The 72,089-nt window shown below is 29.7% G+C and overlaps 1 protein-coding gene and 1 long non-coding RNA gene across 3 annotated transcripts; one reads left to right on the top strand and one right to left on the bottom strand.

The window, feature by feature from the left end:
- Positions 1-2,508: 2,508 nt before the first annotated feature.
- On the bottom strand, positions 2,509-7,649 carry LOC129988335 (uncharacterized). Its single transcript, XR_008785643.1, has 3 exons — positions 7,517-7,649; positions 6,508-6,688; positions 2,509-4,334 (listed from the first exon to the last, which is right to left on the bottom strand). It is a non-coding gene; the product is annotated as an uncharacterized LOC129988335 (long non-coding RNA).
- An 8,854-nt stretch (positions 7,650-16,503) lies between these two features.
- Positions 16,504-68,655, top strand: LOC129988330 (uncharacterized). Of its 2 annotated transcripts, XM_056096534.1 has the most exons (3): positions 16,504-16,592; positions 59,766-60,219; positions 67,042-68,655. In XM_056096534.1, exons 2-3 carry the CDS (start codon positions 60,051-60,053, stop codon positions 67,842-67,844), a joined length of 972 nt encoding a protein of 323 aa, XP_055952509.1. In that variant the 5' UTR covers positions 16,504-16,592; positions 59,766-60,050; the 3' UTR covers positions 67,845-68,655. The 2 variants fall into 2 exon arrangements, with proteins under 2 accessions (XP_055952509.1, XP_055952510.1); XM_056096535.1 differs by lacking the exons at positions 16,504-16,592; positions 59,766-60,219 and adding an exon at positions 65,426-65,605.
- Positions 68,656-72,089: the final 3,434 nt, after the last annotated feature.

Here is a 72,089-nt window from a genome sequence, read left to right as displayed (position 1 = left end):
TGTTGACTATGTTCGCCATTATTAATGATTATAAAAGACTTCGTTTAAATATTTTTTTTTTGTACCCATATCTTCAAATGCATCGTCAGGGAAATCTTCGAACATTGATACATATATAATTCATACTATCTTAGAAGATTTAGATCGTTCAATTCGTTTCCTTAATTATCAACCCATAAATTTATATATTCAGTTATATGAGAAAAATATCGCAATTTTTTGATTTTGAAGACAAAGCCTTAAGTGTAAGAAAGAAAAATTTTATTAAAACCATATTTCATACTGGGAACTACTCAATATGAAAATGATCAGAATGAAATATTAATAGCAACAATGAAAACGATTTGAATTTCATTTCAACAATGAAATTTATTGCTTAAATTTCATTGTTGAAAGGAAATTGTTTTATTTAAACACTTTTTTTTTCTTTTTTTATAAAAAGTTATTTAGAATGGGGAAAAAAAATCATGTGATTAAAAAGATAATGTTTTGAATTTTAACATTATCCTCTTATTTTAATGTAAAAATTAACATTCTATTAAAATATTATCAGGAGTTATAACGGTAAAATGGCTAACTTTCGTTTATTTTTAATTAATTAGAATTCTAATCAAAATATATAAAAAAAATCGCCCTGAAGTTTGCATTCCTCCATCTACAAAATACATACATACCAAGTTAAAAATTCTATGTTAAACAGCCTGGCCTGTAGATTGTCGTCAAAAGACACAACAATCATATTTATTATTGGTACAGACAAAAACAGAAGATCCCTATTTTAGTAAAATATTACAACATCTAAATGAGACCTTCAAATTCTTAAAAATGTTATTTATGAGAACTGTTATGAAAATTGTTCTCAAAGAACTTTTACTTATTTTTTGGCAACTATTGGAATAGTTATTATTTTAATCCTACTACTATATTTATAGTTTCTAATTTATTATTTTTATTGAAATGACTCTCTGTAAAGAGTTCAATAAACCATATAAATATTACAATAGGTAACAGAAAAAATTCCAAATTAACTAGTTATTATAAAGATCATCAATAAATAATTTTCATAGAATTTCGGTTTTTTAAAAAAACAATTTAGATTGGATTTTGGGAATCCAATCTAAAGTTGCAGAGTACACAGTTTGATTAACGCAGGCATATTTATTTAGGAATGAAATTATTTAATTGTGACCATAACTTTTTATGTATTGTGTACTTTTCCGCAGAGCCGGCCTTCTTTATAAAGAAGCCTGTGTGCAAGAAACCATTTGGGACCCTAAATTTTTGATAAAAAAATATATATGTACAGGAATATATATTACTATTGCATATTTATTGTACTGTATTGCATGTTTATAATAATATAATGAAAATTGGAGTAAATCTTTTAAAAGAAAATTGTTCTTGTGTAACTAAAACTGCGTGGAATCTATTAGAGGACATTTGGTTAAACAATTTTTGCTAATTTGTATAATAATGAAATGGGCCGTCATACATTCCACTTTATGTAACCACTTTAAGGCTTTGAAACATTTGCTTACTGGAAGAAAGACTTTTAACAAAATATATAAATCAAGAAACTTGTAAATGCATAAATCTACTGCTTATTAAGTCATAATTCTGCACATGTATATCTAAAGTAAATAAACAGTGTTTAGAAAAATTTCCGCATTGATTTATACCCTGTTTTCGCCAATTTGCAGATTATTGTAGATTGCTGCATCCCCCAATATCAATACTCAGAAAATTAGAATGAGTTTGCCTTTTTTCAATTTTTAATATATTAGCACATTAATTTACAGACAATTTTATTTCACATGCAATTTTATTTTAAATTCATTTTCTAACAAAGTACATCTTTTTGTTATCATACATGTAGATAATATCATGATGAATGCTATTGTCACATTTGTCTAAAATGTTTTTTCACTTCAATTCAAATCTCTTTGCCTTTTAAAGGATGAATTACTCCTTTAAAATTATGAAATTATATCTGGGACAGAATAATATCTCTACGACATAATGCATTAATTGATGAAAAATGAAATGCAGAACTCAAGAAGGCTCATAAAAATAGCCACTTAGAAGTCATATTTATACAGAAATTGGAACATATCCCAGTAATAAAAACTAATTTTTACTACTGCTTTCAGAAATATTTGGCATATAACCCAAATAAAGCATTATTTATATATGCAAAATTTCAATTGCCTGGAGTTTTAAAAATAAATTATAGCCTGTAAACAATTTATTTCATTATAAATAAGTTCATGAATAAAAAATAATTTTATTAATAATTAATGAAAAACAGTACATTCACTAATAAATTACAAAAAATTTTTGCAAGAAATAGCATATTAAACTAACATTTTTTTTCATCATAAAAGTTGGATTTCAATAATAAACAATAATAAGTGACAAATGAAATATTATACAACATTTTTTACAGAGCTTTCGCAAGAGATTTTAGATTTAAATAATGATATAATAAATCGTATTTGTTTGAAAAAATAAATAGTGTTACAATGAATTTTGAAGCAAAATTCCTTAATGCACACATCATTTAACATTTTTCTACTTGAATAAATGTAATATTTATTCATGCCAATTTGCTTAGAGCAATACCTTAGCAAACATATCATAAGTACAATGTTTTTCATTTTTGCGAGAAAGAAAATGCTAATACAAATAACATTACTAAAAATTACATTCTTCACTGCCTGCATCACAACATAAATATTATTTTTCATTGCTTTTACAAAACAATACATGTTCATTTAATTGAGAAAATTATTTCCACTATTCATTAAGAGATATAAATTATTTCATTTGCATGATACTGAAAATCATAACTTAAAAATAATTACAAACATTTTTACAGCATACATCATAAAAACAAGATTTTTTTTTTTATTAAATTCAGAAATTCGACAATACAAATTTTAACTATCCTTTTCAAACTATTCCTTTCCCAAATATCATCTGAATGACTACAATGACACTTATTTAATCAGAGTTACAGAGAAAATATTTTGTCACATATATAACAGGAATGTGTCTTTTTCATTAATAATTTTAAAATATCCCTCTAAATCAAATTTAAGTAATCAAAAAACAAACATCACAAGAAGAAAATTTTTCATTTGTGTTAATAATACAAGGCTTTTTTAAACTCATTATATGAGAAAGGTTTTTATTGCATACATTACAAGTATAATTTTTCCTGTAATGATTTGTATAAGTAAATGATTTGTATGTATAAGTAAATGATGTGTATAGGTAAATTCAGCAAGAATAGGTACTTTACTTTGTATGAATTAAAATATGCCTATTTAAATTTCTTTTATGAGAAAAATTCTTATTGCATATATCACAAGAATATAGCCTTTCCTTTGTATGAGTTTGGTAATGCTCATTTAAAACCTTTTTAAATGAGCATTTAATAATAAATGAATATTTTTAACAAGAACAGGGTGGTTCCTTTGTATGAATTAAATAATGCTTATATAAATTACTTTGAAGAGAAAAGTTGCGATTGCATATTTCACAAGAATATGGCTTTTCTTTCGTATGAGTTCGATAATGCTCATCTAAATGCCCTTTCCGAGAAAACTTTTTATTACATACATTACAGGAATGGGGTTTCTCCTTTGTATGAGTTCGATAATGATTATTTAAAATACATTTCCGAGAAAACTCTTTACCGCAGATTAAACAAGAATGTGGTTTTTCCTTTGTGTGAGTTTTATGATGTCGAATTAAATTACTTTTAATAGAAAAATCTTTATTGCATATGTCACAAGAATAGGGTTTCTCCTTCGTATGAGTTCTATTATGGTCATTTAATTGAGATTTAAAATAAAACGATTTATCACACATTTCACAAGAATAGGGTTTTTCATTGGAATGAACTAGACAATGCCGTTTTAAATGATACTTTGAAGAAAATTCTTTAGTACACATAATACAAATATAAAGTTTTTCTTTTGTATGTGTAAGAGAATGTTTTTTCAAAAGCCCTTTCTGAGAAAATTCCATGCCACAGATATCACACGAGAAATATTTCTTATTAATAGTTGCTGCATTTTTGACATTAGTATCAGTATCAATTGCTTTAAGATGCAGATCATTAACCAAATGCTTTTCATTTGTTGTGTTACAAATCTCCATTCTGTAAGTTCTATATTGAGTATTCTTTCAAAAAATGTGCTGCAGTTGTAACATAGAAAATTACCTACTCAGAACAGCTTTCCATTAACACAGAATCATTGCAAAGAGAAGCTTGATTTGAAGAAACTCTTTAACTTCTGTTGCATCCAGTTATGCGCAAAAGAAATCTGTTGAAGGAAATGCAGTTTTAGAGACATTGCAGTTTACAAACACTTTATATACATATTAATATTTATTTTAAAAAAAAGAGTGGGAGGAATTTTTTTCCTTTCTTGATTTTCCTCTTTGTAAAATTATATATTCAACAATATTAGATTAATGGGCTTGCTGCTTTTTTCTGATTTCTCAAATTGAATTAAAAAAGTTATGATAAGTACATTAACCTGCAAATAAATAATGCCTTTCAAACTACCAAAGAATGATCTCATACACTTCATAAGAAAAATTAATGCATTAAGGAAAAATTATATATTTTCATTTAACAAGAGAAAAAAAATGTATCACAAAATTCAATGAAGATGTATATACAGGAAGAGAAATGTGCACGATACTAATTTGCAGTTAATACAACTAATATTGCAGTAGCAAATATAACTTAATGTTCTGTACTGCACATGAAACATTATTTTAAAATAGAATTTTAAACAAGATTTGCTTCTTTTACAATTTTATATAAATCAGTTCAATTTAATCATTTAAATTTCCGTTTTTGAAGCAACACAAGGATAATTTTGTGAGAAGCATCTGAATTTTAAACAGAGCTCATATGATAAGTGCACAGTTTGTCCACCATTCCACAACCATGCAACAGAACAGATTTACATCAGATTCTACCAAAAAATAGATTTAGTGTACATATGTCTAACTGAATCTGAAATTCCAAGATTATCAGAACCTTATTTCAAAAAATAATCCAACAATATTTACTGCACTTTGTAAATTTATAGCTCAAAGTTTGAAATAAATTATACCATCATGATTTGGGCATAAATTAATGTTTTTTGCAGTTTCTAAATGTCAAACACTTGCACATAAAAGAAAATAAAAGTCAAATAATAAAAGCACAGTTTTTATCCGGCTTACCAGATATTTACTGTTGAACAATAAATAAAGTAACAATAATAAAAATAAAAAAAAATCCTTCAGACTTAAACCTAATGTATGTTCAAAGAATTATAGTACTAACAGAGAAATGTAAACATTTCAGAAATAAACAACACTTTTCAAACATTTGGTTAAGAATTAGATTAAAGTAATTACATTCCAGCTTTGAAAAAAATAAGAGCAGATTTCAAAGATGTTCAAAAACTTTTTTTGAACTAATTAAAATAATATCAGAAAATACAGCTACATAATGAGCTCATACTAACAGAAATTTTATGGATAAACATGATTCAGAATCTGAAAAAGAAACCCTCTCTCTTTCTCTCTCTCTATATATAATTGGCAATGCTCAGATGTATGTTCATAATAGATTAAAAATTAAAGGACTAATTTAGATGTGACTTATTTCAGACAGTGTAGATTATTCTGAGAATGTTCAAAGTTATTGAAATCATCAATATAATCAGTAGAAAGAAAGAAGTCAATAATACAGCATCAATAGAAGCAATACTATTATTTAAATGTAGTGTCACAAGATGATGCTTCTCAAATTGAAGTTCATGAAGTAAGAAATACTTTGGTACATGTGTTGAGGTAAGCTTGCACACATTGACATTTTGGTTTTTATAAAATAAAGGCAAAATTTATGAAGTTCCATAATATTCAATTTTTCAATGTTTTGTAAGTTTCTTAATGTTCAACATTAATTGTGATGATTTTAAAGAGAAGTGAATCATAAGATTAATCATTGGAAGTATGTGGATAGAGCTTGGAGAACCCATGTTTTCCTCATGGACAATTACATGTTACATTTTCCTGAGTTACAAAAAAGGACGTTTTTATACATATACCAAATGGAATAACAAGAAACATTATAAATCTAAGAACATTGCAGTGGACTTAAAGTAGAATATCAGAGCAATTGCAATTGATGTAATTAAAATCAGACATATCTTTAATACTATAATACATGTATGCATAAATATCTAATTAAATAGAGTAATTGATAACAAACCTTAAATTGTGTTCATTTAATCTAGAAATAAACTCAAATCTAGTAATAACAAAACTTTACCAGGTTCAACTAGAATTCAATATTAATAAATGCATACGTAAACATGTATTTGCCGTCCCCCTCATCCCCCCCAAAATAATAAATGTAAGTAAAATAAGCAAGGAAGTGAAATGAAAAAATAAATAATTGCAATAAATGATCATATAAAATCAAGCACTTACATGCTTTACGGTGGATTTATATACAGAGAAAATATTGGTGCTTCTTCAGAAGTTTTGCTGTTGTGTTTCCAAAGTATACAAAATCAGAAAATAAGTGAATTTTCCTTATGAGATGCTTTTTCCACTTTATAAATGAGCTCTAAGAGTAGTAACCAAATGTAGTGATAATATTGGGAATTTTCTGAAATTATATGCATGCTTAGAATAGAAATTTCTCATTAATTTAGCAATGTTTACGATAAATAAATAAAAAGAATAAGTATAAATGATAAAACAACATAAATGGATAAATACAAAATTATGCAATCAACATGACATTTAACAAATATCCAAAAAGTAATTAAGGAGCATATACTAGAATTTCATTCAGTACATTATAAAATTGTAGGAAAGTAAAAATAAATATTAGATCATTAAATTAAAAATCTGATTCATTTATTTCATACATATTGGGTTAAATAATGTAATACAAATAAAATTAAATTTTATATATATTTAATTTCACACACACACAAAAAAAAACCCCTACAATTTGTTACACATAGTAATATCTGTAAATAATAAATATAACACCTTCCAAAAATTCTAGTAAGTCATTAAAAGACGCAATTTTATTATTATCAGCACCCTGAAATACATAAATATATTTTGTATGAAAAGCAGACAAAATGCATTTGATGGATTATTATTTTTATATTAATTAAAATTATTCTTCAAACTTCACTGATTTATATGTGTAAACAGAATTTTAAGAAGAGTTAATTTTTGTAAGAGAAAATGATATTAGAAAATGTATCAATTGCAAATAAGACAAAATCATAATAAATAAAAACAAGATGGTTTGAGTTGATAGTTGTATGTAATTATGCACTTTCATGCAACTAAATATAGAAATTATTATGCATTTTCATAACTTAGGCGTCCTCGCTAACATTTCTTTTATTAATTTCAAGTTATGTAATACAAATCTTGTGTCAAAGCCTTTCAAAAAGGAGGGGGGAATACTTACATGCCAATTCAAATATCAGAGCTTCTAGCATCTAAACAAGTTATATAAAGTAATGAAAATTGTTTGAAAACTACTTTTGAAAAGGGAAAAGACGTTACCGCTTTTGATTTTTCCACCACTTAATACTTATCGGCTTTACCTCTAATGATTTCATGATTGTTGTAATAAATGCTTACGTTTTCCCCCCGTATAAGTAATTTAATTTTAATTAGTTATTAAAAAATACTCTCTGAAATTCAAAATTTTAATTCTGAAAAAATTAAAGTTAAGGATTCGAAAACAATAGCATGAACTCGGAATTAAAGCACTATTATTTTTTATTTCTTATTGAATTTTTCGGCAATATTTTGATTTAACAGTGGCAGATAATGTTAGTTCACATGATATGTAAAATATCCTTTGTGCCACTCCTGAAAATATTTTTGCCGTTTGAGTTAGCCATATAAGCAATCAATACGCAAGTTTCAGTCATAAAAAAAAATAGTACGATCAGAAACGGCCACATACTCTTATGGGGAAAAAACTGAATGAAAAAAATATTTAATTGGGTGGTAATCAAGGTCAAAGAATGTTGAAGAATTCCTGAAATATCTTCATCTTTCCGACTCTCATTCCTTAGCGAGGTAGAATAGTCGAAAAGTGGTAGTCTTTGGATACTGAAACGAACTACAGCAAAATCATGGATATTAAGTTTGAAATGAGCGTATTGAGTTACTAAGCGCTAAAATTTTAGATCTAAGCTCCCTATTAGCACAAATTGTCTAAAAACATTGCTGCAGTATCTTCATAGAGAGGAGAGCACACATTTTTCGTCTTCTTTATGACAGACTAAAACAAAATTTTTGATTTATCTTTGAAATAATAAACACTAATTATATATTTAATTAAAGCACATTAATAATTAATTTAAAAAGAATAAATAAATATTTGTAATAATTGATAAATTTTATGATGTCGGTAATTAAATTTATGTGGTAAAACGATAGCAGTAATAGTAAATCAATAGTTTAAGAACTTAATTCCAAGTGTATTGAATCTCCCTGATTCTGGAAGCACATTTTCACGCTGCTATTTAAATCTCTTAGAGACAAAATGATAATCAAAATAAATGAAAATAATTATTAACTTCTTATGAAACTTGACTATGCAGCAACATTTTATAATAGCGAGTGAAACAGAAGCTTATTTAATATGCTCTATATGAAAGGAAATCTTATCAAATGTTAAAGATTTTTTCAAAGTCAAATTTGGATTGTATATCAAGGCATTAATATTTAATCGTAGTGTTAGCTGTTATTTTTGGTGAAGTGAATAGACATTTATTAAAATGAAATTACTTCTTCTCAGTAAAGACTATATTAATACCAAATTTCTTTAAATAAAATCAATAATTTCTTTAAATTCTATATAAAAATATTTTTTTAAGTGATTGCATTTTTCAAAGCAAAGCAACTCTAAATCATTTATTTTTATTTTTTTAAAGTAATAATTATAGTGAACAACAAGTGAAAACACTCATATATTTCAAAATTTATAAGAATTTCTTTAATATTGTTACAAAAATTTTCTTCTACTACAAATACCGTCAATTAATCGTAATGACGCAGCACAATTAATTAATCATTAGTTCAGCAACTTGCCTGCTTGCTAATCCTTCAGTTTCTCTACGTGTCGACTCCTCTCTCACACACCACTTCTGACGATACACACGACTTCTTCAGATACACACGACACGACTCGGACGATCCACACAACAACAACAACTTCGTAGCTTCTGAGTGCCCGTGTTTTATAGTTCCGGGAGGCGGGGCTAGAATCTTCTGACCAATCAGGGCGTACCTGGCTGCATCTCGGTTGTTAGTGGATGGATCTGGAAAGTTCTCGAACTTTCCGGTACTATCCATTTAGTCGCCAAATTTATTGCCAAGCCGCCAAATGCTCGCCAAGTCTGTCGCCAAGCTCTAAGTTCATTGATCTCAGCACGTACAGGACCGATCGTACAACGGTCTTTCTTACGATGACTCTATTCGTGCCGGGTAGCAATATTATAGGTTCGTAACAATATTCTATTTGTTTAAAAGAGTTTTTCAATTAGTTTTTTTCTTCATTAAATAAAGTAACATTGAAAAATGTTTAGTATGAAAGCATAAATTAAAGTACTAAAATTAAATTATAAAATAAAAGAATAGTTATAGTGAGAATTTCAAAACGAATGTTTTAAGATTAAATTTTTTACTACTCAGTCATTTGTGCCCATTCCCTTTCTTTCATATCTCTGCAGAGTTAGGATGTCAGAGCATGTATTCACGTCTGAAGCATTTCATGTCTTATGAGTATAATAATTTGGATTTAACAATAAAATGAATTCTTTAAAGTTGAATACATCCTTCCTCCACAATTAAAAACAAGAAGCCTACAAACGGTATAACTGAATTGTTTTTTAAATCCCTTGACCACAAACTTTTAAAAAAAATTGTACGTAACCTTTAGAGGGCTCGTAGTAGTTTGGAATTTGGAACCGGTGAGACCCGATTTCAGTGAAGCACTATTTTTTAGAAAGTCTAAGGCGCGTTAAATCTACCGGAGCCAAATATTCACCTGCCAATATGGTTTGAAAGGGAAGCGTATGTCTGACTTAAGATTTCAATGCTGAACTGTTCTTCTTCTTTTTTTTCTTTTTGAATTCATATATTTTTTTAAAAGCATGTTTGGTTTCAGTAAAAGTGTACGTGTGTGTTTTAAACTGCATTCTGATCACTTCCGCTTCAATTTCAAGTTCAAATTTCATGTGAGAGGACAGAAAATTAGAGTAACACTAAAAACGTAACAGAATGTGTAACGTTTCTACAATAATATGAGTTGTATGACTATCAAAATTTGAAGCCCAAAAGTATTTTACTGAAGAATCTATTAAAAGAAAGAATTATAAACAATATTTAATTGAAGATTTCAGTGAACATTCTCCTGGCAAACCAGCTGGTCTCCAGAGGTGGCTAGTATTATATAAGAATCAAAAATAGTTGTTATCGTTGCTAAATTGCTCAAATCTAGCATGTAATGCATTTGGTGCTTGAAATAAAAAAAATATCTTTTATTTCCTCATATATGTAGTATAGAGAAGTATAGTAATCGTCAAAAAATTCGAACTCGAGATTTTGATGACTCCCACGCTTAAGAATTCATTGAATTCTAAAAACATATTTTTGGAAAATGTCAATCAATCTGTCTGTCTGAAACAAAAATAACTCAAAAATGCTCTGAGCTGGACGGCTGAAATTCGGCATAGGGTCACTAAATTTGTAAATTTTTATCAAATTATGTGCAAAATCCGTTTGGAGGAAGTCTGTCTTTCCGGTTGTTAGAATATAAGTTGCCACGATCATTACAAAATGGAAAGATCAAGATATATAAAATTCGGTACACAAATTTAACATCTTTAGGGTAAACATCTATCAAATTTTATGCCAAATCCCATGAGAGAGTGACCGTCTATCGGTCTGTCGTTCCGGAAACATATAAACGCGATAACTCAAAAACGCAATGACTTAAATACATCAGATCTGGTATGGGATTTTGTGATTACAAGTGTAGATTTTTAACAAATTTTTGTTTCAATCGATTGGGAAAAACGCATCTAAAACACAAATTCGATTTTCGGATACTGTTAACCACATGCCAGGGCTTAATCGTCAAAAAACTCGCCAAGGGTGACAGGATATTTTCCGTAAAAATGCTAAATCCACGCCAAAGATTAATATTTTGTATCTATTCAAGGTCAATGCCATTCAAGGCGCTTTTTAATATAACAGCTTTATTAGAAAGTATGCGAGAAAATTTTGGGGAGAGCTCTTCCGCTGGGTCTTTTGGATCGTTGATCGGTTCATCTCGTGCTTCGTACAAGACGTTTTTTTTCTTTCTTTCTTTTTTTTTTCTTACGCATTGTCGTGTTATTGTTGATATAAAAGTAGCCTTAGCAACAATTTTGGTAATCAGTTCTTTTGTATCGATAATATTTCATTGAAGGATTTTTCCGACCTTAGATTCTTTATTCAGTTTTATGGATGATCAAGTGCAAATGCTATATACGAATCTTTATCAGCATCAACTTGTTTATTGGTTTAGTGCAATTTACTATTATATTATATCAAATAACTACTAAACATAAAAAATTAAATTTTATATTACAATTTAATAAATTCGAAACATTGTTTCTTTTATTAAATTATCACTTCCTTGATTTTTATCTAGGCATCATATTCACCTGCCAAATGGAATGTTACATGCTATCCAGGGTCACTCAATTTGTTAATAAGTCAATCCTCAAATATGCTTTAAATATCCCTTGTAGCATAAGATATTATTGTACGATAACTCCAAGATGTTGTCCGATTTTCTGAATGCTAACTAACATCGTGTAGATATAATAATTTGTTGGGTATTTTGTGCTAATATGGATATTGTCCACCCGAAAGTAAAAAAACAGAAAAAGAAGAAGAAGAAGGAAAAAAAAAAAAAAAAGATATTTTGAAGAAATTATCATCTTCTAAAAATGCTTTTACCTTATCACTAATAACTAAATTTTGTAAGTGGCTGTTACGCGGAGCAAAGAATGCTCGCAGAAATTATGAGGGGGAGAAGGGGCTAACACCTTTATTGTAGAATATGAGAGAAATTTCAGGGGGACCACTTTCGTGAGTTTCTTATACGAATATGCATTCTCGGAATGCAGGCTCTCAAAAAGGAGACCCCCCCCTCTCCTTAAAGCGGAAGAGCCAAAATTCGAAGTCAAATCACTTACCGGATAACGCAACAAGCAAGTAGTATTCGATATCGATAATGGGAATCTGTTCCCCCCATTTTCGCACATATTGATATTTAAAGAGAAGGAAAATATTCAAAATATTTATTAAATACAAAATACTAATTAAAAACAATAGGTAAAGATACTATACATATGATGCTTCACTGAATGGAAGAAAATTCAAAGTTTTTTGCTATGCCTTGAGCACGAATTTCATTTTTTATTCTACAAAAGTCGAATCGGGAAATCAGTTTCTTGTCACACGTGAAGTAATTAGTTTCTGGTTACTGAATTTATTGCTTTAACAATTTGATCTTACAAATATTCTAAGATTTTTTTTTTTTTTTTACTATCTGTAAATCTGTTTATAACATGACGAATAGGGATTTCAATACCGTTATACCGAATACCAGTATTTTGAGCCATTTGTACAATTATGTAATACCGGTATTCTCAAGTTTAAATACCGTTTTTTCGGTATTTACTAGAAATTTTTTAAATTGTCTCCACTATACGTTCAGGGATCGCCAACATAGCAAAATAGTATACGTTTTTGTTTTTATGTCTCCCTAACGGGCGAAATTAATTAGACTGTGAATACAAAGTTGCATTGTACTATCAAGAGAAGTGATAAAATATTGTTTGACAACGGATTGTAAAACCCTCCGAGCTTTTGCGCATGGGTTTCATTCGACATATTACTAAAATATATACCAACTGAAAATAAAACAGAATATATGTTAATATTAGATTCTAAAACACGTTGGAATAGTTTACTTCTAATGATGGAGCGATTTTTGAAACTGAGAAATCCAATCCAAAAAGCAGTAATCAACTTAATGCTGCAAATTAATTTTTAACATAGTGATTCGACTAATTTATGAAGTTCGAAAAATTGTTATTTAAACGTTCCCCTATAAAAAATGACATATTGCTAAAATATATAATAACTGAAAATAAAACAGAACATATGTTAATATTAGATTCTAAAACACGTTGGAACAGTTTACTCCTAATGATGGAACGGTTTTTGAAACTTAGAAATCCAATCCAACTAATAAGTGATTGAAACCTGTAAAGTAATTTTTCAGATAGTGAATTCGACTTAATATCCAGAACTGTATCATCTCTACTTCCAATAAAACTGGCTGTTGAGGTAGTATGTCGGAGATATTCTAATTTATTAACAGCTACTACAACAATAAATTTCATGTTGCAGTCACTGAAAGAACAGCACACATCACTATCTGAAGAATTATATATTACATTGAAAAATCTCACAGAAGAAAGGCATACCGAAATAGAAAATGCCTTATGGTATTTACATAATTATAATGATTTTAAAAATGAGAATGAAAAAGAAGAAAAGAGACTAACAAATTCAAATCTAATCAAGTTTAAAGTGAATTTTCTTAAATTTTTTTACCCACAAAAATATCCACATTCAGAAGAATTCGGTTCAGTTATCGAAGATTATGATGACACTAATGTCGATAGTGAATAGGAATTGTCTCTTGAACAAAAATTAGAATAAATAAAAAAATTTCAACAAGCCAAAATACAATACAGAAATCAGCTATATCCAAAAACATCCAATGAGAAACCGATTTATTTGAAGATGAGGAAATTAGAGGTAAATCTTTCGAAAAGGTATATTGCGCATTGCTAACAGTACCACCATCTAGCGTAGATGACGAAAGAATTTTTTCGACAACTGGTCATTTTTGCACAAAATTCTATTCCAGGCTTAATGACAGTACAATTGATAAATTATGTTTTTTAGAACCCATTTCAAAAATTTGTAATAGTACCACAGCCTGAACAGTGATATTTACACTTTATTGTGATTTAAATAAATAAGATGTTCCTTTACTTTTTTGTGATTCTTTATATATTGCTATAATTTATAAATTAAAAATTGTTTTTTGTGATATTTACACTCTCTAATAAAACTGGCAAATAAAACAAAGAAACATCTGTGTTTTCTTTATTTTTCCAAAATTTCTACTACCGGTATTAAGATCTAAAGAATACCGAATACCGGTATTGAACTTTTGGTCCGGTATTGAAATCCCTAGTGGCGAAGCTTTGTTGAAGTTAAGCGAAATGCACCAAGTTGCAATGCAATAGTGGATTCCCTTTTCACTTACTGCTGTATTAAAAAAAAAAAATGTGGGAATTGTCCCCCTGAAATTTTTTCCGCATATTGAAAAAAAAAAAAAAAAAAAAAAAAAAAAAAAAATCTGATTTTTTTCGCATGAAATTGGGATTGGGAAATTGGAGATTCAAAATTTATAAGAATCTACATTTTAGATGCTATACCTATGTACACATTTTATTTATCTAGCTCTTTACGTTTTAAATTGATCGAGTTCTTTTACAGTTGAACAGTCAGACAGCCAGACTTCCTGCTAATGGATTTCGTTCTAGATTTGGTAGAAATCTTCAGATTCAAGTTTGGTCGTAATTGTATATACCAAATTTCAGCTGTCTAGTTCAAAGCATTTTTGTCAGAGACTGGCGTCATAATGTTCACAGACATAATGCTGAAGATGTGTTTTTCGAATTCATTGAGGTTTAAAACGTGGTGATTCATTTTTGAGTTACTGTATCGGTATGGACAAGGACAAACAGAGAAACACAGATAGATTTAGTCTAAAATCTGACAGAAACCTACATGAAGCCACATACCAAATTTCTGACTGGCAGCGTGTTGCATTTTTGAGTTTTTGTGTTCACAGACCGAAATACATACAGATGTCATTCAAAAATGTAATTTAGAATAGATCTGAAACTTGGGGACTTAATGACATCTCAAGATGAAATATTATGACTATAGTCATAATATTTTTGATGTGTTTTTTGATTATTTATTACCTTTTGATAATTGTCATTCTTTTTTTGTTCATATGAGAAAAACTAAAGAGTGATAATATATTTTTATTCATGACTTTGAGTCGCTGTTTTTCATGAGTCATGTTTTTCATGTTTGAGTCATGATTTTGAGATATTATTTTTTGATTATTTACTGCCTTTTGATAATTGTCATTCTTTTTTTTCTTCATATGAGAAAAACTAAAGAACGATAATATATTTTTATTCATGATTTTGAGTCTGACATTTTTTAACCCGTAACTGGAGACGGCAGTCAAAATGGTTCGTTCATTAGCTCTGATTATCATTTGGTATTTTGTCCTTGAATATAATCATCTCCTCAGTACTTTCAATTGTTCTTTCAGCAGTATGTTGGCAAAAGTCTAAGTATGAACATGTGTGTATAACCGAGCAATTCTTTATCCAAATTTTTGTTTTAATTTATGTAGTTGACTCCATGTCTCTGAAACTTTTAATTTGAATAATGGAAAAGAATAAAGAAATGTCCTTAAAAATTATTTTAAAATATAGTATTTTTCATTTTTGCTTGTTAAATTCTGACAGTTACTAACATTAGCGTAATTCTGTAATAGTAGTCTAATAGTAGTAAATACTCATTAAAAGATTGTTTTGGTTTTCCTTATAACATTTTTCCAGCATTTAATATTATAACATTTAACTTTAACATTTTTGGTAACTATATGATTTCTGGAATGTATTGTGTTTCCAAAATAAATTCCAATGCTGTTTTAAAAAGACAAAAAAAGAAAAATAACAATGGAGTCATTTTGACTCCATGTCTCTGGCTGCGTGAAGAAATTCATGTCTCCAGTTAAGGGTTAAAAAAATGAATCCTAAGAATGATCATTAACAAGAATTCATTAAAAAAATGCTATTATCCCAGAAAACACGAATGAAATTAAGATTTATGATTAAAACACCCGCCCCCATAGAGTTAATATCTAGTTAATCGTCTGCGATCTAAATGCCAACCGACTTTAATAATAAGCGTAATATGATTATTGAATTTTTTAGTATCGAACGAAACAGAGCAACCTATTACCTGTGTGTGTAACCTTCACAACATCAGTTGTTGCCCAGTAATGAACAAATCGAGTGGAAGAATGACTACCGGAAGGAAAAAAAAAGAGAAAGAACAAAATGAATGCGGTGGGAAAATTTTGTTCGATCAACAAGTTCGACGTCACCTAGGGAACCAAGCTACCAAACACAGTCACGTGAATATCTAACACGGCAAAGAAGTAAAAGAAACCTTGATATTCAGATGAAGAGAGGGTTTTGCAAATCGGGTCTAGTATTTGGTGTTTTCTTCAGATGGATGAGGTACCACTGCGATTTTTGATAAAGGATTTTATTGAATTATAGTATTGCGAGTCATAGGTAAGGTAATTAAATAATTACTTTCCATCAATTAATAGAATTTTTTTTAATAATTTAAAATTGTTTTTATATGTAACAAAATTGTATATACATATGTGTTTTCTAGTCAGTTTTATTATTTAATTAAATTTGAGCAGTAAAAATATCTTAGAAAATTAACGGAAATAATTACTTTTAATGTCTCTTCTTTGTGCATCTCTTTGTGTTTGGATAATAGGAATGTGGATAAAAAGTTATTTGGTTTAAAAAAAGATTTTTATTTATTATTATTACTTAACGTTAAACTAAACTAGAATTAAAGCAGGATGATTTCTTTATAATGATCATGATCAAAAAATAGTTCAGAAATTTTTTTTGCCACAATTTTTTTTCATTAATATTTTAATCAATAAACTTCCCCCGAAAAACTGTAAGGAATTTAATTGCTTTTGATATTTATTCACATTTTCAAAAAAATATGCAATTATGATATTGAATGAAACTTCTTTTGTACAATGTTAATTTAGAGAAAAATCAAACAAGTAATAAATAAGAGAGTCTAACAGCTTTTGAAGTATTTTCAATACATTATATTAACTCAGGTGTTATATTATTTTCAAATTCTTCTTAATATTATTTTAAATTACAATTTAAATATATCAGATTGGCAGCAAATCTTTTCATAAATATCAAATTGTTTATCCTAATTTATACAAACTAAACGCCTCTAATTATTTCCATTTGCACAATTAACTTGAATTTGAATGACATGTTTATATGTTATTATGTCTTGATATTACTTTATATACGAACTTCATTTCGTCTCATTGACAAAACAATTTATGTTTAATTATAAGATTGGTGATCTTTTTCGAAATAAATTAAGTGTATCTTTTTAATATTTAAACATTTAATCTAAATTTGAATATATAAATGATATTTTGGAAATATAAGAGTTTCGGTGCTTTCTTCTTTGAAATAAAGAAAGTTTTAATATTCTTCAAGCTTCTATCCAAAATTTTGCTTTATTGAAATTTATTTAATTAAATTTGGCCTTTGAAAAAGATTAGTATAATTTATCTGCACTTCTTGTGAATTTTTAAAAGTTTAAATGCATAGCAGTGTTTGGTAAATAAGATTTATTTAGTAAGACTTTAGAAAGCAGTCAGATCTTTGACTGACTGATCACTTCAGAATGTTTTCAAAATATCGCTTGCTAGAGGAGTATTCAAAAATTGATAATTTATACGTCATAAAAAGAGAATTCTAAAGTTTCAATTCGCCTACAATTCTTTCAGTGCAAAAAAAAAAAAAAAAAAAAAAAAATGATTACATCTGAGATGCACAAAGCAATTTTTGACCACACATTAATTTCATAAAATAAATTTTATAATAAAAAATTAAAAAAGAAAGTTCTTTTATCAACATACTAAAAAAGGAAAATCAATTTTACCAAAATTCTTGTAGTCGAAATAACAATTGTAAAAACGTGAGATGCAGAGAGAATTTTTTTTAGTAATGAATGAATATTTATTAATTTTTTTATGATATTCATTGATTGTGGTTTTAAATCCTTCTATTATTTAATTATATTATTTTCTAATGTACAAATAAGAATAAATTTCTTTATTCGTTACATAATTTATAGATTTAATATTCTAGAAGAAAAGTAAATATTCTAGTAGAGTTTAATAATAATATTCTTTATGGTAATATTCTAAGGATGATTTTTTTTAAAATTTCGTATTTTTTATGATATTCTTAATTTCTTACATTATTAAATATTTTAAATATCGAAATAAAGATGTAAAATCTGATTCTTCTGATAAAAATACTCTAGTTGGAATTTAATCACATTTATAATATATTTTAATTTTCATTGAATATTCTTTCATTGAAATATTAAATCTGAGTATTCTTTTCATATGATTACATCATGTTTTTATAATATTGCTTTTTTTCCGATAAAAAATATTCTTTCTTACTTTGTACTATACTAATAAAACTGTCTTTAAACTCTTTTTACTTCCATTTTTTATACTTTAACATATTTCTTAATTTAAACAAATAATAAATAGTTTGGTTACAAAAAAATTAACCAATAAATTTAAGCAGCTTGATCCCAAATATTATGGAAGCTGAAAATTAATATTTCACAAATGATTTCGAGATGGTATTATCTCTGCGAAATTAGTTTTTTAGCCAATAAATATAAATTAATAATTAAAATAAATAAAAAGCTTTAAATTAAATTATAAAGATTAAATTATTAAGATAAAGATTAAATTATTAAGATAATTAAAAGCTTTAAAATTAATAAAATATTCTATTGTCATTAGTAACCAATAAATGCACAGAATTTCAGAGCTCTCGTACGTGTGGAAGTCAGTGAAAAATTGATTACAAAATTCTATATTTGCAAGCATAAAATATGCGAAGTTAAGTAAAAATACTTATAAACATTTAATAAAAACACACTTTTGTTAGTGTACCAAAAAGCAAGAATATGTTATTTTAATTATTTTGTACTCGTTAATCTTTAACTTATAATTGCTTAATATGAATACTTTGGTATCTTGGAGCTGAAATTGAATATCAAATAGTAATGCTCGAATGGAGTGAAAATTTAATTCAAATAACTTATAATTAAATTCCGAAAATATTAAAATTTTATACTTGTATTAGAAAAGGCAAGTATACTAAATTTCAAAACTCTAGCCCATCAGAAAGAGTGTGTCGAATCGATTTCAAAATTCCGTCTACATAGATATGAAACAAGATACGTGATATAAAAGTCTTTAAAAAAGAAAACAAAAATATATATTCATTTAGCTCATTTTAGTCTTATGAATTCCATTAATTTATATAATTATAAGAGTAAAAGTTTTCTAAAAGCATTTATTAAACATTCTGTGGAATTGCAATATTTTTTTCTCCTTTGATTTAAGCCCTATAGATATATCAATCATTATGCACATAATGTAGTTTTGAATTTCACTATTTTAGACAGTGAAAGGGGCCACTTTCATAAAATTCCACTAATCAACAGCGGTGTTTCCTTGAGGTAGCCGATGATTGGCCTGAAATGAGAAATTTCATAACTTGGTCAGTTTCAGGTACTGATGGGAGGGAGGGGGAGACTTTTCCTTTATTTAAAATGCTAGTGATTCAAGAATATTTTGCTAAATAGGATCAATAAACCGGAAAAATGGGCTACATAAAAATTTAGATTTTGTAATCTTTTTAGGAAAACATTCAGTAAATCAAATATTATAATTTAATACAATCATTTACTTTATTTAGAGCATTTTTTTTCTGCCTGAAACTATATTACTTCTAACAATTTAGAAATCAGCAATTGTATTGCACAATTAGAGTGAACATCTTATATATGTAGATGGTAGTTTACTTCTCTATTTATTATTATACAAGATACATCTAAAGCATGTACTCTTAAAATATTATTATTACTGCGGTTTATAGCAATGTAGATAAACCTTAAAAGATGAATTTAAATTTTTTATTTAATGAATAATGAATGTATTATTTTTTTAAACTGTATTTTAAACATTAGATCTATTGAAAAAAAAAATGGAATCGACGTTCTTTTGAAACGTTGAAAATGAAAAGTTTTTAAGCATACTGTTTCATTTTAAAATATTAAATTTAAAATAAAAAAAATCTTAGAGATATTTCATTCAACGATTAAATGGCCATCGTGTTATGAGAAATATAAACATTTAGAACTCAACAAATACTGGAAGAAATAGTGGTGAGAATACACTTTATAAGAATCTAATGAATTGCTGAAATTTGATTGATTTCTTTTGAGGAAATATATATGAAGGTAATTTCACTCGCTCCATCATCTCTAATTCTATATTCAAGCATTAATTTTTTGAAGATGACACACATAACTATTGATTATTGCTTTAGAACAATCTATCATGTATTATCATCAAAAAGCAGTCGAGGTTAAAAACTGGAAATCTCTTTTTACCCTTATTCTCTAAGAAATGCACTATATTGGAATAATTTTGTAAATTATTTTTATCATAAGGTTATTATCTTATACTTTGACCGACGACATTGAATTCTTAAATCTTTTTTTGTAGCAAGGAAATTATAAGGAGATGATAATTTTAATATCTTGCGATTTCTTTCCACTTTCAGTGGTGCATGAATGGTACGCCCATGTACGAACTTAACCGTGACTAGCAATTTCTCAAAATATATCCCTCACTTCAAGTCTGTCATAAGAACCGTTACAACAGTTAGCTTCTTATAAAGAATGTCCCCCCCTTCGTTTATTGATATTTTCTGATCAGTTATGTGGTTTCTTCCATGAAGTGTGTTAGTTCGCCACTTGAATTTTAATTACAATGTTTCGTACGCTTTCCCTTTTGAATGCCAGGCAAAGAATGAAAAAACATGACGCACTATTTGCGCACTTTCAGCACATCTATACTAGTTATTTTTATTTGTATTAATCGCAAATTTTTCTCTTAAAACTCCCGGTAATTATACCAACTTTTTACATGACAGTTATATAAATTTTTACATCTTATGTTTTTCAAACATTTATACTCCTTTAAATCGGCTATTAAAAATTTTTTTCGAAAATATTGCGATATTAAATTTTACTTTCTCGTGTACGAGAAAATAACTGTAGAGATTTTGACGAATCTTCACTTTTCACATCTCTCTAAATACGAGAAAAACTTTATTTGGATTTACGTATGGCTGCCTCTCTGTGAATTCGGTATCTCCAAAACACTTTAAGCTAGATGGATGAAATTTGGTATATGACCTTTTTGGTATGTCCGAATATAAATAGTCACAAAAACAACAAAATGAAGAAAGTAGACGAATTATATTTATTACATAAATTTAATATCTAAAATTTAGGTATCTCTCCACTTTAGGACCCTATCCGAGCAGGGGTTGACCGTCTGTCGGTCTGTGTTTTCATAGGCATGTCAACGTGATAGCTTAAAACCCCTGAAACGTTAATGCATGAAATTTGATATTTGGTTTTTAAGACTACTATACGGTAGCTCTGTGTCAAATTTTGGTTCAAATCATCGGAAAAAAAAAAGGCTTCCAAAATACAGACTATGTGTTCTGCTACTCGTGTATTAATCGCATTCCAGTGATTAAAGCCCTTTAAAGATCAGACACTAATGGGCCCTTTCGTAATAACTATTGTTTGCCAATGTCATAATGTTAATAAGTACTTAATTAGAGATTATATGAGAAGGCATGAGAAGGCTACAATGGGTATTTTATGAAATGAATAGGAATATTTTAAAAATGTCTGTTAAAATAATACATTGAATATCTTATTCAGTGCATTGCAGATCAATTTTCTGAACTATCTAGCGTTAGTGACAATGGTAAGCCGTGAGTTTATGGATGAAAGCATTCTCAAGTTCAGAACTCGGATGATCCACCGACTATGTGAACCTCATTCAAGATTAATATGAATTGTGTAACAATCGAATAGAAATCCTTTTAATTGATTGGGAAAATAATTTTAAAAATATAAAGATTAGATATAATTTTTTCAGTAAATATTTATGGATTGATGCAACATGAAATATAATTCTTTAAATCATTTCAAGCACTTATTCCAACTGGATGCACAGGATGATTGAAATTAAGTTGGAGATATTTAGGCATCTCCGTGCAAAACCTTCTAAATCATAACCAAATTGTGTACACATACTCTCCAGAGAATAAAATTTCGATTTCAAAATAAAAGGAAAACTAGTTCATATTTTGGTCTCAGGAGAGGGGGAGGGGTGAGAGGCTTAAATAATTCTGTTGCACAACTAAATCTCTTATTTTTGAATAGTAAACAATTTTTCTATTTCAAGAGAAAATATGTATTGGACTGAAATAATTTGACGAAGAAAATTGACGAATTAACATACAATATATTTTGTTATTAACATGTGGAGTTGAAAGTCATATTAAGTCATATCCGCTCGAAGGCACGCGGTTAATAAATGCTGCATTACTGGATTTCCGCAACAGCAACACTGGCGGTAATTGTGGTTGAGTCCTAAGGGCCATCACCGGTCATGATACAACCCTTCCCTAAGGAAGTGCACATCCCGTCATCGATGGGAGGAGCAGACCCTTACCTTTTCATGTACCCTCCAGTGTGGCGAGATCCAACCAACATTCCGGAAGCCTCTCAAACTCATTTGTGCCCTTCCAGGGGATATGTGGAGGGGAAATTAAACTAGACTATAATTTCATGTGCATTAACGTAACTATAAATAATAACAAGTGCAATAAAAGCATTTTCCAAAAATTTGTAATGGCAAAAAGACGACAGAATTAAGCTTCGACATTCGAAACTCCCTAAGCATAACAGATTAGTTAATTTTCTGTAAATTAAATGATCTGTTATGCTTAGTCTGTCATTTACAGAGTGTTAATTCTCTGTAAAAGAGTTTGATGAGTAACACTCAATATATTAAAGTTGGGATCGTAATCATAAAAATCGCAGTTCAATGAAAATTCCGAAAGAGCTCGTTAAATTGACTGAAGAATTTCAGTTATTAATTTCTTGTATGAAAAATAAAGAGAAAATATTCTAATAGTCAAAAAATTCGAAATTTTGACAAATTTACACGTTTCAGAGAGATTCCGATGAGTCTGAGAAACAAACTTTTGGCATTGTGGCTATTTGTCAAGCTGTTTGTGTTTCTCAAAAACGTTTCAGGTAGATAATTGAAATTTGATTTATGGAAACGACGAAATTTGTGGATTTCTGTAAAATTTTGAGCATGATTTACTCTGATAGAGGAAGTCTGTCTGGCTTCTCGATAACTACAAAACGTAAAGAGATAGGCAGATAAATTTGTCTATTAGTCAAACCTTTTCTTTATTGGTTATTGAACCGCTTTAACATTATTTTCTTTAACATTAAATGTTAACATTTATATCTTGGCATAAGACGGCATCGACTAACGGCATCGAGTTAACATTAAATGTTAACATTTATATCTTGTTTTATATGTTTTATTCCTTTAACATTAAATGTTAACATTTTCTTTAACATTATTTTCTTTAACATTACCGCTTTAACATTATTTTGACAATTTCTTTATTGGTGAAGTTGCAACAGAATCATTCCTCATTACCAAAATAGAAAATATTCTATTAGTCAAAAAATTCGAAATTTTGACAAATTTACACGTTTCAGGGAGATTCCAATGAGTCTGAGAAACAAACTTTTGGCATTGTGGCTATTTGTCAAGCTGTTTGTGTTTCTCAAAAACGTTTCAGGTAGATAATTGAAATTTGATTTATGGAAACGACGAAATTTGTGGATTTCTGTAAAATTTTGAGCATGATTTACTCTGATAGAGGAAGTCTGTCTGGCTTCTCGATAACTACAAAACGTAAAGAGATAGGCAGATAAATTTGTCTATTAGTCAAACCTTTTCTTTATTGGTTATTGAACCGCTTTAACATTATTTTCTTTAACATTAAATGTTAACATTTATATCTTGGCATAAGACGGCATCGACTAACGGCATCGACGGCATCGAGTTAACATTAAATGTTAACATTTATATCTTGTTTTATATGTTTTATTCCTTTAACATTAAATGTTAACATTTTCTTTAACATTATTTTCTTTAACATTACCGCTTTAACATTATTTTGACAATTTCTTTATTGGTGAAGTTGCAACAGAATCATTCCTCATTACCAAAATAGAAAATATTCTATTAGTCAAAAAATTCGAAATTTTGACAAATTTACACGTTTCAGGGAGATTCCAATGAGTCTGAGAAACAAACTTTTGGCATTGTGGCTATTTGTCAAGCTGTTTGTGTTTCTCAAAAACGTTTCAGGTAGATAATTGAAATTTGATTTATGGAAACGACGAAATTTGTGGATTTCTGTAAAATTTTGAGCATGATTTACTCTGATAGAGGAAGTCTGTCTGGCTTCTCGATAACTACAAAACGTAAAGAGATAGGCAGATAAATTTGTTCATAAATATATTTAGTATCTAAAATATTTATCAAATTTTGAATCAAATTTATGAAATGAATTAATTGTTTGTCGATGTGTTTATTATGTTTATGAATTAATTGCTTTATACTGTGCGGCATAAATCGTAAATATTTTATTTAAAAGTAGCTAACGATTATTTTAATAATTATAAATTTTATTTTGTAAATAGTTGTAAAATTCAGATTGGCAACAGTGATACTTTTGGAACTTGTTGTTTAAAAACGATGCTAGAATGTTGAATGAAAATAAGCTGATGTAAATTTGATAATATTATCTATATGTAATATTTAGTTTTATAGTACGTTGTCTGCATTTTATTTTTGTTGATGCACGGACACAACAATACCTTCGCATGTATATAAACTCGATAATTTATAAATTCAAAGACTTAAAGATCAAATTAATTGATAATCTGATTAATCAAGCAACTTCAAACACACGACGTGTCCATTTGGATTCTGAATCACAACCATCCAATTTCAACGCAAAACGTCTCCGTTTCGATTTTAAGTTTCAAATATCGCTTTCTAGCTCTAAGCAATTCATCGAAAAAAATGTTTCTTTACATCGAAAATGAAAAAAAGTTGGATTCTTGGATCCAGATTGGGTTAAAGTGCTATAGACCTAGACATCTTTTTTCTATGATCTTGTTACTAATGTATTGTAAACTAGGGATTTGTATTTCCATGGGAATGAAATAAACCCTTTGTGGCAAAGAAAATAAAATTACTGAATTTGAAGTGGAAATTGACTAAATTAAATCAAATACTCAATAAGAAAATGAAATTTTATTTATTTTTTCGTACATTGCTTATAAGTTAGGGGGTGGCTTCATTTGAAGTCACTGAGGCCAACTTTTGCGACATACATGGCTAAGAAAAAATAAAAGGCTAGATGGACTCAAATGAAGCCAGTATGCCTCAAAGAGTTAAGGTAATGTCGGGAGATTTGGTGTATTGGGCCTACCAGTCTAGCGGTGAATATGTGTCCGATCCAAGTAACAAATCTTTTGTTGCAAGTACCTAGCTGACTAAAATGATCCCATTTTCTACTATTATCTTGCTCTGGCTGTCGTTTTGAACGCAAGTTTCTATGTTCATGTTCATCATGTTCGAGAGTTGGATCGGGCACTTTAATATAAGTAGAAGCATATTTTATTCGGATTAAACCACGCTTCCAGAACATTCATGTCATCAAGAGTAATTTTTTCTAGTATTTTCCTTTTTATGAATACAGGAATCACAAATATTTTTTCATATTAAGTGATGTTTTGTAAAGAAGTCAATTTTCAATTTCAACTATGAAATTACTTCTTGATTTGTTGGGCAGTTTATTTCAGGGTAAACTAAACTACTTCTTTGTAATAATGTTTCGTATATAAGAATTTGTAACTTTGCTTTATCCATGTTAGGAATACCGATACAATCTGAAGAAATGAATGATTGGCCTTTTTAACAAATGCAAGTAAATTATTTTTTTGTGTATGTATTATTAAAATAACTTTTTATTGTTTTGCGTTTAGTTGGATAATTTTTTCTTTTTATATACTCAAAATCGCTCGGTTATTTTAATAAAATAGTGCAAAATTATCATCTTTCCTCGGTACTGGGATAAAATAATACTGACTCCGGAACGAAATGACAGTTCTGTTAAAAAATGAATAGATATTTATTCTTAGAAAATATAAGATAAACTTAATGATTAAACATTGTTAAAATATTATTTCTTGAGTAGTGCGACATTGTTAGTGGAGTTGAGTAGTGGGTTATTGTTTTAAAATTTTATGTTTTAGTAAACAAATATAATCCAGAATAAGTGTTCAAAATAATTAACAAAAAATTGATATTAAGTTTCCTTCTTCAATGTTTGAAAATACTTTTTTTTGTCATCATGTGTGATATTTGTAAAATCTCTCTCCCCAGTCTTGTGATGGAGAGTAATTTTTGATGTTATGAAGTTTGAGTTCAAATCTCGAGTATCAGAAGTTTCGGCTTTTTATTGGTCAAATTTCAGTTTCTTTTATAGCAGCTCCTTTTTTGCATTCTGAGTCTATTGTTATTGTTTCTGTAATTGTTCTGGTTTCAACTTCTGCACTGATTTTAGAATTCATATGCCTTTCATAAGTGAACTTATCAAAATATTTCTGAAATGCCATTTATTTTCAAATATGACATGAAACAGTTTATGGAACATGCAGATGAAGCAAATCACATAAAAAAATACATATGCCCCGCCCTAAAAAAACTAAAAAGCAGTTTTGTTTTTTAGGGTGGGGCATATGTATGTTTTTTTTATTTATTTTACGTGATTTACTTCATCTGCATGTTCCATAAACTGTTTCATGCTAGAGCAAGATAATAGCATGGTCATTATTCTTTTAACAGAAATGCTAAAAGTCTTTCATTTTTGTAATAGTAGTAACAAGTATCTATATATAAAATGTTAGAATACATTGCACAGAAATCGCTTTTATTACTTATCATTGAATGGAAAAAAATCAAATATAAATTATAATAAAAATGAAATCTACGATCACAAATTTCAAGTTATCGTATGAGAACATTATTATTTTTTAAGTCATTATTTGTCTTAATTAATTTAAGTCATTAATCAGTTTAAACCGGTTTGAAACAATCACGTGACTTTTCTATCTGTCTTTATCCCTCACTTTCTATATAATATAATGATAATTTTTTAAAACTTTCATTTACAATTTTTCTAGCTGGCAAACAAAGTTTTGGAGCTCGACCGATTTTGAGATGAAATAACAACTATGATGTCATAGTTCTTCGTCAACCTTTTAAAAACGCAACTGCTGTCAAAGAAGCATACATAATAATAAAGCAATACTGGTAAAAGCAGGTCAGTCTTTTAAAAACACATTTGCTTTCAAAGAAGCATACATAATAATAATGCAATACTGGTAAAAGCAGGTAAAATATATGCTATTAAAAGATGATGATGAAAATTGCCATTTATGCTTTATTCATTGCCTACGCGATTTCGAGCTTCAAAACCTCTTAATCAAAAGAACATCATGTTCTCACATGATAACAAGGCGTTATGTAAACATTTCAGACTGCTTCATTTAACGTTTTTTACAGCTGATCTTAATTCAGTACTTCGCTTAAATAATTAATGTAGCTACAAAATATTATTAGAATTTTTCGGGTGTACCGAAAATTCCATTCAATTAGAGTGAGCAATAATCGATAAAAGAAGTCTAGATGATAAAAACAAGCATCAAACAAAGTTTAGTTGAGCGGAAAAAGAAGCATAACCATTTCCAGATAAACTAAAAGTTTCACTGCCTTTAAAGTCAATAATCTGGGCTAAAAAATTGGTCGTCCAAGGCGGATACTAAGATATAAACAAATAGTAATTGTGAAAAGTATATAGTTTAGGGTAGCCTTGTATAGCAAAGAATAATAAAATGACTTATTCATTGGTTTATGAGATCATATGTTATGGCTCCAAAATTACTTTCCATCAGACAAAATTCACGAACATCATCTAACGAACTATGAAATAGTCGTAGTGAATCACAGTGGGAGAATTTTGTATCAAGTATTGTGGAGCGTTTGCAGTATCCATAATAAAGTATGAGTAATACGAGATTAACCTAAGTCATATTTCATTTTTACTTGGCCTCTCCTACTTTTCATTATTTTCTTTCGTTTATTTTATAAATAAGCTGGAGTGTTTTCATAAACACTGGAGTGTCGAGCAATAAATTGCTCTTATAAGGGATCACACTCATAACCAAAATAATTGAAGCTTTCGATAGAAATTGACTCTAAGAATGCGTGCATAAAACCAAATTGCTCCCAAAATCAGACAACTCAAAAAGACAAAATCCGTACAGGGTTGACAAAAGCTCGAATGAATAAACTACTCTTCATTTGAATAAAAAGCAAAAAAACAAAAAAAACAAAACAATTATAACAAATAACACTAAAAGAAAAGCTCATTAAACAAAAATAAACTCTCTATCCAAGCAGTTTTCCAATAATGTATAGACAACTGTGGAAGTTAGTTGGTAAAAATTCCTGTTTAATGTTTGCGAATGTTAAATGTCACATTTTATTTAATATATAAAATGAGAAACTGTCCTTTCATCTATACCACATGAAATGTTGCCTCCTTGCCCAAGAACTTTCGTAAATAGCTTTTGTCCGACGCATTTGGAAAAATTCCAAAGACATGCCTCGCTTTTAAAGATAGTTCTGAGCGATTTTGCCAATCTTTCAATGAAAGAGAATTAAGTTTGTTTGAAAATTATTTTTTGCAATGATGAATTTCAGTGTGAATCTCAGGTTTTTCTTTTGCTAATTTTGCTAAGCGATCCACTTCTTCGTTTCTTTTTATTATTATATAGGCATTAACTCTAATATACACAAAAGTAAAACAAAACAAAGCAATTAATATATTATTTTGATAATTTTAGATACATAAGTAAAACTGCTACCTCCAGTCTTATTAAGAAAAAGCTATTCCATTCAATTCAATTCAATTAAGAAAAAATTCAATTCAATTAAGAAAACATTTCAATTAGGAAACAACAAAAACAATCAATATCTCATACTAATAATTTTAGATAGACAGTAAAAAGGCTGCCATCAGTCTTATTAAGACTCACCTCAAAATGAGGGTGAGCCGACATTCCCAATGGAATGGGACAACAAGTCTAAGTGGAAATTTGGGCCGCACATCTTTGTGCCCGTGAAAGTAAGCTGACTCGCGAAGGCTTGGGCAACCAAAACAAAGAAAGCAACTGAAAGATTAAACAGTCGTGCCTTTCATTAAATATTTATCCAACGTTCTTTCAACAAACCTGGGAAAAGTAATTTGGCGCCTCATTTCATATGTCTATTCAGCTCTTAATTGGTCTCAAGGCTCTTAATAATTACCACTAAAAACAAACAAAAAAAATATATATAATTCATTTAATTTACAAATGAAACAATTGTGAAACTTGAAAATTTAACCGTAGAATATTCATATATAGTTACATTATTTCTCATGTTTTTATACAATTTCAAGAAAAAATTAAAAAATTATAAAGAAATATAAATTGGATATTTTTTTTCAAAATTTTCAAAATTAGTATTTTATTACGCGTAGGATTTTGAATTTAAAAATTGTTCAAAATTTACGAAACGAACTTGCAAAAAACATTCCTTTTGAAGTCATAAGTATTTTTTATAAAATTTTTTGAAAAAAATATCTTTCAATTACAATTATTTTAAAAAATTGAAATTTTAAAGAAAATGTAATTAAAATTAAAACAAAATTATTTCTATGAAAAAATTGATGTATAAGTCACAGAAGAACTTATTTTGAGAATGAATGTACATGAAATTTTAGATTGATAGGATATATAATTTTTGAGAAATCCTGTACACCTTTATTATTTTTTGTTTTGTGAGAAAAATGCCGTTAAAGTGAAAAAAAAATTAGAACAAAGTAATGAAAACTAAAAAAAAAAAAAAAAAAAAAAAACAGAAGCATAAGTACTAACTACCCTTAGTTAACTTAAATTGTTCTATTTCTTTTAAAATTTTCAAACATTAATTTTTTTTTGTCCCTAAAAGAATGTTGCGGGTGTATGTCTTTTGATATTCTGGTAGAGGAAGTTTCTGTTTACATTTAACCAGTATTGTTTTAGTTTTTTGCTTGATGACTTTGGAAGTTTTGATAGTATCGTTTAAATTTTGGTACCAAAATGTTGAGAAAAGACGAGAATCTTAGTTTATTTAAAAATAATAATAATAATTGAAGTTTAAGAGTCATGAGTCCTCTTTGCTGGATGCATTTTGTATATATAATGTGCTTATCATTGTTTTTGACTCCATTCTCATGCATAGCTTAGAATATTTAATTATATAAAGTATGTATAATTTTTCTACTGTTTATGAAGCAAATACTGAATAATTTTATACTTTATATTTATATTATAACTATTATTGTCATTAAAAGTATTCACATCAATTCTAAAAATTATAATCACTTACAATATGAGTAGTTATATAAAATAAGTGCTCTTTATAAATTGAATTACAACATGCACGCAGACTGTTCAGTGTAAACTGATTATAAATGAATGAAAAATTATTGCCGGTGCCTTATCCTACAAATTTTAATGGCCTTTCTCAAGATACTCCTTATTAGATACAATGCATTCATTCTACCTTTATTTCCAGTTTTCAAACACAGCCTGGTAACTATTTTTTTAAGGATCCTTCAAATCCGCAATTTTTACTACTTCCTCTAATGGTTCTATGGGGGAGTTGGGAGGGAGGAGTGTTTTTTTCAAATTGGTAAAAAAAAAAAAAAAAAAAAAAAAAAAAAAAAGCCTCATTCTGCCAAGTCAAGGCTCTAAAGAGAATGGGGAACACGTGTGATTTTGAGTTTGATGGATAATGAAAAGCAGTCTGGAAATCCACCGCGTACAATCATGTGCCAAATGCAGCTTTCTGTGAATAATGTGCGAGTGGCATCTAACTAAGCGTTCAATCTTTTTTAAGAGGTTTCTTCGTGTGAATCGATGATCTCCTTTCACTATCATTGTAATGCCGAGTACAGGGGCTCAAGTATTAGAGCACCGGCTTCATTTTCCTTCAAAAATGAATTTTCCTTCTTTAAACATCTTCTAGCCGAACTATAGCGAAGGAAAAAAAAAGTTCCCTAAAAGTTTCCTACAACATCACATAAGCTTTAGTTGATAATTTCTTAGGGATAAAATCAAATTTTAACGTGTTTATCTCATATCACATCCATCCATTACTTGGCAGGTGAAATTGAAACAAAGCATACTTCTTTTTGCCATGACTCTAATAGTGACGTCATAACTGTGAAACACGTGCCACTTATTTTTCACTTATCTTTCTAAGCATGTATTATTAATTTGACATTTTTTGATTGTTTTAATCATCTTCAAAAATTTATGTTTATCCTTTATTGAACAACCCTTTGTAATATTCATTAAAATATTGTTTTATAGATCAATAAAAGAGCTGAATCAGATGTATTCTATGATACCAGGTATCATTAAGCGTTTACCTATATTATCAATAATAATGCGGGTAATTTCTATGGCGCGCATAGTTAAGGGTTTTGTCATTGATGTGGTTGTTTCTTAAGGCACTTGCCATGGACAAGCTCCCTGTTCGAAGACAGCGAATTAAGCCGGTGGGGGAGCGTCTCTTGTTTTTAGAAGCGCCAACTAGGGGCAAGAGTGCGACTTAGCTACTCACGCATCACATTCACTTGCACAACCCCTTTTTACATGAGGGGGAGCACATTCACACATCTCACAGACAGAACAGATGGAGAACAACCATGCCCGAACCACGACTCGAACCTAGGACGCCCAGATCACGGAAAAAACGCGCTACCCTTATTCTAGGACACCGGCTTTGTCGTTGATTGTTTCTGCATATGAATGATTGTATTAATAGCCTTATATTTGTTCTGTTAGTTGTGCCCATGAATCTTTATGTTAAGCTGAAGTCTCATAGTATGATAGTGACATTAAAAATATAATTGTGAGGGAAGCCTATCTTTTAATAGAATGTTGTCTTTTTGATATTCCATTTTTTATTCCTCATGAAAATGCTCAGTAACAATAACTATATTTGGTAATTATGCAAAAATTGTCTTTAAAAAACTATCAAAATGCAGAAAATATTGCAGTGAAATTAAACTGAGGCAATTAAAAATATAATTTTTTGGAATTTTAAAATGATGTAAAAATTAATTTTGAACCAAAATTTTTTTCAGAAATTATCCCGAAGAAACACCAAAATATCGTTTAATTTTTATGACTAAATGCACCGGCATTTCTATAATACGTGAGAGTACAATTGGAAAAAAATTGTTTGACAGCTCGTGGTAAGTTTAATGTTAATTAATTAAAATTCTGAATAAAATTGTTCAGAAATAGATACACATTGTTGCTGTTTAAAATGTATATGTAATAAATTTGGAAGGCACTTTTAGGCCAAGCCTTGCGCCTGCGGAGTGCTAATAACCCATACATAGATTAATTAATATAATAGAAGTAACCAGTGACCCTCGTAATAAATTAAAAATATAAATATATAGCTGCCAGTGACATGTTTGTTTTACAATGAGAGGATATTTTGGAAAGGACCCTGGAATTTTGATCAGATGATGTGGACGACACTTGAAATGGCATCTTAATCTCAAAAAATAGTCCAAAGATATTAGAATCTCGATGGATTTAACATAATCATGATGAATCTTCAATAAGATTGGGTCTCAAATCTGTGAATTTTTTTTTGTTCAGAAGTCCGAACTCTACCATCAGACTATTACGATGCTTCACATGGCAGAGTTTTAATTGTGTAGATAATGTTGTTTTAATTCGAAACCAAATTATTAAAGAGGCACCATTATTAACATTCATTCTTATTTTCATTTCCATTTACGTGCAATATCGGCCGACTCATTAACATGGCGGAAAAAATGACTCATGATTAATGGCTGCAATTTTTTATCCACCCACATGATTCATTAATGCAGCGGAAACAAGGGCACACTTCTATTCTTACTACGTAAATGTTACTAGAAAGGCCAAGAAAGTCCATTCATGCAATCAGAAGTCTACATCCGCTGCCCTCCAATAACAGTGATTTAGAGAATAATTCCTGACCTACTGGCCGGTTGGTGGTCATTAAGATTCCCTATCAATGTGTGTCGACGGAGTAGAAAAAAAAACCTTTCATTGTCAAAAATACGATGAAACAAAACAGACCGTTATATATATCCGCCGAAAGTACTCTGTTATTGTCGAGAATCGATCTATGCCATAAATGATTTGTCACTGTGGAATGAAGGCTAATATCCAGAAGTGTATTTCCAGATACGTAGCACTTTAATTCTTGGGATATCGAGAAAATATGCAAAGGATAGTAGTTAGAGTTGGGTTTTTTTTTGCGTTGTGGGTTCTAGTTAAAGAGTTGGTGTTATAGTTAGTTGTGATTTTAATGTTTTGTTAGAAAATCAGAATCACTCATGTTGAAAGTTTGATACTTGGCTCTAAAATTTATGCTCCTAAAAAGTTCTCAGGATAATTTTATTGCATTGAAGTTCAGTTTAGTTATAGATAGTGATTCAAAATTCAGTATGCAATTTGTGTGGGTGACAGGTAATACGAAAACAAACTGGAATCGAAAATAATTAACCCTTCCTGGAAGAGGTAAATAATACATGAAGTTATTTAAATGGCAATCGAGTGGTCTTCAAATAACTTTCTTGTATACCCTTTCATAACGATTTCATATTTTCCCCATTAACATAAAAATTGTAAGCATTCGGATAAAATCATGATTTCTATAAGTGCTCAGATTTTTATTTTCCGTGTCCTATACACGTCTTGCATTTTGTAAGAAGGGAAGAAAACTGAAAATGCCTTTTTTTGATATTGAAAGCAGAATTGACATGGAGCTACAATTTTATTAACAATATTAAATGCTGAATTCACTCATCTAAGTCGCCGCATTTTTGACATACATGTTTACATACATGCGAATGTACATACATGTTCAAATAGACAGTCACCTATCGGTGAATTTTCGATGGTTCAAAATTTGATACAGACTGAAACTTTAGATGTAAATCTGTGTACTAAATTTATCTATATAACTCTTTAGGTTTTATAGCTATTGCGTTCACTTTTACACTGGCATTTGAACAACCTTCTGTGGATGGGATTTCATTTAATAATTGATAAAAAGCTGCAAATTTGGTTTACTGAGCGCGCACGAATTTCACCCACCTAGCTCGAAATTTTTTTAAAGACTTGGATAGTACACGTACACGCCAAGTTTCTTAATAGCAGATCAAAACTAGCATTCTTTTCTGTACCTGTGCATGAATTCATGCCATTTTTAGAAAATTATTTTACAGCGCTCAAATAGTTGTAGCGGTGATGGCGATTCTTGTAAGGGAATTGGTCTGTACAACATTTCGGTATTGTATTTTGTTTGTGACCATTCGTAACTTTCATGGTGATTAGCACTAAAATCTATCTGTAGAGCTTGCAAACTGTGCCTTCTAGCTCTTCTGGTTGACGTTTCCAACCAAGCTTCTGTTCATAATTTTTTTTCCTACTTTTTCATAATGGTTTGTCCGTTACATTTTGTTGTTGCTTCTAATGGCACTTGTCATAGACAAGCCCACTGACGAAGTCAGTGATTTTAAGCCGAGAGAGCGTCTCTTGTTTTTCAATAGCGCCATCTAGGGCCAAGAGTACGTCTTAGCTACTCACGCGTCACAATCCTTTTTACGAGCGAACTTCATTCATGCATTTCATTCACTCATCCACAGATCGTAATTTAGACCTGAATCAGAATTTAGACCGATCACTTCTGATCCAGTAACCCCTAGTGATAGTTCTCTCGATATGGAGGACTTTGTGACCACGACATATTTATACGTGCTCCAGCCACCACACACACGGAAAGTCTTCGGCCCGTTACATTTTGAAACACATTATATAAACCCTGTTTTTAAAGCTATATATTATTAATTAGAACATACATCATAATTTTGAATTATGGACAAATGAAGAGGATGGCTCCTAAGCTTCTACTACCTCTCGAAAGCTCCATGCTATTAAAAGAATGTTTGAACCCAACTGTTTTAATACGTAGAAAGCGGTCCCTAGAGATAAATCAACTAGTCTCTAAGCTGGCGTTTTTGCAGTGAAATCATTACAACCCCTATATGTATGAAATTTTCAAAACTCTCTTAACACTTTGCTAGTTCTCTTCTTTTCTCAACTCCTCAGATTAGTTATCTTCGAATTAAGAGAAATGTTGAAAGCGTCTGTTGGTATAAAAAACAAAAAATGAATACTAATTATATTATTCATACCTATTCATACATGAAGAGTGCAAAAGATTAACTATTATAATCATTAAAGAATTAAATCTTGAGATTTTGATGTGCCTGCTAATTTTTCACGTCACAGACAATTTGTATGGAATTCCGTCTACTTGCGCGTCCCGTACATTTATTTGTTTTCGAGGCTTTATATAAGCAACATTTTATAAACATTTATAGTTTTTTGTAAATGGATACGAAATTTTAAATGAAATCCGTTAATGGTGTGCAATGTCTGTTTGTCTGTCTTTCAGTATGAGAAGACAATGACTCAAAAATAAATGAAAATAAAGAAAATTATAGAGATATTAAACTCTTGATCTTCTTCTTGTGCACAGCCGAACACCCCGCCATCACTGAACATAGCAGTATCGACAGTAAATTCTTGATCTAATCGATCAATGGAAATAGCCTCACAATATATACTCGACTCTCATCACCATGCTACTAAGCCAAATACAACTTCCAAAATGTTACACAATAATGCTACAAAGACGAGGAGAATATACTTCTAATAAATGAATTTTATTTTATTTCCATTATTTAAGCAGAAACTTAAAAATAAAATGCTTTATGGGAGAAATCAAACTGTTATTTTAAGCAATTTCTGAGAAAAATGTTTAGCATTAATTGTAAATAATAAAAAAGACCATTATTATCAAAATTAGAAACTGATTTCGTCTTCGTGCATTTTTTTTAAGTCGCAAAAGAAAATAATTTAGCTTTGATCGCGTCAATCCAGCAATACTAGTGATTGCTATGATTTTTTAAAATACATACAACAATCATCAATGAAATGATCAAATTATCAAGATTAAAAATGACGTTTTTTACAAATGCTCATTTATCTACTTGAAAAGAATCCACCCTACTATTTCAATCAACTAACATGGAATACGGAAGGATAAAATGTAATTGAATGAGAGCATGATATAAATATCCAGGTACTCATCTGTTTCTGATTCCCTCAACAACTAGAGTCAGCAATTAGAGTCATAAAAATGGTATCTAAGTGTTATGTGCTACGTGATGTGATTGCTTACAGCGTCATATGGCGGAAAATTCTGGAATTAGCGTTCCTATCTCAAAAATAGTACAAGATAGGGAAAAATGCGAGTTACTAAATTATAGAGCATTTTTGATTTAGTACCAAAAGGTACACTGTGCGTATTAATGCTAAGAACAAAGCATTCAAAATGTGTAATTGTTTGTTTGTGATTTGATTTTCGAAATAGTGACATCATAAATCATGTTAAAAAGGAGGAAAACAACAACAATAATTAGTTTTTGTAAAATATCTTAATTTTCATTGTTCGAAATTGCCCTTCGTCATCTACAATACAGATTTACACCATCGGTTAAATTCAGTGTCATCGAAAGTCCAGCAATATTGGCAGAAAGGTCACATATACTTATTATTTCAGTTATTCTTACCGGAAGATGTAGATTTGGGAATTTTTAAAAAAATAACTTTATATCTTTTTATACATATCTTGTGACGCCATAATTTAGAAAAATGCAAACAAAGAAATATGCATTTTTAAGTACCCTGATCTGTTCTAAAAATTAATTTGTTCAAGGTGCCTTTTTGTACTGAATCGGTAATGTTCTTAAAAGAATATTTTCCGTTTTTATCAAAAGCCTGTATAATTTTAAATTATTAAAAGTTTATATTTATGAATTTATTTCCCCCTTAAGGATCGGAATTAAAATATTATATAATTTCGAAAGTAATTGACTATGACTGTAAGACAGTGACTGTGAACCGACAGCGATTCCCTTACAAAACCAGTGGGAGTGGTCTAACCAAAACTTTCTCGTATTCTCATAAATAAAGTCATACCAGAGAGCCTCTTACATGGCATTGGCGTATAATAGTTACGAAATATTAACTTTTAGCGTGAATTTAGCATTTTGACTGAATCTAACGTGTTATCCTTGGCGAGTTACTTGGCGATTAATTCCTGGCATGCGTTAATAGCATCCAAAAATCGAATCTGTGTTTTAGACACGTTTTTTTCAACCGATTGAAACAAAGATCTGTTAAAAAAAAACTGCATTTCTGGTCAAAAATGACGCACCAAATTTGACATATTTGAGGCTTTGCATTTTTGAATTATTGAGTTTATAGGTTTCTGAAAGTACAGACCATCAGACAGTCAGTCCATTGTTGTATTTGACTCAAAATTTCATAAGTTACTACACTATAGATATTAACTCCGTGTACTGAATTTTATTCATCTAGCTCTCTTCGTTTTTTAGTTATCGGTTAACTTCCATTCGAACATTTAGATAGATGGATTTCCTCTGAATAGATTTTACTCAAAATTTGATAGATATTAGCAAATTTGGTGTAAAGACTGTATACCAAATTTCTACCGTCTAGCTCAAAGTATTTTTGAATTATCTTCGTCACAGACAGACAGACCAACAGAAAGACATTTTGTTTAAAAATGTGCCTTTCGAACTCAGGAAGGTCTTAAACGAGGAGATTTTTCAAAATCATGAATTCAAATTTTATGACTATTACTATACTTTCTCTATAATACATATACGAGAGAGTAAAATTTAATGAAACATAATAATAACTCTCTATTATGGGGTGTATCCATTGTATATCTTATCAAATACATTTCATTGTCTTATTGTTATGATAAAAATTCTAAATCTATACTTATATAAAGCTCAATGTGTGTGTGTTGGCGCTCTACTGGCCAGACCGTTTGATCTATAGCTACCAAATTTGGTACATGTATACCTTGGAGGTCGGGAATGTGCACCTGGGGTCCGTTTTTTTTGAATTTTTAATTAGCGTTATCCCAACTGGCTTAGAAAAATTCACTCATTTGCGTAACCAACTGGCTTTGAAAATGCAAGCATGCGCATTGCGTTCTGATTGTTGACAACTATTTTCAACGGATGCAGACTTGATTTAAATTATTTTTAGGTTAGCTGTATGCTTTTGTAATTTAATTGTATTTGTGTTAGTTATATATTTTTTGTATAAGCTTATAGCGTTAAGTACATCGTTTTTTAAGTAGTTTCGACGGATTATTTTAAACGATTCTGTTTATTTTCTTAGTGTTTGAGGCATTTAAAATGAAACATTGTTAATGAATCGACCTGCTCATGATGAATCTAAGAAAATTTTGTTGGCAAATTCTTGAGATATTATATAAATTAAGAAAGATATTCTTTAGTGCCCATAAAATTTAAACATTCAGTGACTCTTTCAGTAATCATATTTAAAAAAAAATGCTTTGCTTTAGTAAAAAATATTATTATATTAACTGCAGATTAATCATTTCCACTTTAATTTAAAGCATAAATTCCACCTGAGCTAACAGAAAATTAGAGAGATACATATTACGTTATGACTGAAAGCCTTTATAATATTATGAGTGAATTATATGACTATCAAAATTTGAAGTTTTAAAATATTTTGATGAAGAAGCTATTAAAGTAGGAATTGCATAAAATATTTAATTATTAAAATTTTAACGAACATTAAGATTGGTGAACCGGCTTGTTGCCAAAGGTGGCTAGTACAAAATATTTCAATATTTGAAATTAGCTTGTCAAATATCTCCTTATTTTGCATCTCATAACGATACTTAAATACAGGATAACTCAAGGTGTGTAGTTAACTCCATAAAAAATTCCCTAATTTGCTCTTAATATAACAAAACGTACATGTCTCGTGGTTTGGAGTGCATTCATCTAATAATTCCTTGTTCCTCTAAAAGAAAATGTTTCGAAACTGTTCTGCAGGAACAAAAACACTGCAGAACTTGAACAGGAAACAAATCGCAATTAACTTATCTCAATAACTACCTAGGGATCGTCTGAAATTCTGAAATAAATCATAATTATCAAATATAAAAAATACAAGGCAGGGCGTGGCACGTCTGTTTAACAGCCTTTTAACTAAAAAGCCCAAACAAAGCACGCACATAATTATAATTAGCTGCATAAAAATTGTGCGTGTGGCCACGTATTTAGTTGTGCATAAATACTGGTAAAAATCACAAACTTTAAGAGTGACTCAACGCAAACTTGAACTAATTTGTGTCGAAGCGTTTGTCACATTATGTCCAATTCATATGTCTTACACGTACCCTTAGCTAATGTCACCAGATGTCATGCGACAAATATTATAAATTCTCTCGATTTTCGTGGACACCCTCAATGCCACACGTGAGATGTTAAGCAAAATATAGGTAAAATGTTTCAGTGTTTGCTTGATTAAAAAAGTATAAATAAAGATTTATGGAACTTTATAGTAAGAATTGAGAATGAGAAAAATGAGTTATTTTATATATTTAATTGTTATTTTAATACAAAAATTGTTTGTCATTTTAATACAAAAATTTACAGTAATGATTAAAATGATAATAATGTCATTAATCTTAAAAATACTGATTTTTATTTTTCCATATACATAGCATAGAGAAAGTAAAGTAATTGTCAAAAAATTCGAATTCAAAAATTTGACAAATCTCCACGTTTTAGACTTCCTTAATTTTTTTTTTGAAAATATCCGTCTATTTGGGGCAAAGATAAGACAAAAGAACATTTTGAGCTAGATGGTTGAAATTTGGTATAACGTCTTTACACCAAAATTTATTCACATTTCTATCAAAATTTGATATCTCATTTCTATTAAATCCATTTATGTAAAATCTTTTCTGACGAAGTCCGTTTGTCCAAATGTTTGAGTATAAGTTAACACAACAATTACAAAACGAATAGAGCTAGACAGATAAAACTCGGTACACTGATTTAACATCTGTAGAGTAGACAGATGTCAAATTTTGAGCCAAATCCATCAATGGGTTGACTGTCTCTCTGTACCTTCAGAAATATGTAAAAGTAATATTTCAGAAACCAATGACTTAAATATATCAAATTTGGTATGGAATTTTGGGACAACAAGTGCAGTTTTGTGTCAAATTTTGGTTTCAATCGGTTGAGAGAAACGCCTCTAAAACACAAATTCGATTTTAGAATACTATTAATGCATACCAGGATTAATCGCCAAATAACTCACCAAAGATGACACGATGGATGCAATAAAATTGCTAGATTCACGCCAAAGGTTAGAATTTCGTAACTATTGTAAGCCAATGCTATGCAATGCATTCCCTAGGATAACATTTTTATTAGAGTATAAACGAGAAAATTTTCAGAAGACCACTCTCGCTGGTTTTATTGCTAATATTCGAATTTTATTAAGTTGTAAAAAGATTTTTTATGTGTTTTATAGTATTTAGAGAAGCACTTTAATTTTTTGTCTTTATATTTAAAACCAAGCTTGATATAATGATTTTCATGAACTTTCCACTCAGAAGTTTTGTTTTATTTACATGTTGACGACCGGCCAAGACAAAACGCTTGTTTATTGGTCTTGCTCAGGACATTTATTATCTCGCTAAGCTTTACTAGATAACAAAGGATTCATACCAAATAATGGTTGTTTAGAATAAATGACTCTCAGGAATGGCAGTAAAAATCAAGACTGTCTTTAACCGCTCAGTTTAAGCCGCCCTTTCTAATAAAAGGCATTGAGATTAAATTTTAATGACCGGATCACCTCTACAGCATTAGCAAGAACTAAGGGCGAGTCCTAATAACCATTAACAGCCGTAGTACAACACTTACGGTGGGAAGCACGTCCCGTCATCGATTGGAAGTTGCCAATTCCCCCCACCCTATTTCTGAACCCACCAAGGTACCGAGAACCAATCACTATACAAGAACCCTGGTGGGAGTAACTTTCATAAACAGAAAATTTGTTAGCAAAACTAAAAAGAAATACAAACAGAAACATCTGAGCAGAAACATGAAATATTTTAACATTAAATCTTCGCCAAAATGGTAGAAAATAGATACTGCATTTCAAAGTACCCCCCCCCCTCCCGCCCACTTTATCAAATCAATATGGTTATAATGATTATTTGACTCTTTATGCAAAAATTATAGAAGTTCATTAAATTGAACTCTTAGTGTTCAAAATTAAGGAAACAGATTTATGGATTAAGTCATGATAGCGATATACATTTCTCTTGGAATTTGAATATGGTGGAATGATGTTTGGCATTTATTAACTGTGTTTATATTTGGAAATACCGGATGACATTCCTTATTTCTATAATCTGTAAATTCCTGTTTCTTGTTCGTATTCTTATTTAACGTCTCAATCTTGCTACATATTTTCCATTGGTATATGTAAAGCTGATATATTTCGGTAGGCAGAATTCTTTGAACTCGATGAAGCTCTCGGCACTTGATTTTCTTAGGAATCGCCAGAATCAAGTTCATAATTAACTCTTCGATATTTTCAATATTATTCTATATATAAGCTAGAACTAACAACTTAATTAGCTTTTGGAGCCAAAAATGCACACAAAAAATATCTTAGCTATCAGCATATTAAAAGTACCAAACGAAAATTTAAAAAATTAAATAAACAAGCAAAAATAATTTTTTAGATGGATTTCTTAATTTTCGAAATCCGATTGGGGACTGGAATCTGGTATCGCTCAATCCACCTTCACTCATTAATCCAACCTTTATGGAAATAGTGGAGAAAATAGTGAAGAAGTGAATTTTTTTTTTTACTTCACATCTTCGGACAAAAGTAGTCAGACATAATCTTTCGTTTTGAAGATATTATTTTTTTATTTTAAGATATATGAATATAAAAATATTCAGATTATTAAGTACTGCAGGATAAACATAAATAAAACAAAAATGGCATGATTTATAAAAAGTGTTTAAAAGTCCAGTTTTTATTGCTTTCATCACATAGCTAAGTGAACTTTAACGATCTGGTTTAAGGTCAATGTCTCCTTAGTGACGCATGAATAATTTTTTTAACACGCAAAACAAATCAAAATCTTTTTAGTAAGAAGACAAATGCCTCTGCCTAAATAATAAAAGCCGGAGAGTTCATTGATTGCTGGGACATTTACATAGAAAGAAAGAAAGGTACGATCAATAGTAGACATATGGGAAAAACTTTGTAACTCAACACAATGGTCAAAAAGAATAATATATTACATTTGGTCGTTGTTTCTACCATTAATTCACAAGCAATAAAACGATGCATAACAGCAGTGTTACATATGTTTACTTTTTTTTTGTGCACGAAATATAGACAGAAAAAGCATTGTAATTCTCTAAAATTTCAATATCGATAATTTTAATGATATTTGTGTAGATTTCCTTGTGATCGAAAAAACAAATGAACCTGAATTTATATTCGTGTATATTAGTTTGATATGAACATCATAACTCAAAAATGCAATGAGTTGCATAAGTAAAATTTGTTGTGTTCATTAAAATTACTGGTCTATTTGGTTAAAAGTTTTATTCACAAAATTTTGTTCTGTCATTAACAATTCATTTCATTTGAACGGAAGTCTTGAGAGATTTGTAGCTTGAAGCCCCCCCCCCCCAACCACTGTTACCAAAATTCCCGAGGAAATCCACGGAATCGGATATATATTTGCATGTCTATACTTGCATATGAGGTCATGATAACTCTTAAAAGTAGATAACTAGATAAATGAAATTTGGTATGTGGTTTTATCATCAGAATTAGAGATATGTATGAAGTTTTAAAACTTTCTATATGAAATTTTTTTTCGGTCCACTGGTTATCAATGTGTTTTTTCCCCCAACTGTATATGATCATTGAAGCTCAAAAACTGAACAAACTGAACTTAGAAGATTAAAATTTAGCTTTTAATAGTTATATAAATTATTTAATTGGCCAATAATGCCTCTATTCTCATCGTTATAACATGGAACTAAAAGCAAAGCACTTCATGAGAATATTGATTGGAGAATTCTTCCACCTACCTTTAGTACTTATATTCGTTTTTTTTTTGTTTTTTTTTTGTAATGAGTATTTAAAAATCAATCTTTATATTGCTTATATTATTAAATATGAAATATTTTTTTAAAAATGAAATTTAGAAAATGAAACTTGAGAATATTTTCTTCCCTTTTTCAAACAAGATTCTTATCCTCTGTTATTATTATTAAAATATTATTATTATTCCCTACTATATTGCTTGCTATACAAAATTTGAAACGTCTTTTTTCAGTTGAGATTTACAAGAAAAAATTTGAGAGGCTTTCTTCTCCTTTTTTAAGCCAGATTTCTATGATCTGTTATTATTATTATTATTTCTATTCCTCATTATCAACCTTTATATTGCTTGCCACATAGAATCAGAAATATCTTCTTGAAATTGATATTTAGAAGAAATAATGGAAGCATCATAAATCCGAATCTCTTTTTCAAAAGATATTTCTATTTCCTGTGGTTATAAGGAATGGATAAATTTATTTTAAGTCCGATGATGCAGTCGAATAAGAGAGTAACACTTCAATAACATGATTAGAGATTCCCAAAGATAAAATTAACAGAGTGAAGAAAGTTTTAATAACTTAATGATACAATTACTGTGCCAGGACTGACAAAAAATTCGGCTGATTTAATATCTGTATCATCTACATAGACGATAAGTAATGGTGAAGCATCAAACATTGTAAGTACAGAAGACTTTTGTTGTTGTTGTTTCTAATGGCACTTGTCATAGACAAGCCCACTGACTTTTGAAGTCAGTAACTTTAAGAAAAGGGTGCGCCTCTTGTTTTTTTTTCAGAAGCACCATCTAGGGCCAAGAGTACGACACGTCACAATCCTTTTTACGGGGCAGACTTCATTCACGCATTTCATTCGCTCATCCACCGATCGTAATTTAGACTTGAATCAGAGAACAATCACCCCTGATCCAATACCCCCAATAGCATAACTTTCTACATGGAGGACTTTGTGCCCACCAAAGATTTATACGTGCGCCAGTCACCACACACACGGAGAGTCTTCGGCTGGTGGGGTTTGAACTCTCAATCCAACGGACGCGAATCCAACGACCTACCAATCAAGCTATTCCGGCCCGATAGAAGACTTTTAACTATCTAATATAAACTAAGCCAATATCAAATAACAAGGATATAAAGCAAGGTAGAACATTTTTTTTAAAAATATGTCGGGGATTAAACATTATCTTTTATAATATGTAATCATTTTAGATGAAAAAATATGCGAAACCAGAAAACAAAAAGAGTATTTACTCCAATTGTGGCCAAACAACTAACTTCCAAATTATTAGAATGAAGCAGCGTTCGCACGAGGACAATTATTGTGGGCAACAGAAAGCTACGCCAACCTCAGAAAGATCACGTGACTCCAGTGGGACGATGATAAATAGTTACTTCGATGGGACAAGTACATGCCATTGTCCCTTTGGAGTCACGCGATCTGCCTGAGGTATGTGTAGCCTTCTATTGGTATTATTAAAATTAAGAAATGAAATTTTTCACCATTTTTCGGCTCTATTAATCATATTCAATAAAATTTTCTTGTAAAGTAAACATTTTGGACCAAAGAACAATCTACTTTTCAGCTTTCAAATATGTTGAGTCATGAAGTTTTTCTTTTCATTATTTTAAATCAATCAAGGTCCCCTCGAGAAAACTAAGATCATTGATTGAACGATCTTCTTCGAGGCAGTCAGCAATATATGCATACACAATCGTACATACACATACACACAAAATTATAGCGAATGATTAACTACGTCACTCATTATCTTAGTGATATAATAGATATGGCGTTGCCAGTAATTCTCTTTGTAATACAACACTTGACCTTGTCACCTAACGAATAGTGAAACAAAAATCCGTCTAAAGAATATGAAACAATATAGTATATTTTTAATTTTTAATTAATTCCAAACATTGGATGATTGAGATTCTTCTGTATATGAAACTTGAACGCAGCATAAAACATAATATTTTATTATCTACAAACAAATTTAAAATTCGAACATTTGCTGTTGCAATTACATTGCAGCTATTAAGTAAATGCACTTTGATAATAAGTTTTGAGGTCAGTGACTCCCTAGCTACGCATAAATCATTTTTATCAGGTGAAATATGCGCCGAAAACTTTTAGACAAAGCACAAATGCCTCTCCCATGGCCATAAAAGTAAAAAAGTTCATTGATTGCTAGCTTATTTAAATAGAATACAAGAGAAATGCGATCAATACCAGACATGTAGGCAAACTTCGTGACATGGTCTGTGGTGACAAAGAAAAATATTTTACATATGTCATTTGTTTCTACAAAGTTCGACCATCAATAAAGTCTGTACAAAAGATCAACATTACATACTTTTTTTTAAAGAATGGTTTTTGTTTAGGAAAGAAACGAAACGCTCTTTCCCCATGTAGATATGAGTGACCTGCTTAATTAAGTGGATGGAAAATCAGTGCAAATATCGAGTGACCTTTGCAGCTGCAAGAAATCAGAGGTGGGTGTGGTCGTAATCACGCCAGCTCACATTTTTTGGTTCTGCATCCTGTGTCATTTTGGGACGTTGAAGTGCCCTCATTTTGATTTTCACGAGAGGTTTATTTATGAAGATGATGATATCGCATGAAGAAATCAATAATTTTGGATGGGAAGTTTTAAAATTCTGCGAGGGTGTGATGAGTTGCCGGAAGTTCATTTAACATCAGAAGGGAACGTTTGATCGCTCAAATTTTTCAAATCAAAACTGTTACGCAAACAATCATTTATTTTGTAGAAATTGAATAGATTTAGTTTTGGTCATTTATTAAAAGTATTTTCAGTAGAGTTAATAACACCATTAATAATAAAAAGTAATTATTATTAATGGTATATATATATAACATTATTTGTTGTGAAGCATGATGCAGTTTGAAGACAGTGAAGATACTTTTAATTTCGTGACGTCGTTTTATTTCATTTTGAAAAAGCAGGCATATGTACAAGCGATGAGCACACAGAACGACACAGAAAAGGAATGAGGAAAAAGCTCTTGGACATTTTATCCCTGGTCTTATATAACCTATGATTTTGATAGGGAAAACATTTCTTCATAGTGCTAATATATTACGAGATTTCGATAGGGATTTTCGTTACACGCGCGGAGAAGGCAGGGGAAACACAGGGAGATTTTAAAAAAGAATTTGCTTCATCAGCGGTATTTTGTTTCTTCACGCGCAGTGTGGGAAAGTTAGATTTTAGCTGATTCAGCAATTTAACAAAGCTTCTCTTGAATTAATTAAGTAAAGACAGTGGAATTGGATCACGAAATAAGAGAATATTTCTGAATGAAGTTACTATGGGCTAAATTAAGATAAAATCTTGGAAATTAATTAAGCTGAAATTAAAGTTTAAAATATCATTACACACACACACACACACACACACACACACACACACACACACACACACACACACACACACACACACACACACACACACACACACATATATATATATACAGTGGTGGCCAAAAGTGTGGACATTTTTTGAAAGTTTCATGTTTTTCAACTTTGCGTGCTTGTAGAATATATTAATTTTCACTTAAATACAAATGTTTATATATCAAATTGAAGGTAATTTATTGTAGAATTTAATAACAAAAACAGTATTATAATATCTGTATTACAAAAAAAGTTACGCTCATTTTAGTAGAACAAACAAACACAAATCGTTTTGAATAATGACGTGTTTTGCAATAAAAGCGTACTAGCCAATCACAAACACTGTTCTGAGGACCCCATCAAATGTCTGTAACTATAGTTTAGGTTATTTGGTATGTAAAATAGTCATTGTTTTGGAAATATTTTGCGGAATGATGCATACAAGTACAATTAAATAGAGTATTGCTGTTTTTGAATATTTTAAGTCCTTTTTTCTAATTAAACTAATTTTAAACAATGTCACCAACAAGAAGAACTGATTGGACATCTACAAAAAGAAGCCGAATTGTCATATTGAGAGAAATTGTCCTCTCTTATGCTGAAATTGCAAGACAAGTTGGTGGTTCAGTGACTTGTTCTGGTGTACGAAAGTTCTGTTTACGTTATGAAAAAACGAAATCAGTGGAAAATAAGGCCAAATCAGGCCGAAAAAAGTGCACAAGTGCTACTGCCGATAGAAAAATTAAACGGCTATGTCTTCAAGATAGAAAAATTTCATCAGATGCCATTAGATGTGAAATGAGTGCAGCGGGTATTGCAGTAAGTTCAAGAGCAATAAGAAGAAGGTTATCAGGATTTGGACTACAAGCTAGAATTCTAAGGAAAAAACCATATTTAAATCAAAAGCAACGCGAAAAACGAGTTAAGTGAAAAGAACACATTAAATGGTCAGAAAATCAATGAAAGCAAGTAATCTGGAGCGATGAGACTAAAATATCGCTCTTTGGTAGTGATGGTAGAAAATATGTGAGACGTAGAGTAGGTGAAGGACTTCATCCTAATTGCATTGAAGCAACTATAAAAACTACAACAAATGCCATGATTTGGGCACGTATTTCTGCAGATAGTGTGGGCCGAATTCAAGTGATTGATGGCATCCTGAATGCCAAAAAATACATCGAAACTGTCCTGGAACCAAAATTGATACTTTCCATCAGGGATTTCTTCTCCAACAAATCACCATTTATTTTTCAGCAGAATTCAGCTCCATGCCACACAGCAAAAGTATGCAAAGCATGGTTTCAAAATAAAGGCATAGATGTATTACCATGGCCAGGAAACAGTCCTAATATCAATCCAATTGAAAATTTGCGTCAACGTTTGAAAATTCTTGTACGGAAAAAACGTCCATCCAATAAAAGACAACTTATTGAATCTATAATTGATTCTTGGCACCATGTTATTCCGAAAGATGAACTCCAAATACTCGTTCACTCGATGAAAAGACGCTGTGAAGCTGTCTTAAAAAATAAGGGTTATCCTACTAAGTATTGGTTGTGCAAGTATCACTTTAAAAAAATGCAAATCTAAGATAGATCTTACTAAAATGAGTGTAACTTTTTTTTTGTAATACAGATATTGTAATACTGTTTTTGTTATAAAATTTTACATTAAATTACCTTCAATTTGATATATAAACATTTGTATTTAAGTGAAAATTAATATATTCTACAAGCACGCAAAGTTGAAAAACATGAAACTTTCAAAAAATGTACACTTTTGGTCACCACTGTGTATATATATATATATATATATATATATATATATATTTACAATTCATTATAATCATTCGAGTATTTTAAGTAAACACTCTTAATCAGAAAAGTGATTTATTTTTAAAGAAATTTCATAAGTTTGGGGCTTTGATTATCAGGAAATCCAGGAAATAAATGTAAATAATATCAGTGAGAGGTATAATTAGGATTAAAAAAATTTAGCCTAACTTTCTTTACGATGTCCTTATTTGTAAATATTCAAAAAATCTTTGAATATTCAGTGAACATTTTTTATAGTCCATTATGAAAATTTAAATGCTTCGTATGAAAATCGTTACTCAAATAAACGATTGATTTAAAAAAAAAGATTCATGGGTTTTGAACATTAATAATTTCATTACAGAGAATCGGCACAAATAATGCTAACGAAAAATATGATTCGTTTCAAAAATGTAGCCTAAGTTGTTTTATGAATTATGTTTGAAAAATTAAAAGAGCTATTGGATGTTAAATAATTTTTTTTAAATACATTATGACTAATAGAATATTTTGGGGGGAAAATGAATTTAAATTAACTCTTTTACATTAGTTAATGAATAGTCTAATGAATAAGCACAAATTAAACTGTAAATATTATTCGATTTAAAATTTTAAATTGAAAACTTTTTTTATTAAACGTATTATAAGTATTAAAAATTCCTGTGCGTATTTTTTATGATTTGGTATGATTAGATAAATATTTTAAATAAAAGCTGTTGCACAAATAAGTGAGTGATATATTTTAAACAATTACATTATAAATTTTACTGAATAACTGTATTTGCAATGGCACTTGTTCTTCAGCAATATCTGTGCACGGGATACAAAAAATCCTCGAGTTCAAGACGTCTGATAATTCATGACATTTCACCATTCTGCCATTTACACAAAAGATAAATAAAGCATATTTACTCACCCACCCTTTTATATTACAAATTAACTATCCGCCTTTGACGACCAATTCTTTTGCCAAAATTAATGGTTCTTAAAAATTTCAACTAAAGATTTTGTGTAACAATGTCTGAACGATTTCCTCTGCAAAATATTTTTAAATTTTAAGCATAGGCATGTAACGCTTATTATTTTAGAAGACTTGCTCAGTTCCGTTTATTGTATTACATATTTCCTTTATTTATTGTCTATATCTTCATATGTTCAATTATATTAAAGGAACGAGAAGCACTAGTTAAAAAATAGGCGCACATTTTTTTAAAAACCATTGCTTAATTTTGAAGTTGACCTTTATTTGCAAGTACAACAAAAATTAAAAAAAATTAGTTAAAGAAATGCTTTATACTAAAATCTAATTCGACACCAAAAAATTAACCGGATCTTCTTATCTTGATTATCATCCGATCAGGTGGAACTTTAGATATGAATATGAGAAGCTTCGGCATTCTGTTTGGTTTTCGCTACCCGAGTGAGTACAGAAATGTGATGGGATCGACTACCCTCTACTGATGATGAAACATGCTTCCCACGGGAAAAGTTGTGCTGTGGTATGTGTTCGGCCTGAAAACTCAACCTTAAATTCCGCCAATGCTGTCGAGGCGGTCAGGTTTTCATCCGTGATTTATCATAGATTTTATCTGTATGCCTCAGGAACGGTCGGAGTACTCAATATGTGATTATCTTGACTATCAACAATGCAAAAAAATCAGGCCCGAATGAAACATAATAATGAAAGTATGTTTTTTTATAGTCCATTATGATAATTTAAATGCTTCGTATGAAAATCGTTATTTAAATAAACTAAAGATCTAAAGATCTCAAATAAAGAAAGATTTTTAAAAGATCCCAATTTGATTTGTTTCATATGATATAATAATTTATTTTGTCCCGTAATATTTTCTAAATTCGGAACAATACTGTCGTAGAACAATGACAAAATTTTATTTAAATTAAATTAGTTACCATTTTAATTAAGATTTAAAAAATTTCTCTGAGATGCCCATTATCACATCCAATATATGTATTTGCCAAAGATTGTAGTAAGTGTAGAATAAAAGTGAACCTGCAGCCTGCACACACATACACTTTTAGACAATTTTGGATTAGAACAAATCACAATATAGACAACGTTGAATTAAAATCATAAATAAACAATCTTTTATAAAAATTTCTGTTATATTAATTTCTGTTATATATAATCTGTTATATTTCTGTTTTAACATGATAATATTCATAAAAGAGATAAAATTACTTATTATGAAATATATCATAATGTAAAATTCTCCAAAAAGATCCACAGGGCAACCTGCCGGACATAGTGCTATTGAATTTCGTGCTTGGTTATTTCTTGAGTAATAGCTTATAGATAACAAAGATTTAAAAAAATAATTGTTTGATTTTTGATTAAAAACAAATCGAAATTTCAATGCTTTTTTACTGTCAGTTCGGAAGATATTTTCTAATCTATTTTAGCACAAATTCTATTTTATATCAATTTAAAATTAATAGGATTATATTTTCAGTGCTATCATTTTTGATTCTGTGCAGCTATTATGCTTTAAAAATTATTTTTAATTATATTCTACAACAATGTATAAATTTTTAGTTTTATAATTTATATTCACTTGCGTTGCGAGGATGCATATAATTTCTATTATAAAATTAAAAGCAAACTTAAAAGTTAAGATAAAGATAGATGAATTTAATCTACGAAGTATGTTACGATGCTTAGGATTAGAGATTCGTATTCGATTTATTTTTTTAATTAATTAAATAACGGCCATTAAATTGTTTATAATTTTTCAACTCATAAAAAAAGGGATTTTTTTCTTTCTTACAAGAGCGATGCAGAAAACGTGTCAGAAGCTTTAATTATATGTACATTGGGCATAGATTTACAATAAAATGACCCTTTGCCCCCCCCAGCCCCGATTACCCTTTAAATTTGGTGGTAAGTCGGTCTCTGATCATCCGCAAAATGATTAGAAAGGACACAAATCAACTCGAAAATAATTTTGAAACATTTACGGTTTCTAATAATTACTATTACAGTAGAATAGTATTACAAATACAATTATGCATCAATAAATAGTAAATTTCTGTACTTAAAAAACAATGGTTTAATTTATTTCCAAAAAAGGAAAAAATTCCTTCTTGAAATGTGCGTTAAATACCTTTGTGTTAAGCACTTTTTTTTTTTACTTCCTCGTATAAGAAGTAAACAATGAAAAAAATAATGTAATCGTCAATTCGAATTCGAGATTTTGACGAATCGCTGCGCTTCAGACTTCCCTCCTTGAGTTCGAAAACAGATTTTTGGCATTTTTCTAATCTATCTGTGAACACGATAACTCAGAAATGCTTTGAGATTGACAAATCAAATATAAAAAAAAAAATAAATCCATTAGATTTTTTGTTGTTTGTTAAAATTTGTAATGTTTGAAATTTTGGATGAAATCCATTCAAAGGAAATCTATCTGTTCGGTTGTTTTATGACAACTACAAAACCAAACAAGTTTGAGATACAAATTTAACATCTAAAATGCAGAAATGTACGAGGATGGGTAGAAAAGTTTAGGAAGGAAAGGAAGGAATTAATAAGGAAAATAAAAAAAATTCTGTTTAATGATTTATTTAATTTGGATTAGTCTTCTTCCAAACAAATACACTTGCTCCAGAGGTGCGGCAATGCATGGATCCCCTCTCTGTAAAAGCTTTCTTCTAAGGCTCCAAAGTAGGCATTCGTCGCTGAGATGACTTCGATATCAGAACAGAATTTTTTTCAGGTGGGGAAGAAGTTGTAATCCGAGGGGTCCATATCAGAAGAATAGAGTGCACGAGGTAGAATTTCAAACTTCAGTTCATGAAGTTTTGCCATCACAAGGGCAGATTCTTGGACGGGAGCATTGTCCTAGTGAAACAGGACTCTCTTCTCGCCAAACCTGGTCATTTTTCTTTGATTTTGCAATGCAATTTATCCAAAATATTAGCATAATGTTCAGCATTGATGGTACTGTCATTTTCAAAGTAATCCAATAATAAAATTATCTTAACGCCCCAAAAACTGTTGTCATAAACTTTCCAGCAGATGGCGCTCTTTTTTCTTGTTTTGGTGCCGATTCTTCCTTCACCGTCCACTGTTTGAATTGCTCTCTGGAGTATAATGATGGATCCATGTCTCATCCACAGTAAGGAAATTCCGCAAAAAATCAGTTAGGTTTGAATTGTACAGCTCCGATATCGTCATGCTCTGTGGTGTTTTTGATCCAAGGTCAGCAAACACTGCACCCATCTTATTGACAATTTTCTCGTACCTAAAATATAGGTTAAAATATGATTCGCTCATTTTTTTGGAAATGCCAACAGAATCAGCAACCTCTGCCAATTTCAATTGGGATCATTCATAATATTTTTGTAAACTTTTCTAAAGATTTCATCTGCAGTGGCTGATTTTGGTCTCCCCGAATGCTCTGCCACCATAGTGCTTGTGCCACTACCTTTAAAGTCTGCAACCCATGTTTTAATAATTGTAAATGAAGAAGCAGATTCTTCCAGTGTAGTATCTAGCTCAGTTTTAATATACGTTGGAGATAAGCCTTTTATAAAAAAAATATTTTAGAGCAACTCGCTCTTCAGTTTTCTCCATACTCGGCTAAAAACAAAAGAAGGCAATTTTAAAACAGCAAAGTACAAAAACAACCAAACACAAATCTTTTAAAATATGCAAGAAGTATTAAACAAAGATGGCACTTTGAAGTACTTTAGTCAAAGTAATTGCGAGAGCGCCACCTCTAGGCCAGGTTGGAAACTTTTCATCCCACTCTCGTATCAAATATGGAATCAAATAAATCAAGGAGTCTATCTGTAGAACTGTATTTTCACAACCATGTAAATGCGATCACTCAAAAATGCAATGGCTTAAATGCATAAAATTTGGTATGTGATTTTCTGACTACAGTTGTAGCATCCCAGCTATCGATCATCAAAAAAAATCGCCAAAGATAGCACTCTTATAGATATTTTCGTACTATTATTCGCCAATGGCATACGTTTAATAAGCACATTGGTTAAAGAGTATGCGAGAAAGTGTTGGGATAATTTAATTTGCGATTGAAGTCTTTTTCCACAATATTTTGGGATTAATTCTAGCTGATAATCTGAATAAGGGTAATGTATATTCTTTTTTTCTGCACTAACATAATATTATTTCAGACATCTAAAACGACAATTTACAAGTAGAAATAGAGTATATCTTACACTAGATACTGTATCTTGCATAGAGGGGCTGTGTGAATTGAAATTGTTATACGTGGTTCAGGGACAGATTAAAAAAATTCTCAATTACAATGCATTTCATGCTGTATGTTATTTGTTCCTGGATATGCATTTTTTATTACTCAAATATTAATGGAACTTTGAATTACCCTTTTCTGTGCTTTCATTGTAATTATTGATTCATTTTTGTTATGAAAGCGCTAAGACTTCGCCTATCCCCGATTTTTTTTTAAATATCCATGATATTCATCTTTTAGCTTTGTACACAAAGCAGCTTGTATACGAAACTTTATCTCATTTCATTCATTAGTTTAAGTCTCAGATGTCACGAAATAGGAAAGGTAGTTTGATGGCAATCTTGTATATAATGGTTGATGCTATATTTCGTTATTAAAATGCTAAAACTTATGTAGGAATCAGAATGCAAATTAGTCATAGTTCTTCCACGTAAAAATCTGAAACCCATCTAACATAGCATGCTGTTGGAAATGAAACGCAGTCAAACATGTATTCCATTCATTTTTTATGAATGCAATTTTTGAATTTTCAGTCCTTTTTGATAATGACATATCGCAATAAAAGCTAATGAATGCATGCGGAAAACTGATATATCCATAACGTGGATATATCTGTTTTCAAAGCAACTTCAAAAAATTTCTTTGAAAACCGATATATCCAGGTTATTTTTGTTTGGAAACACAAAGAAGGGCATTAAATATACCAGAATTATAAATCTAGACGGCTGATAAATAATTCTGAATTGGTATTATTTCTTTTATGACATGAAATATCAAAGCCAATCTTATTCGGGATCGATGGAGAAGAAAAGGTTTGTGTAGAAAGTATGCATTCTAAATTTCAAGGAAAAAACGCTATGCAACGCTATTTTTATCGCTATGTAACGCCTGTTTTATTTACAGGCAAGTAATATTACTAGTGCCATCTATTAATAAGGGGCAACATTATATTTATGTGCTTAATATTATTAATGTATTAACACTTAAAAATTTTCAACTTTTCTGCGATCAAAACTGCATGAGTTTCCTTTCTTTTATTTTCATCATTTTTTGACTTCGAAAGGAAAATATAAAAATATGAATGAATTTCAAACCATATTACTCGCCTTTTAAATATAACTTTTGGCTGTATAAGTATTCACGTGACCGTATTTCTAAATTTTCTGAAATTAATAAAGTTTACAAATTCTTTTTCTTTAATTTCAATGATTTGAATGTACCTTTTAACACTTTTACGAATTTTTTTATTAGATGGTTGTTAGAAGATCTTATTTTAGTGATATAAGAGGAGCGTGTACTTAGTATTTTTATTATATCTGTTTCTTTTATGGCAACGAATGAAAATGTAACTAAATGCACTTTTACGGCAATGAAAGAAATTCCTTGAACATCATTTCAACGAATCTGAATGGTGATGACAAACTTTTTGATGAAAAATTAAATAATACTAAAATATAATTCAAGAATCTCATTTCTGTTTGTGTAATCCACTCTTAAAATAAGTCTTGTATATAATAATTATCCTATTATAAAAATAGACAAAGGTATGGAAATTTATGAAAATGTTTTAAAAATAAGGAATATATAAATTTATATTATTATTAATTATATAAAGATAAATCAGCTATTCTTAATTACTGTAATTATCATTCAACATTATTGTTTATAAGTTTTATTCATGGAATATCATATTAAAATAATTATTGCTATGTTAAATGCACGGTAAATAATAGAAATATTTCAGGAGTTCAGTTTTAACTGTAATTAGGTTTTTAAAATTATATGAAGGTTATTTTGAAATTGACCTTGCAATTTTGAATTTTGGCGAGTTGATCAGTATAATGCCTGAGTTATCACCCCACACTTCAAACTTTCTTCCCATGCTAACACAGCCACAATTGATTTCAACGGAATTAACATGCGTTGTTGATTCAAAAACTATTAAAACTATATGTTAAACATTCTTATTCCTGTTACATAATATTATATTCTGTGTTATCTTAAGCTCCTTTCTTATCATCTTTTTTCTTACCTCAAGATAGATTTAAAAAATTGATTTAGCAGTGAACAACACATCATATATATCAATAAGCACTCATTAACTTTTGGATGGTTGTTAATTTGCTTATAAACTTGTGATAAATCGGTTATTAATGAGCAATTCTATTCTGCATGCGATTAAATTGGAGGGAATTTATGTTTAATATAACTTTTGCATATAATAATAATGTTTAAAGTAGAATAAATAATAATATCTTAATCATATAACACAAAAAAAATATTGTTTAGAATTTCTGGGCCATGTGAAACTACTGATTCCTTATACCTGTAAGATCATAAAAATATTGATATAATTAAGGTTGATAAAAATAATTCTTGTTAAAGCTGTCAGAAATAATGCGTTTGAACATTATTTTTGATACAAGCGTATCTCGGGTAGCCCTATAGGTTAAAGCAGTTACGAAGACCGGGTGAAATATATGATTCAAAACTCGAACATGTCTATTCTTATTTGTTTATTTGCAATTATATTCTGTTATCAACACAGCAAAGAATAAATTAATACAGTATGAAATTGTTCAATATGTAATTTTACAAACATATGTTTTTAAATATGTGAATAATTATAAGAAGAAAAAGCAACATTTTCAAGAGATTAATGAGTGATATGTTGTCTGATGAGGAAGATGATGAATATTAATCCGAATTCATCGACTTGTCATACATAGTCAAGTCGATAACGATTTATTTTCAACAACTGCATATTTTTTTTCAACTTCTTTTACAGTTATTATGCGATTATATAATCAGTATGGACCTCACTGAGCAGTGGATAAAAAAAGTACAAAATTTCACGGAAACTATGTGTGATTCATACAGACCGGTTAAATACATTACCTGTTCGGCACACTTACTTCAAGTGGCAATTTTGTTAATATAGCTTTGTATATATTAGTAATATTTAAACTAGCCAAAACTGTATTTAATACAGCCTTGAATACCTATCTGTATAAAACGCTAACGTACATGATACAAAAATCGAGTTTATTACTTACTGTAGAAAGGCAATATTCAAATACCAACAAACCATCATTTGAATTTCAGACTGCTTCATTCATTGAATATTTTTACAAGTGCATTAAATCAATCAATTAATCAAACTGCAAATTCTCTCAACTAATTAATCAAACTGCAAAATATTATTAGAAATATTCTGGAAATGTTTCGTCATCTCATCAAAAAGTACATTCAGTCAAAGGAAAGAAGATATAAATGAGATAAAGAAATAGAATTCAAACAAAAAGCTTAATCGAGCACAAAGATAGGCTTAACCATCTCGAGATAAGTAATCTTGGTGAGGTATCAGAATCATTAACTGTTTCTAGACAAGCACATCAAAATCGCGCCAATCATCCAAAAACCCTTCTAAAACCTGTTATTCTAGATGGTAACAAATGGCTTTTAGAGACTACAAAAAAGTTGACGACAAATTGCCTCAAAATGTTTCAATTTCAGCAATCCTACAGTAATTTTAAGTCTGGCCGAATCGTTATGATTTGCCTATGTAAATTAATATTTATATTTTCTAAAACTGTTATCTTACAAAAAAGATCTTTGTATTATCTTAAGACTAAAAAATTATCTTTTTAATGATATCAATCTCATTTCTGAGCGATTTCCTCTTTAAAAGAAATAATATTTTAATTCAGTTTGATGCATTATCTGAAAAAAATGTTTTTAAATGCTATGAAGTGTAAGAAGTGTATGAAGTGTTTTTACCAGCCATTAACTCAAAAGTAGGATATTTACTTCCACGTTTATTTCAAAATTTATATACTTTTTAAATTTGCATACTCTCATTGAATTCATGTTTTTCAGTAGTATCAAACAACAAATTAATCACTTAACAATCTAAAAAGTCGATTAACTGGGCAAACGAACTGGTCGCCAAAAGTGGCTAGTATTAATAACATTTTAAACCAACACAAATAGTACTTAATATAGCTTAATAATAAAGATTAAACTAACATAAATAACTCTTAATAGCCTTTCAGCATCTAGTGTGAAATGGCAAACTATTCCTTTTCATAAAATTATCATCTTATTGCAAAAGAATGATAATTTTATTTCATATATTAAAATTTGAATATAACACATTTTAAAATAAATGTAATATATAATTGTGAAGAACTGTTTATACTCATTTTAAATGGCTCGAGAAGGTTCTCAAAGGAAAAAGATGAATCATATTAGGTATGGCAGATTGAACAGCCAGATTGGCCCAATATAAATGATCAGTCCGGTAAAACATGGTCATTTGTTTAAATGAAACTACCATGCGTAAATAATTGACTGGAAAAAGAAGTTTTCAAGGTTGAAATAGGTATGTTGGTGGTTAATCTACTGACCCTAATTCACCCGTCCATGACTTATAGGTTATATGATAGCTTCCAGTATGCAACTAAGCATAAAATATAGTTCCTAAGAAAAAATTTATACTTCACAGATTTGCATATAGTAATAAATTCTTACTTATTTATTGTTAATATTTAGCTTCTTATAGTAGAAGATCTCAGAACTTATATTCACTTAACCAACAATATCCAAATGATGCGACTTTGAAGAAATATATTGAATTTTAAATTTATCTATGTAATATATACTTTAGTAATAAATTCAAGCTATTTTCACACCTTTATAATAGATTTTTTAAACTCTACTCAGTTTTTTAAACTAAATCGACTACTACTTTAATTTGTGAGTTATGTGAATTTTAACACATCTTCCGAAATTTAATAATTATAACTTTCATGTCTAGAAACAAATGTAAAATGATCTTTCCTTGAGAACATAATTTGTCCTCAGAGTAATATAGTGGCTGATAAAAATTAAGATAATTCGCTCTGTGTTTAGTTTAGTTTAGTTTAGTTATATATTAACGTCCCGTTGTGAAGCAACACGAGAACTAGTTTGGGACGGACCTCGTAATTTCGAACCGCGGTCAGATGTCGAGGACGACACCTGAGCTGGCACCCCCCTCTCCACACCAATTGATAGCAATTGAAGGGTAGAGAATGATTATGCAAGCAAAATTGAATTTTCTTTAAATTCTTAATATATTTAAATTTTTAATAAATGTCTATGGGTTTAATTTCCTTTTCGTATTGTTTTAGCATTTCGCGTTTTTACATTTTAATTTTATTCCTTTGATTTCCAAAAATAATTATTTTTTACTTTTTATGGCAAAGAAAAAAATTAGTAAAGGATTTACTGTTTTTCTTTTTTTATCATAAAATCTTATTTCATTTTGATAAAAAGGTTAACAATATTGAAACTCAAATCACAAGGAAAATATTTAAAATCATTTTCAGAATATTCTGAAAATAAGTTCATTAACATAATTCATAAAGTGATCCTATGCATAAACTGAAATAAGAGTATCACATCGTCGTAGAGAATAAAAAAATACATTTAAAGAAATGAAAAGGTGAAATACAATTGTAAATTCATACATAATTTTTTTAGATCTGAATTAAGAAGAAAATGCAACATCACTTTTATCATGCATGATAATGTTTATAGGCTGGCCTACTGCCAGTAGTTGAATTTTATCTTACAACAACGCTTTCTTTGTTTTAGTGATGGATTTATTCTCAAATAACCTGTAAAGATATTAAATAATTTTTTTAGGACTTATTATCCATGCTATATAATTAAAAGCTATTTTGGGAAATAAAATAAAGACAGACAAATCAAGTCTTTTGAAACCTTTTCATGCTATGATAGTTTCGGACTATAAGTTCGAATCTCACTTATTCTTATTAAGTTTTTACTTATGTATAAAGTTTTAATAACATATAATTTTCAGTTTCAGATTTGGAATAAGCAAGTCCAATCCCAGCATCTGAATGTTAAGAACAACCATCAACAAGAATATCCATATTGAAAGGATGTCCGACGCCATCTAATCTATCGAAATTAACGAGAATTAATCAGCGAAGACATTTCCTGTTTTACCAAAATGGGATGAAAAAAGAAAGACAAAAAATTGTTTGGACCATTTCATTTTCCATTAGTCAGAATTCACCAAATGATTCCCCTCTGATTTGAAATAATCGTGTGTAAGGGGTGCGTGGGGAGGCAGTAAGCTCTTATGTTGCTAGTGATTATGCTCTCCAGACTTCAGGCTCCATCGGAAGTGTCTATACTGCCGACAGGCTTGGGCAACCACTACACCTCCAGCAGTCGGCACCTCATACCACCAGGAAGAAGGAGATTTCCCTATAACCATTCAGTCAGCAGCAGTTCGGATTGTTACGTAGGTGAGTACAGGATTAAATACATATTATAAGATGTCTATCAAAGGATTACATTATTTCACACCAGTGATGGGTTTTAGACGGAGCGCCCGATCTCAAAGGAGCACAATCTCCGACGCCTAATCTTTAATTAATTAAAACCTTGTTGTTATTGATTTAACCTTATGACCAGTTAATTACTTATTAGAGACATGCTAGGAAGAAATATATTTATTAATATTTATCATGATATACTCATACACACAATTATTCATTCATCGTCTGATATGTATCTACATTCATACTGTCTTTTGTACAAGAGCAACAAAAAAGTTGTTTGCTTACCTGTGTGTAACATCTGGTGTGTTAGGCTCAGCTGATCAGGGTCAGATGGCTGTCATCTTGTCATTGTTCATTTCAACCTCATCCCTTTGAGCTTTCCTCAAAGGTCTTGAAAAGGCCTGGTTCGCGATTAGGGAGAGGGCAAGTTCCCTTGTGTCGTTTTCTTATAAATACTTCCCGTTGTGGGCTCATGGAAGGCGCTGGCAGCACAGCTATTGAATTAAACGATAAGAGTGCGAGGGCCCCTTTTCTTTTTTTGGGTTCAGGGATCGTGGGTCGGTATTGCTTTGATCGCGGGGTTTGAGTGATTGTCTATTTTATTGCAGTAATTAGTTGCTAGTTTTTGAAAGAATTCTATTGTGAAAGGAAGGTTTAGATCTTTTTGGGTATATTTGTTTCTGATAAACCATGGGGAGTTTGTTATTTGCCTTGAAACTATATATTGTAGGTTTTCCAGTTCATTGATTTGCGTTTTGGCGGCTTCGCCCCACATTGGGGATGCTACAGATCATGATGGGTCTATGTATTACCTTGTAGAGCAAAAACTTGAATTACATTATTTCAAAATTAAATATCACTTCAACGAAAATATATGAATGAAACTAGTGGTATAAGGTAATAAAGTCTTAAATATCTCAGCCAGGAAATTGCAAAATTCTTGCAATACATGGTATGGTGCAGATGCAAATGGATCCTTTCAAAGATTTCTATGAAGCAAAATAGTCCAGTCAAATAATATTTTAGTATGGGAAAATTATATAACAGCATTTTTATTGCTTTAAGTTGTTGGTGTTTAGCTATGCGGAGTCTTATTGTACGCTTATGCTTAGATAAGGAGGGAAAGGGAAGATAATTTGAAATACTGGTTTTCTGTGTTTAAATAAAAAGTAAATTGCTTTATTAATAATCTTTTAATAAGATTATCAAATTTGATTGATAAGATTATCAAAAGGCTGATTTTGATAAGATTAATAGAATTATAGTTACTGATAATAAAAAGATCTATTATTGTTACGGTTCTTAATTACGATTAAATGTTACGATTCTTAACTAGGAAAGGTGAAAATTTAAAAAAAAGCATAATTTTGAAGCGTATTTTGAATTTGAAAAAAAAAAAAAATGTAAGCGAAATTTTTTTGAAATTCTAATTTCTATCTAAATACTTACAGAAGAAAACGACCCTTAAAAATTTCATATAACTCCCTTTTTTTTCTGAAAAATTCAATTTTCTTCGTTGAAAATTATTGAAAAACATCTATAAAATATTTATTTTTCTGTCAATATTCGCTGACCGAAAAATAGTTCTTATTCCACAATTACACTTTGGCAATTTCAGATGACTATATAATTGTCAATTTTTCGAAAAGAAAGTAGATTAATATTCCATTATTATGCCTTAATGCAGTTTCTGATGGCCCAAGTCACGCACCTCTATTTGGAGTGCACTAATTTATAGTATTTTTAGGCACCAATCGCTAGAAAATACAATTTTTTCCCCAAATTTAATTTTCTCATTTTTTTTTCTGAAAATCAACCATAATAATACCATTTGAAACTGTAGAATAACAGATTTAGAGTAAGATTTATTTTTGAGCTATGAAAATGAATTGATAGAAAAATATCTGTAGACATCTTTCGATGATCCTGTTTTTTCTTGATAAAATTGAATAATAATAAAAAAAAACTGTACAGATTTCGTTATGGAATTTTTATCAGATGTTTTCTTTTATGTAACACATACTTAAATGGAATTCCAAAACTTCATTTGATTGTCCATTTGAAATGTCCTTTTAATATCCATAACTTTTAAACTTAAAATAACTAGTTTTAAATAAGATGAAGCGAAATGACGTAATGTACGTAGTAAAAAAAAATTGAGGAAAGGATTATTTCATTCATATGAATAAAACCATTTCTGTCCGGAACTGTATTTTTTTATCCTTTCCAGAAACTAGCTGCAAACTAGTAAGAGGCAGTATTTCCTTAAGTTCCGAATATGCAAAAGAACTCATATTTGTAAGTTGGGAATAAGTTGATTTCCAGAAACTAGCAGCAAGCTTGTGAGAGGTAGTATTTCCTTAATTTCGAAATATGAAAAAAGAACTTAAACTTTTGCCTGTTAACAGAAACGGGAAAAGATGAATGCATATAGTATTTCGGTATCATTACAAAGATAATTAAACCATAAATTAAGAATTGCCTCTACTTGGCTCAACAACAGTGCAATAAAATATTTTCTCACATGTCAAAAGTGCAGATCCAATAAAACAAAAACTATTATATAAATTTTAATTGGTTTCACACCAGATTCCCAAATTTCATCGATATATTGCGAAATGAAATTGAATGGATTGAATGAAAAACTTGTTGATTTTTTGTTTTGACTCATAAATGAATAACTGATCTGAGCCGCGGTGGTTAGTAGAGCGTTAGATTCGCGTTCCTTAGGTTGAGAGTTCGAACCACGGCGGCCTAAGATTCCCCGCGTGCTTGGTGGCTGACGCGCGTATAAATCTTTCGTGGTCACAAAGTCCTCCATTTCGAGAGTAATACCACTGGGGGTACTGGATCAGGGGTGATCGTTCTCTGATTCAAGTTTAAAATGCGATCTGTCGATGCGTGAATGAAGTCCGCCCCGTAAAAAGGGTTGTGACGTGTGTGTGTAGCTAAGTCGTTCTCTTGACCCTAGATGGCGCTACTATAAAAACAAGAGAAGCTTCCCCACCGGCTTAAAATCGTTGTCCTGTCTCGTAACAGTGGGCTTGTCCATGGCAAGTGCCATAAGAAACAGCAACAAATAATTGATCCGTCTAGATATCTGTAACAGATTAAACACTGATAATTTTACAATTCAATCTTTCAGTTTTTATAATCAATACTTCTGTTTCATAATACGATTTTGAAAGGCACCACCAGAATATAAATAAGTAATATGAGACTCTTATTTGGAAAATATCAATTTTATGCAAATGAAGGAGTATTGAATGCTTAGAATCGTATGGAAGCATTTGAGGGGACTTCCTCGAATGAGATACTTTTATTCTTGATGAAATAATGAAAAATTATAATAGGACTTAAAAAAGAAACAGTTCCTTTGCAGTTTTAACGGCTGAATTCTTCCTTAAAATAAATTTTTTGAATCCATCAGAGTAGAAGTTCTTTGCATTGTTCCTTTAAATGAAAATTTCAAGGAGCCTTAATTGCTTTTTATATTCTTCTGGAACAAGAATCGCAAGTTACGTAATAAAAGATTAATTTTTACTTTTCCGTATACGTAGTATAGAGAAAGTATTCTCTAAAGTTTTATATTGCGTTATATTGTAATCCTAAAAAAATATTACATTTCATCGTAAAACTTTATATCATAATCATAAAAAATTCGAACTCGAGAATTTGATGAATCTCCACATTTTGATGACCTCCTTTAGATAGAAAATTTTTTCGAATGTCTGTCTATCTGTCTATATGTGATAAAGATAACTCAAAATCTCATTCAGATAGACGATTAAAATTTAGTATTACATGATATTTGCCGATTTCTATCAAATTTTGAGTAAAATCCGTTCAGAGGCAGTTCGTCTTTCCAGATTTTTGAATATAAGTTAACACAATAATTACAAAACGAAGAGGGCTAAATAGATAAGATTTGGTACACAGATTTAACATCTATGGTGTAGACACATGTCAAATTATGAGTGAAATTCAACTATGGGTTGGCTGTATGTCGGTTTGTACTTTCAGAAACATGTAAACGCGATCATTCAAAAACGAAATGATCAAAATATTTCAAATTTGGTATATAAATTTGAGACTACGAGGCAATATTGTGTCAAATTTTTGTTTCAATCGGTTGGGAAAAACTTCTATGAAACAAAAATTCGATTTTTGGATACTGTTAAAGAATGTCAGGGATTAACACCAAATAACTTGCCGAGCATGACACGATAGATTGAACAAAAATATTCTAAATTCACGTTCAAAAGTTAATAATTCGATGCGAATGCCATGTAAGACATTCTCTGGCATGACAAGTTTATTAGAGTTTATGCGAGAAAATTCTGGGAAAACCACTCTTACTGTTAATCGATTAATCTTGAATTAAGTTAATCGATTAATCTTGAATTAAGTTAATCGATTAATCTTGGAAAGGTTTGTTAACCGCCCAACTGAAAGACCAATGCGGTGCTAATATTTCTCTGATATTGGCAAGTTCACAAAATCCTCGTGGAACCTTGATAGAATAAATCAAATTATAATCCAAGAATGAATATCAGATCTTGCTTATCAAAGATAGAAATGTTTGAAACGAGCAAGTGATATCAAATGGATTTTCTGAAGAAGTTGCTAGTTATTTAAATGTAAAATTTCAAAAATGTATGAAGTCTTTTTTATTTGGCGAAAGTTGCTCATTGACGCGGATATGAAGAAAGTCAATCGAGAACCCTTTTCAAAACCTATCCAAGAATATTTATTTTAATCTTTTTAAAATAGATTGTACTAGGCGAGCACGCATGTAGCTCTAATGTTTGAAAAAGACATTTGTTTTATAGGAATTACTTTTGCTTTTGGGATTAGAACCCAAGTTGCAATTTTCCTCTATGTAGCAAACTGTTGTAGATAAATATTTTTATCCAAAAGATACATGGCAAAAGTAGATCTAAGGGAATAAAACCTTTAGAAGAACTGAACGAGTATTTTTCGTTTTCTAAGATGATCAAGATACTACTAAAAGATGATACGACAAACATTTTTTTTGAATCCCAATACAAAAATCAACAATTTGTAATGGGTCTGGCAAGACACAATGAGAACCTGAATTTTCATTTCCACTTTCTAGTATTTGCATTTATTTCCCAGTTCTAAGCTTCTGATGATTAGAAAGAAAGAATCTTAAGTACATACTTCTACTGATTCTTCTATTATTTCTGCACTGGTTAACAAATTATCAAAATAGAAGCAACGCGCTTAACCTAACAATTTATTTCACGTTGTTTGGGTTGTCGTTTTCAACGGTTAGGGTCATTGGTTTTAAACAACGAGTAGATAGCAAAAAGAAATATGAATACTGGTAAGTAATGATAGCTAGTTTATATTCTTCAATAGACTCGTAATATTTGAATTTCTTCAATAGTCTTTTATTAATTTATCACTTCGACATTTTAAAATCTGCTTGCATATGTAAGTGCTATCAGCTGTGAAGGCAACTTATGGAACTGCAGTCAGAGTTTCATTATAAATTCATCATTTACTCAGGAACCGTAAAATACGACGTTTAGAAGCAGCCCAATTTTCCAAACTTGCATCTTGAAGAAGAAAAGATTTGTTTCTGGAAGAGTTTTATTTGAACCATCATCCGAATTTTCAAATCAAATTATAAGCTCAAATCTAAGCTTATAATTTGATTTAAATTGAGGTTTTGCTGCCTACAATCCTTATATTGCCTTGCAAATTCAAAATCTTTTCTTTTACATAAATTTCAAGCAATATAACAAAGATTCTAATGATGTTATTCATTTATAAGTTATTATTTATAAACAATAATTTAATAAAGTGAACTTATAATTTTATTTAGATGATTTTTTATTTAGTTCTTCTTTAGCATCCTCTCGTTTAAAGTCCGATTTATTGTCGTTTCAATTTTTCCAGAATTCTTAAAAATTCAGACTAATATTTTAGTTAAACTTTAAGCGATATATTAATTGATCAGTGTCGCATCTGTTATCGCCTGCGATTAATCGCAAATTTAAAGCCACGGATTCTCCCTATATTTTGTTATATAGTTTGAAAGAAGAATAGAAAGGAAATAATTTACACTTAATATTAAGCCAGTGTCAATGGGACTTTAAAATTAGGGTTGTCAGTTGCAATTTTTCCTATTGATTCAAAATCTCTGAATAGTACGAGTGGATTGCAGAGCTATTTAAAATCTTCAAAGCATATGATTGCAAACTAAATTTTACATTATTGTTGTATTTCACTACGATGTCAAATTTAAGGTACTCTAATGTTTTAGAGATAGATATCAATACCAATGCCCAAAATTACCAGTTACAACTCCTACAGTGACTGATTTATTATTGCTCGAACTATAATTTATCCTCTTAACCCTGCTTTCTCTTCCATTTAATTAGATGACATCTATATTATAAATACATTGTCGTCTTGATTCAACGAACAGTTCATAGAGAACTTCAGATTTTTATGAATTATCTGTTAACGATATTAGATTATAAGTATAAAATATAACGATGCCCGATCTAGACTCGGGAACAAGAGTTAAGTGGTTAAAAAACCGTTTCCAAACAAAAAATAAAAATTTATCTGATTTTAAAAACTTTTCACTATTCTACCCAATGATTTTTGTTTTTATCTCTTTCTTAACTTTTTAATTGCCACCATATTAATTTGGCGGTAATGTTATTCATTTTATTATAAAAACACTGTTTGTTTTCAGCCATTGGCAATACAAAGGGCTTATATTACATTGTTTATTTACTTTCACAGGTGATCCCAACGCCCCGGAAGCCAACATGAGTTTTCGTGAACACCAGGAGTACTTTGGACCGGACGTGTTAGTGATTATCGGGCTTGTCTTGGCATGTCTTGGCGCCATTTTAACCCTCATTAGTTTTTATTGCCAGTTCAAACATCCAGCCATCCAAGCAACTATGGCAGGAATAGGACCATCTTTGGTAGGAATAGGCATGCTTTTTTGCATATTAAGACTGTTCTTCTGTACGTTTTGTATCAGTAAGACATGTTGCGAATGCATTGCAGATGGACTCAAATTCATGGCAATCCGTTGCCCTTGCTGTAAATATTTCAAAAAACCCAAAAAGAAGGTTCATCCGCTACAAGTTAAAGATATTCACATCGCCAAAGCTACTGCCAATGGACAAATGGTCGCCAAGGCATTGAACAGTGTTAGTCAGGATACACGAAAGCAAGGTTCCAGCAATGGCCTGAAGAGTAAGATTATCAACAACAATATAACGCATCTGGTCCCATTGGATGTGAAACAACCGGCATTAGAGATGGCAACACTTTCTTCCAGAATGGAGCCTATCAACGAATCAGAAGAAAGAAGAACTCAAAGTTCTGCAAATCATAGTGAAAATAACAGCATAACCGAAGTGAGGGTTGATTCTGACTGCAGCATAGGCGAAACTTCGAAACCAGAAGATGAAGAAGTTTTGAGAGATGAAATTGAGTTGTTGGAGGAGATGAAATCTGAGGCTTCAGGATCGCCGAAGAGTCTTCATCGAAATATTAATGAACTTGTATTACAAACGCAGCCACGTTATTAACCATTAAATTCATGCATTATTCATATTTTGCCAAACAAATTTTAGATGTAATCACTGATTGTTGATATATTCATTCGATATGAACAGCAAAAGTTGCAAAATCAAAGTAATCTTGCGCAACTAGCTTGTTAATTACGTGATGTTTTTAGGTATACAAAAAGAAATTTTCCTGCATTTAAAGTTTATTTGAAGTTTACAAGCCCAATAAGTCTACTTTTTCGTAAAATATTATTTTTCAATTTTCTTCATATAAGACCCATTCACAAAGTAAAAACAGAATATAAGTTGGTTAAGAATTCTTTGTTGAAATCCTTGCATAGGGAAAATTTTTTTGGCACGAGTACAAAATTTCTATCTTGCGAGTCTTAAGAAAGGAGCTGAGGGAGAATAAAATGTAAAAAACAGTAGGGAAACATCTAATGTCACTTACTTTAGAGTTTAACATTAATTTATATCATGTGCATTAATTTGACTAACGTTTGATATTTTTGACATCCTGACTGACAGCCATTGACAATTTGTTATGCATCCTGAAAGTGACCGGCCATAATTAGGTTTAAATCGGAGATCCTTTGCCCACATCTCCTGCAATTTATTATTGATTTATTTGTATCTTTTGATTTTTCTTGTTCTGGAATCCATACCTATTTGTCATTTTTAGGATGATTAATGGTTCTTTTTCAGTATTTTAGGTAATATTTTAATTCTAACCATAATATACTCCAAGTAAAAAAAATGTTGTGAGAATGATTATGTTTCCATGTCTAGATTTTGGATGTAAATTCTTTTTCTATTTAACTTTGATATGGAAAATGTTACAGCTGTAATATTTTATTGAAGCTTTCAAAACAATTTAATTATTCTTCTAAACTTAAATTCTTCTGTTTATAAAATCTTCTTTTTTTTCTTTGTTGATAATTTTCTTGAATAAATTGTTCAAGAAATGTGATTAAAATATTGAACAGAAACACTTTTCATTTATTAAAAAAATATCATTAATTTAAGTATATTTAGTTAAAGCGTCCTTTTTTTAAATTAAGTACTGTGTAATATTTAAGATCATTTCAATCAATATTAAGAATAATTTCCACCATTTTCAATCAATATTAAGAGAAGAAAGCAAAAATGTTCCATGAAACAATTTGCTCAATTGTAACATTTGAGCAAGACTTCTTTATTGTTTGAACAATTCGTTAAAAAAAATGAAGGCCTTTGGACAGCTGAAATTTGTCTTCATATTTTTTTTATTTACAAGTGATTAAACGATGTTAGTGTAAATCGTAGAATTTTAAGTTGTCACAGAATTACAGAACTTACTTGAGCGGTGTCTGTCTTAAACAGATTCATTTTCTGTAGAAAGCGTGGCTAAAAAGATGCGATTTTTTTCTTTTTTACTTTTAAGCAGCAGTGGGAATCGCTACACATTTCTATTTCAAGGATTATAAACATGTCGCAACAACCTTTTACTTTATTTGTTCTCTTAGAGCTTCCTTTATTTATGAGCTTAATCATAATTTTATATTAAAAAGATTTTTTAGCAGCTTTCCGTACAATTACCATGAAAATATTTATTATATAATTATTACAAGGATATACAATTTGGAACTATTCAAATAAAAACATATTTATGATTTCTTTTACTTTTTACAATAATGAACAAAATATATAATACAACAATTTACTTCTTTTCATTTATTATAATATGTTAAACCCTTTTCTTAATGCTAAAAATGTATCAAAATTTACATTACTGTAAAAAAGCATTAAAAGAACATAGTATATGTATTCAAAAGAAAGGATTTTAAGAACAGCACATTTGAATTTTCATCATCAAATGATTGTTAATACATCTTACAATTAATTAACTGGTCTTAAAATAGAACCTATTTTTACCTGAGATTTAACTGATAAGAAAGAATGATGTACATTTAAAGGTATTTGGTTTTGATTTTTCTAAAAAAACCATGGAAACCAAATAAGTATTTGAATCTCATGTTTATTTCATGAGAAGCATGAATGTTTTATGAGTGTTGTAAAATTATTGTTTCTAAAAATTGCCATAAAAAATTACTGAAATAATTTCCATTAATTTCTTGTTTTAATATTATGCATTCAATAAATAGCCTTTTTATTAAAAAAATCAATTTGAAACAAAATATTATATTATCTAGGTCTTTGAAGAAGAAAACTTAATATTTCAAATCTAAAACAGGTGAGGAAATTATAAAAAAATTATGGGCTAACGAAAAAATAAATGTTTCTTGCAATTTTGTTAAAAAGAAATATACTGGGTTAATTTGGAAATGCCCTGATTCCTAGCACTGAAATGTAACAAAAATGTGAATTCACTAATACATAGCATATTTTTTTAATGTAACTCCAACATTAAGTAAAAAAAGACAGATCGAAAGGCCATCTTATATTTAAATAAGAATTGACTATATCAATCAGATAATAATTGTTAGAATTACGTAATTAGAATGTTATAATAATTTTTTTGCTAAGAATTGTAAGTTATATGCTGCTTGCAATTTTTATAAGCAGAAATTCTCTTGTGGTATTTATTTTGAAATTCTTCGTTAGTAAAAATAATTTTAATGAAATTAAACTTATTTAAAAAGTAATATTTTAAAAATAACTTTTTAAAGAAATCCATTTCCAAATATTTATTTTAATAATAATTATAAAATTAATTGAATTTAAAAATCTTTATTTAGCTAAATTTTTGTGGGCTATTTTCGCTATTTTAAACTTGTTGAATTTAGAGGCAGTTACATTTCAAGAAAAGATATAAAATCCATATTGAGTTTTTTCAGATTCAAACATATTGATTGTTTAAAAATGAAGGATTGCCATTGTTAAAGTTATAGGCTTTAAAATAAGGCAAAAAAGATTTGTAAATGATAGAGAGATAAAAAGTACAATATATTTATTGTTTCAATGTATTAAGTTTATAAATATTGTTATATTCTGTGATATTTTTTGTGTGCTTTCATGTGTATGCAGTTTTAAGCGTATAAAAAAAATAAATGACATTTTCTAAAGCTATGTATTTTTCTTAATGTTGTTTTAAGCCATATAGATAATAACTATTTAAATTAATTACTTAAGTTATAGAGAAATTTGCAACTATGGATAAAGATAAGCAATTCTGAGCTCTACATTTCTATGCAAAGATCAATAAAATTATTTAATTATCGCATTTTAACATGATAATATATATAGACTCACATTCTATATGTAAATTGTGACATGCATAGTGAAAAAAAATCGTTCAGTTTGTTTTAAAGGCAAATAATTAGATCTAGAGTTACTAAATCGACAAATTATTACCTCTTGAAAAATATGTGCTCATTAACTCTTTCGTTACTTATTCGCACCAAACCTGACGTGCACGCTCTATACTGTCTGTCCGATTTCTGTTTCAAGCAAAATATGAAAGATGTAAAACGAATTATCACCAAGGATATCTTTGTTTTACATCTTCACCCTCTGTTGAAACAGAGGATGAAGAGAATTACTATCCAGGACAAAGAGAATGCAAAGAGAATTATTATCCAAATGTCTTTGTTTTACATCCTGCATTCTTTATTTGAAACAAAAACAGGCCTACCGGTATAGAATTTGCATGGTCCGGTTAGCAGAGAGAAGTTAAAAAGGATTATCAATATTTAATTAGGATTTTAATGAAAAATTAAACAAAACTTTAACTTTTTTCCTCAATAACTTCGGATCATTTCATGAAAAACCTCCCCATTTTTATACCACTCTAAAATTTAAAGTATTATCATTTAGAGACCAATTTTATGCCCACAAATTTTTATTTAATCTTGATGATTTTTTAAACATATTTTTAAGTGCATTTTTAACGGAATTTTATATTGTTTTAATGACTGGATTTATATTCATAAGTGTTGAGCCATATTTAAATATATTTATTGAGTGCATGTTATCACTGCTATGTATTTAAGATTACATTTAAAAAACAAAACTAGAATAAAAGAATAAAACCTAGAACTTCATATATACTATAATGTTTTGGACAAGAGTTTCGAATCTTATTTAATTATTTTAGTGGAAGAAGCGAAGATTTTTTTAAATTAAAGAATGGTTTTGAACATGTTAGGGTCAATTTGATTCACACTTCTATTCTGCTTAGATAATCGCTTGTCTATTTCACTTATAAAAAGACAGCAAAAAAGAAAAAAAACCCGATGCATCTAATTAGACAGATAATTCAAATCA

This window comes from Argiope bruennichi, chromosome 10 (assembly GCF_947563725.1).
Source record: "Argiope bruennichi chromosome 10, qqArgBrue1.1, whole genome shotgun sequence".
Classification (NCBI taxonomy): Eukaryota; Metazoa; Arthropoda; class Arachnida; order Araneae; family Araneidae; genus Argiope; species Argiope bruennichi.
The sequence above is the reverse complement of the archived record's forward strand: the minus strand, read 5'-3'. Positions and strand labels throughout refer to the sequence as shown.

Bases quoted from the DNA above. Each gene is read 5' to 3' on its own strand.
- LOC129988330 (XM_056096534.1), top strand. From the start codon at position 60,051: ATGTTGCTAGTGATTATGCTCTCCAGACTTCAGGCTCCATCGGAAGTG. The intron at 60,220-67,041 runs GTGAGTACAGGA...TTACTTTCACAG, and splicing joins CAGTTCGGATTGTTACGTAG to GTGATCCCAACGCCCCGGAA.